This window comes from Pinus tabuliformis, chromosome Q (assembly GCF_031772625.1).
Source record: "Pinus tabuliformis cultivar Carrire ecotype Pingquan chromosome Q, CPIR1, whole genome shotgun sequence".
Lineage (NCBI taxonomy): Eukaryota > Viridiplantae > Streptophyta > Pinopsida > Pinales > Pinaceae > Pinus > Pinus tabuliformis.
This window is the reverse complement of record NC_142296.1, coordinates 1,215,437,318-1,215,509,406: the sequence shown is the minus strand read 5'-3', so window position 1 is coordinate 1,215,509,406 and position 72,089 is coordinate 1,215,437,318. Positions and strand designations below refer to the sequence as shown.

At 36.0% G+C, this 72,089-nt stretch overlaps 1 pseudogene; it reads left to right on the top strand.

Annotated features, from left to right (window-relative positions):
• The first annotated feature begins 14,014 nt into the window (after positions 1–14,014).
• Positions 14,015–47,760, top strand: LOC149224150 (cytokinin hydroxylase-like; annotated as a pseudogene).
• Positions 47,761–72,089: the final 24,329 nt, after the last annotated feature.

The following is a 72,089-nucleotide window of genomic DNA, read 5'->3' as shown; positions in this document are numbered from 1 at the left end:
TAGAGGCAGAGAGGCCAAAGTCTCCAACATGCTCTCCTAGCGCCAAGACAAATAAATGATAGACCCACATAGTGTAAACCATGGAAATCTATGCGGACCCTACAAAACTCCACAAAACACAAAGGAGAGAAAAACTTGAAAGTCCTATCTTACACCATACACACATATCTAATTGCAAAGAAGTTCCTAGGGCCTAGAGGTAGAGTTCTATTACTTACCAGGACAACAAGAGAAGAAAAGCACACCATTTGATCTTTTTCATTGAGATTTTGTAGCACAATTCTTGTCCTCACCACACCTGACCACCCATATGAGGACTTACCATCCCATCTTGTCTAGGGTTGCACACCATAGCATCCAAAGCAACAACCCCACTATCCTACATTATCCTTCCACTCCGAAGAAACTAGTCTAATGGGCATGCACAATTTGGTAGTTTTTGCATACTGAACCTTTTCCCTGCCATCTTCCAAATCTCAAATAATTAGCAAAAATAGCTCCTGAAAGCAAACCGTGATCTAAACTATAAATTCATTGTCTTGCCTCTCAAAACCTTCGGGCATCCTTTGCCACTTGTGCCACATGTCTATATCCTTTAGCATCCATTATCGATATAAAGAGTGGGAGGGTCACCCCCCCTTCCCCCCCGAATTGATTCTATTGCACTCACCTAATAATAAATAAAATTTAATTTAACTATTTGTTATTATTGAAAATGAAAAAAAACTATAAATTGACTTTTTAAATTATTTTTAAAGAAATTATCATTAAATAAAAATATTTACTTAAAAATAAAAATGCTAATAATATAAATATTTTGAAGAATATTGAACATTCCTAAAAAAATTCTTCAATATAAATTGATGGTGTTGTCTAAGTATTATATGTTTTGTAATTTTTTGCTAGAATCTCACAAAATAATTTTTTGCCAAATCTTAATTTATTTTTTTTTAAACGTCTTTTTGACTGCATTTATTGATACCCTTAGGGCACTTATATTGGGTAGATTTTACAACTCAAACTTGTTATTCCAATGAATTCTTTGGGAAATTAGACTGGAAAATATGTTAGAAAAATCTCCAAATGTATAACAAGTAAACTCTATTGAAAATTATTCTTTTAAGTAAAATTCAGATAAAATATTTACTTAAATAAAATTAAGATAATATTTTCACATAATTATTTGATGGGGGTGTCTCAAGATATGTGAGAAGACTCCACGATAATAATTTCACAAGAAGAGTGTGAGGGAGGTGAAGTAATTAAACAACTAGGCTCTAATACCTCTTTGAGTTGCAACGTGACAGGGGTCACTAATTTGTAGGGATCAAAATTGATGAACTGTAATATGGTTTCATATTAAATATGTTTTTCTAATATGTTAGTCCCATCAAATTCATTGCACAATAAGGGTGTGCCATGGTCTAGTTGATACCATTAGTGGAATTGCAAGTTTTAACTTTCAAAACTCAAGTAATTTGTCTGAGAGAAGAATGTTTCCATTCCCATCATGGATCTATTCTAGAGAAAATAATAATTATGGTCGATAGTGTGAAACCCCTAGACAATAGTTGTGTCTTTTGTCATTTAAGTATGGCTATAAATGCTAAAAAAAAGCCTAAGGTTAACTAAATGATGTAAATAGTTACTCGTACAAATGAAAAAGAAATTACTTTTTATTGTTAACATTATGGATGATCTCTTAAGGGCTCTTAGGTGGAACTTAAATTCTAATTGTCAAGGAAATGGTTGAAATTATTTATGTTTGAGAAGAGGGAAGAAACCAAATAAGGAAAAGTTTCTCCTCTGGTGTTTATTCAATGGAATTTGGAAGAGAGAGACCACAAGAAAGAAACAAAAGAATGACTAGAGATAAATGCCACGAAGTGGACTTTATGTCTCTGTGTATAAATAATGTGGGAGAGAAATACAATTGTTTCCTAATCAGAGCTCTACTCCCACCTGTCAAAGAAAAAAACAAGGATTTTTTTTAGTACTATATATAAACCCCTAGTGACAAAAGGTCTATCAACCATCTGGATGGAAATAGTATTGGGCTCAGGAAGGTTAAATAGGACCCATAAAATAACTAGCAGATCTCATGACATGCTCCACCAAGAACCAAGGTGTAAAACTTTATAAAATTTAGTATAGTATGTACTTGTACGAATATATATAATTTCATATGTATATACAACTAGGTTGTTGATATAATAGTTTAAAGAAAAATGATGATTATTGTGACTTTTTTCTCTCTTCATTATATAAGCATATGCACTGAATAATTTTGTAAACATTTGAAAATATACAATTATGAAAAAAATATCAAGAAATAAATTTTTAGCAAGATTTCACCATTCATGATATAGTTACTAGAATAACTATATACAATGACCATTAAGAAGACAAGAAATATATGATAAAATATATATTAGTATATGAGGGTGTCATTCTTGGAAAATAATAAAGCTTTTTCCTTTCAAAAAACGAAATATAATAGCTATGTTACAAATAAATTAGGGTCGAATATGGTTGAAACTGTAACTATCGAGACCAACTAGCATGTACATTAAACATGCTTGACAAAAATACAAAAATTATAGTTGTAGACTCGCTAAAAGAACTTAGTAAAATCAAAGAAATTTTACAAAAGGAGTCCTTATCTTTTGAGATTAAATCGCTAAATATTCAAGGAAGCCAATTAGGGTTTTTACCGATCTATTTAGATGTCCTAGAAAAAAAAATAACATGTAAGAACCTGGAGGATGTGTAGGTTGTAAATTAGAAACACAAAGAAATATTGAAAGTGATCATATTCCCATGATTCCAAACCTTGCAAGATAGCATATGTGATGATTAATATATGTAGTTTGCAATTTAAAATAAAAAATGATGTAGTACAAGGGAAATAACCTTAACCAAAAACTATGAGAAGAAGAGTTTTTGAAAAGAGTTTTACCTTTCATGGGAGCCTCTAGGGTGCCGCAAGCCTACATTTGAGATTACAAAAGAGTATGGGCTAGAAGCATAAAAAAAAGTATCAAAGAAATTTCTAAGGTTCAAAGGGAAAATCCTAGGGTTTGTAAAAAAATATTGCATACCCATATGTATTGTGACAACCATCCATGGTTGTCCATTTAAGTGAGAAAAGCAACACACCAATAAACCCTTATTGTTGAGATTGTTAGTGTAAAGCAAGGTGAAAAAAGTTTCTCCTAGAAAAAGAAGGTTACCCCCCATATCTACTTTCTAGGAGAATTTGCAAAAAAGGCATATGAACTTAAGACTCTGGAAAAATAACTCTTACAAGGAACATAGGTAGGTAAATAACTGAATTGCAAATAATTAGCCTTCGTGTAGCTCCATTCAGAGTACTCAAGAATGCTGGTGGAGCCTGTAACCTTTCTTAATGGAAATATCACCATTCAAATGAGTATAGAAAACTTTAAATAATGGAACAAAGGTTGTAAGCTACATAGATCTGCCTTAGACCTTTAGGTGTTCAAATGAGATGGGATGGTGGAAATACCATGGGTAGTTACACCCAAAACTGACCTCAATTCCATCCCATCATTGATTTTAGGTCAAGGAATTATAGACCATTGGGATTAACAACCATTTCAAGATAGGTGGCAACAAATTATACATACATATGTATGTCAATTACGTGGCCGAGGACCACTATAATTTATTTGTTAGAGAAGGTGGCCACATAGCTCTAACACAATGAATAGAAGTTTCGACACCTGTGTATTATAAAATAAAATATTATGAAAAGAGAAAAACATGAAATTAATATACAAACATTATGTATAGTTACACTGCATGATTGGAAGTTGTGGTAAGTCAAGGAAAATGTTACATGAGCCATAAAAGTATTATAATGCATTGTTGGGTGTATTCGTAATGTGTTCTAGTCAAGCAAATATCAAAATATTAAAAAATTGAGATATAGCCATCACACCCAATACATTTTCTTCAATGTCTTTTTATTTATATATATACTATAAGGGTTTTGGAGGACCATTATGTTCTTATAATTGTTAAATGAGAGTGGGAGAGAAAATTGAACTTATGCTTCTTGGTTTTTTGTAAGGTTATGCCTATTGCAATGTATATATATATCTATATATATATATATATATATATATATATATATATATATATATATATATATATATATATATATATATATATATATATATATATATATATATATATATATATATATATATATATATATATATATATATATATATATAGATATATCAAAATATTTAGATCAAATGACCCATATGGAATGTGATATGTGGTTCAACTTGGTCAAGAACTATATTCATGAGGAATCCATTCAAAGATGGGTGTTCTTTTGGAAATGTTGACATACATAAAAAATTGCCATCAACTCATTATTCCCTTTTCCAAAGTACATATAGGTATATACAGATTATGAAAATTTAAGAACTTCATGTACGCATAATAATGTTAACTTATACAAATAAAGAAGAAGAATAAAAAATCCCCTCTTACTTTTTTTTTTGATAAATGAGTGGATTTGAAGAGAGATGTTGCAGGTGGTATCAAAGCAAAAACTAGGTTCAAAAGTTGAGACCTTATGCTAACCATGAATTCCCTCTAGCAACACACTTTGATTTTACACATATAACTTATACGCTGAGTGGAAAAAGAGGAAACATCATAGTTGAGCCTCATGATGATGCTCACATTGGTGAGGAAGAATTTTATGTACATTTTGGCCAAAAGGCCCAAGTCCCTACTAGAGAACTATTAAAAATGATGAAATAAATACACACTGAAATATTTAACCTTCATGTTCCTCATGAATGTTTATTAAAAGCAATTGTAGTGAAAGAACAAATAATCAAGAATTTGACAGATAAATCCAATTCCAAGACTATGAGGGCAATGAGAGAAGAAGAAAATATGGGGGAAACCTCTAAATGGAAGATGATGGAAGAAGAAGTTGAGAGTAAAAAAGGGAAAGTTAAGGAGGAACATATCTCCTCCAAAATTTAGACTAAGTCTCGAAGGAAACCCAAGGTGGAGTTACATGAGGAATTTAGAAATATCATACCCCAAACGTATGATGGGCAATGTGAGGAAGCAACATAGGGATAGTTATTGAATGTTCATGAGTATATCTAGATTTATGACTGCTCCACTAAGTTCAAGGACAAGTTAGCCACATACTAGTTGCAGGGAGAAGCTTCCTTATGGTGGGATTTTTTTTTATCAATTCATAACTTGAATGTGAAAGAGGTTAACTTGGAGGAATTCTAGTGATTGTTGAAGGAGAAGCATCTAATGAGATGATATTATGATGAGAATCCAAAGGAATTTCATCAATTAAATATGGGAAAAATCTCTGTGGATGAGTTTCTAATGAAATTCACGCACATGTTACACTATGTGCCTTACATAAAAGAGGAAAAAGAAAAAAAAATCAATGATTATTAAGCTATCTTCTCCTTTCATTGAAGGAGTGAATCAAATATGATAACCCCAAGACAATGGACGAGGTTATTCACAAAGCGATCATCTCCTACTAACAAGCCATGCAGAATAGTAATAATTTAAAATTTTTCCTTAATAAAAAGAGAGATTGGATGGTGAAAAGTGGTAAGGGAGGAAAACGTGGATGGTTTAAACATGGTGGAAAAGGAGGGAAAATTTGTATCTTTAACAAGAATAATGATTTGTCCCAAAAATTGCAAATGCAGACCGAAATTGGGTCTAGAAAAACCCGACCTAATAAGGGACTTAACGGGAAAGATAAAGAGCCTTTGAAGTGTTGGTGTTGTGGTGAACCCCGCCTTTTGTGAAATATTCCCTACAATATAAAATTAGTATGGCACATTCAAAATGAGCAAGAGGCCTCCAACATCAAGGATGTAGCTAGAAACATTCCATATATTAGTGCCACTTTGGAAGAGCGTTAAGAGAAACAACAGTTCACCATGGTAGAGGTAGAAGGTATTTTGCTTAACCAATATGTTTATGTATTAATTGATACTCATGCTAGCCTAAGTTATCTTGTCCCTAAGGTTATATAAACTTGTAAATTAATGGCTGAAAATTATAAAAATATTTGGTTGGTTCAATTATCCACTAGTGTAATTAGAAGAGTCACCATCTAGGTCAATATTGTCCAATGGTGCTAAATGGGAAACAAAATACTATAAATCTAAATATACTACAATTAGGCTCTTATAAGGTCTTAACATGCATGGAATTGTTGCGAAGAAATGGATAAATTGTTAATTGCCTTGACAAAAATGTTACATGCATTACAAACAACGAGGAGACAAATTATAAGAGGCATACCCAAGCCTATTTCAATATGTTAAATATCAGCATTTAAACTGAAGAACGTTGTAAGGAAAGGATCTTAGCTCTTTCCTATTAATGTGGAAAATCATTCCCAAAATAAATTGAATGAGTCCTTAGAATATTGGAGGTGGTACGAAATTATCAGGATTTGCTTCTACAAGAGATTCCTGGGCTACTAACTAAAAGGGAAATGGAATTATCTATAAAATTAACATTTGGTAGCATCTATAGTATCTAAGGCTCCTTACAAAATGAGAATACCAAAATTCATGGAGCTGAAAATACAATTACAAGAATAATTGAGTAAAGGTTATATTAGACCTAGTGTATCTCCATAGGGTGCACTCATCCCTTTTGTGAAGAAAAAAGAAGGAATATTCCAACTATGCATTGACAATCACCAATTGAACAAATTAACAGTGAAGAATAAATATGCCTTACCTCTTATGGATGACCTATTTGACCAAGTTAAGAGGGAAACAATATTTTCAAAAATAAACCTCAAATATAGATATTACTAGTTGAGGATGAGAGAGGAAGACACACTAAAAACATTTTCTTGAACCTGGTATGGACACTATGAATTCACCATATTACCTTGTGGACTTACGAATGCACCTGCCACTTTCGTGTGCTTAATGAACAACGTATTCAACAAATTTCATGATAAGTTCATGCTAATTTTCATATATGACATATTAATATATTCTCTAATGCTAGAAGAACATAAAAAAAATCTATAAATAGTGTTGTAAACATTTTGAGAACATCAACTATATGAAAAATTTAGCAAATGTGAATTTTTGGAGGACGAATTAAAATATCTTGTCCATGTGATTTCAAAAGAAGGGATAGTAAGGGATCTTGAGAAACTAAAAGCTACTCTTGACTGGTGAATGCCAAAATACATAGTTGATATAAGATAATTTATGGTAATTACTGGATATTACTGCGGGTTTGTGGAAGTATTATCCAAATTGGCATATCTTATAACGTCATTACAAAAGGAAGGGGTGAGATTTGAGTGGACACCACATTGACTTGAAAGAATTGAAAACCTGAAATATCTACTTATTTTTTCCTCGGTACTCAAAATTGAAAACACGTATAATGATTTTGAGGCGTGTACAGATGAGCTCATGCAAGAAAGGCATGTAATGACCTATCAGAGTACTTTTTTTAGTGAATCTGATATGAATGTTAGGCAAGGCAGCTGGATGGGCTTCCTAAGAGAATATTCCTTCAACATTAAATACATAAAGGGAAAATAAAAGAAGGTAGAAATCAAGTTAAGTCACATTTTAAAACAAGTGTACAAAATAACTGTAGCCAAACTGATAGAGACATACTAGAAAAGATTAAGAAAGAAACATTAATAGATAAGAATTATAAAAACATATGTGGAAATCTAAAATCAAAATACGATCAAGATAAATGGAATAATTATGAAATTAGGAAAGGTGGGTTGTTAACATATTAAAACATATTTTATATATAAACCAAGAAGAAACTAAAATATCGATCATGCATGAATATCATAAGAGACCTTTTTCATGTCATCCACGGTATGAGAAGATGATTACAACACTTAAAGAATAGTTCGTTTGGCATGGGATGAAGAAGGAAGTAATTGAATATTTCATTAGCTGTCGAGAATTCCAACAGGTGAAAACATAAGATCAACAACTCGCTCGACTATTAAACCCCTTATCTCTAGTAGAGTGAAAGTGGGAAGTGATCCGTTTGGATTTTATAAACGATTTTTGTCGGAAAAGAAAACCACATTATTCCATTACGGTAGTAGTTGATATAATAACAATGGCTACCCATTTTATTCATATATATATATATATATATATTAAGTTGTACAAGTGGCTGAAATCTTCATGAAGTAAATTTTAGACTTCAAGGTATACCTAAAATAGTGATATTAGATAGAGATATGAAGTTTACCTCTAAATTTCGGAGGTCATTATTTAAAACAATGGGTACATAGCTAAATTTTAGCATTTCATACCATCCATATATTCATGGGTAGATACAAAGAGCTAACTTGATTCTTAAGGACATGTTACACATGCAGGTAATGAACCAACTTATGAAATGGAAGGACTACCTACACATGGTAGAGTTCACCTATAACAATGGTTATCAAACATCATTTAAAATGAGCCCCTTTGAGGCCTTATATAGGAATAAGTATCATGTTCGTTTAAGTTGGTGTTGACTTGAGGATAGGCTAGTATTGCAACCAGACTTGTTATAACAAATGGAATAAATGGTGAGAATTATTAGACAACATATGAAGGAGGCACATCGCAACCAAAAAATCTATGGTTATTTGACAGGAACCCCTAAATAATTTTAAAGGTGGGAACATGATTATTTGAAAGGATGACCAAAAAAGAGCTCCTTGAAATTAGGGTGTTGTTCTAAATTAGCTCCTTGGTTTTGTGGGGCATTCAAGATATTGGCTAGAGTGAGGGAAATGGCATTAGAGGAAATTTCAGCCTAAAAGCAGTTGCCTAAGGAAAAATAATAAAATCTTAGTTAAAATAATAAAGTACGAGTTATGAATTTTGGAGGAGAAATAAGAAAACTACTCTTTTAACTGTATTTTGAGCTTACCTCATTATAGTAGTACTGAAATTTCAAACATAGAAACTCATTTGATGCAGAATTAAATTCCACATCTAACAAGTACCCATTATGCATAATTTTGAGAAGACCCACATCAATAAAAAATGAAGATACATTAAATATGTTTGTTTTAATGTATATTCAATGTATATCAATGTATGCCTTCTCAAAAATATGCATAATGAGTACTCATTGAAAGTGGAATTTCTTTTTTCATCCAACAAGTGTCTACACCTGAAATTTGAGTAAACCTACAACAAGATAAGACAAAAATAAAATTTAAAAATATATTTTTTTCTTATTTTCCCTCCAAAATATTTACATGTACCTCTTTTCAAATTTAAAGGATTTTGATTGGTTTAAATCTTATGACATGCAAAATACATGAAAAATTCATGGGAACTTGTTGGCTAAAATTTCCTTTAATTCTTACCAATTGCCATTGCAAACTCATGTTAGAATTCATAATGAATTTCATGTCTGTTTGTTGAAGAAATATATTCGATCCCACTCACATAGTTAATTGCAATGTTGTTCTAGTCAAACTAGATCAAGAGTTCGAGGTTGAACATTTACAAATTTTGGATCAAAGGCAAACAATTGCTTGAAATAGAACCATTTCTGAAGTGAAAGTGAAATGCAAACACTTTGGGTTTTAGGAGGCAACTCAGGAAATGGAAGAATAAATGAGGAATGATTAACTTATGTTATTCTAATGAAGAATGGAATCTGAAACGCTACGGATGTTTTCCATCTAATGGGCAGGGAGATGTGACACGCTTGGATAATCATTATAACTTTTACTACTTAGGTATGGCTAGAAAAGCTAAATAAAAATAAAAAATAAGGTTAACCAGTGAATGTAAATATTTACTCTTATAAATGAGAAAGAAATTACTTTTTATTGCTAGCATTTTGGATAATGTGTTAAGGGCTCTCAAGTGGAACTTAACTCGTAGCTATTAGGGAAAAAATTAGAATTAGTTACTGCCAAGAAGAGGGAAAAGCAAAAGAATTATTTTTTTTACTTCAGCTATTATTTAGTGGAATATTTTAGAGAGATGCCACAATAAAGAAAATAAAACATGAGTGAAGATAAATGTTATGATGTTTACTCTTGGTAGGAACATTGTGGGGGATAAAGATAGTTGTCTCCTAATCATAACCAGTGGGAACAATATTATTTTAAATTCTTTGTATACATCAGGATATTGTTGTAAGCATTTAGGAGGAAAATTTTTGAAAATTTCGTTGACTGCTTCTCTGACAAGTAGGAGTAGAGCTCGGGGGTAGCTAGTTGTAGATTCTAGCTTAGGGTTGGGAGGACCATGAGATCCCTCTACACATTTCTAGGAATGATTTACATGAGTATTTTACTATTTCTATTTTTTGTTGAATGGCTATTTTAGAAAACAAAAAAGATCCTCTTGGGTAAATATATATAAAATTTATTTCAATATTTGAATACTAGACATAATGTTGTACCAGTGTAATTTACAAGTTATATGTGTTGGAAGATTGTAAATGTGTTTCTAACTTGTAATGAAGGGCATACATGAGGGAACATATAGCGTAAGTAACGTATTATGTTGGAAGCTTTCATTGGACAAATCAAGTAAACTTTGAACTAGGAACATATAAAAGATGAACCTTCGTGGAAAGGAATCATTGTAAAAGAGCATAAAATTTAGGTGGAGGGAATCTTATAAGTAATATAAATCATTTTAACTAATTCTATTTGTGTGACTTGGTATGCTCTCAAAAACAAAAGAAAAAGGAAAATGAAAATAGTGTTATTATGTAACCATTCACATAGACATATATAGGTCTTTCTATATCAATAGAAAAAGTAGGTTAAGTAGTGACTCACGTTAGTTGCCTCAGTCACCCTGGTGATAGGAGGTTTGTCAACCACTTGGATGGCAACAATCTTGTGCACAAAAAGGATAAATAAATAATAGAAAACAACTCGCAAATCCCATGACAAGTTGTCCGAGAAAGGAGAGTGTAAAACATTATAACAGTAAATATAGTATGTATATGTTTGAATACATATAGTTGCATATGTATATACAATTAGTCTATCTATATAACAACTTAAAGAAAAATTATAACTATTATTACTTTGTTCTGTATACATTAAGAAATCATACGCATTAAATAATTTGGTAAACATTTTAAGAAAAAAAACTATGCATAAAATGATCAATAAATAATTTTCAACAAGAGTTGATGAGTCATAATATAGTCATGAAATAAATATATACAATAACCTTCCAAAAATAAGGAAAATTGTGATAAAATATAAATATGAATATATGAGGGTTCCATTCTTCACAATAATAAAGTATTTTCCTTTATTTATATATATATATATATATATATATATATATATATATATATATATATATATATATATATATATAGATATATATAACCCGAATTAGGGTTGTATATGATTGGAGTAACTTTCGAGGCCAACTGGTGGAGTATCCATTCATTACTCCTTTTGAGAGAGTACGTATGTGTATGTAAAGATTGTGCATATTTAAGAACTCCAGGTATCCATTATTATGAGAAATTTTAGAAATTTTAGAAATGAAGAATTTTTTTTTCTTTTACTTCATTTTAAATAAACAAGAAGATTAGAAGAGGATGTTACAAACAATGTGGTATTTTTCAGTTTTTAAGTGTTTTTCCTATCTTCTTGTTAGAAGGACCAAATGCTCTTGCCCTTGCCTCTTTTCATTTCTTTCATTCATCTCTAGGATTGTCTTCATTGTGCCTACAAACCCTCAAATTGCAAGGGTAGTTTGATGTTGTCATGCTTTTAGTGAACTTGGTGTAGTCTCCCCTCATACCACTCAGTCGTAGGACATGCTATGTTTTAGGTATATAGTCTAATTCTCTTCTTGTTATATCTCATTTATTGCTGGAAATTGTTTATGTATTTTTATATTCCTTTCAGATCTTTACTTCTTGGAGTCCTCAAGCCTCTACCCGTAGCACATTCCCATTGTTGGGACTTCTCAGGATCCCTATTGCATTTCTATTCACTCCCCTTCCAATTGGCTTCTCTCCACCTCTTGTTCACACTCTAGTCTCCCCTAGCCTTTTTCTATGCCTCATTAGTGGGGTGATTCTAGGAAGGGAGCTACGAGTTGAGACACCATTATTATATCTCATGCTTCAGCCCGACCACATGCCTACGTGAATAGGTATCATGAGCATACTCCACTAGTTATTCAACCCAAAATTTATGATATTGAGAATGAGATTGTAGAGGAACATGAGAACGTTTATGATTCATAAGTTCTGGCATCCGTTTCAAACTAGATCCATGATTTGGGCACTGTTGGAGATCATCAAAATCAAGACCTCCATATTATTAACCCATTCTTGCACATTAAGAATCTTTTGGGAAAAGTATCATTTGAGCACAATAAACCAACCTCCACTAGGAAACTCTAGGCACTTCTACCAAGAAACTAGTTTCATTGTCTTTTATTGATATGCTTTAGATGACAACCTTGTTTTTAACTTGCTAGAAGCTTAGTTTCACGTGTTTTCTAATTTCGTTTACTATGATTCCAATGACATTCTTTCCTAAATTGTTTAATAGAAACATTAGCTATATTATGCATATCTTGCAAATTTTGCAGAACCTATTTCTAATCCTCAATTGCTATCTATATTCTGACTTTTAGATTTAGTAAACCAAGACAATTTGAGGAATTAATAATATAATTTGAAATTATAAAAAGGAAAAAAAAAATTACACATTATTTGTTAATGTATTAATTACATAAATATCTAATAAAATTTTAAAATGAAAATTAGAGTTTTTTGGTTAAGAATAACATGTCATTATCATAAAAAAAAATATTGATATACAAGTGTAGTTGTTTTATTAAGAAAACACATCAACACCAAAGAACTAATAATATGAATACTCATATTCAAATGTCCACCTTTTTATTCAACACATATTTATATTGTTTGAAATTGACTTTCGCATTAATCACATAGAATTATCTGTTGGTTGACTTTTGGAACCCAGGTTAGAGTGTTTGAAACATCCACCAACAAATAATTCTATAGAGAACACATTAAAGTGTTCTATAAGATTAATCCGAAAATCAGTTTCAAACAATTAATATGGATCACAAAAATATGGAATAAAAAAAATATTATATAATATTAAATATTATTAATTGAAATATTTAATTAAAATATTTTAATTGAAAAATATAATTTTTTTAACATATTATTAAAATTATAATAAAGAATAATTCAAATTATTATTATTAGAAAATAAATTATAATAATAATACAATTTTTTTTTTTTTTAATTTTTTAATATATATTTTATTAATTTAATAAAATTTGTTGTAGTTGTAAAATCTAGAATACTTTAAAAACATTTTAACATATTAAGAATCCATTTAAATCTATTTTTCCATTTAAATCTATTCATTTATTTAAAAAGGCATTTTAAATAATATAATTTAAACTAATCACAATTCAAGTGGTAGTTTAGCTATTATAATTTGTTATATTTTTCTATTAATATTTTTAAATTGATATTTATAGGTTTTTAAGTGGATCAAATAATGTTATTATAATGTTTTACTAAAATTTATTTTTATCAAAAATTAGTTAAAATACTTTATAATCTTAATTTAAAATTTGATATTTTTGAATTTTAGTTTAAATTTTGATGTACACCATCTAAATACCAAATATGTAAATACCAAAATACCCAGAAAGAAATTTAAAAATGCAGAATTTATTTATACATTTAAAATGAAGAGAACAAATGAGTAAAAAAAAAACCGTTTTGCCACGAAATTAAAAAATAATGAATTTATGTGAACCTTTAAAACTCATTTTAAATAACAAGAACGCATGTACACTCGCGGAACGACAACGTTGGCCGCGCATCGTACCTTTTAATTCTTGCTTCTATAAATTGCAACTCCTCTTCCAAGAGACACTGACAGCTTCTTCAAATCTTGTAGCCATGTCTCCATCAGAGGAAGGAGAATCCTCAAGACATTATTGGCGATACTTTTTCTGCTGTAGCCATGTCTCCATCAGAGGAAGGAGAATCCTCAAGACATTATTGGCGATACTTTTTCTGCAATTGTTAAGTTTGGGAATGATAGTTTGCAAGCACCTCTGCAATTTTTTCTACACATTCTGGTGGAAGCCGCGCACCATCAAGAAGATTATGGAAAGCCAAAGAATCAGAGGGCCACCGCCTCGTTTTATTAGTGGAAATCTGGGTGACATGACCAAACTCAGGGACCGCGATGCCGGTAAAGACATGGAGCCTATCAGTCACGACATTGTGGACAGACTCTTGCCCCACTATGTGCAATGGACGAATGATTATGGTATCTCCATTTTGCCACTACTAGTTGATAAATTTTTCAGAAACTTTTACCATTACTACTTCTGATGTCAAGCTTCTGTTGCATGATGCAAAATATTGTGTGCAGGCGACTGGATGAGTAACTTGAACTAATTAGCTTAGGTTCGAATTTCAGTTTTAACGTGATGAACTGTTAATATTAATGCCATACATTAGTATTAGACCCATTCTTGGAGGAATATAAAACTTGAAACGTAATAGAGAAATATAAAATTTGAAGTGTAATTTTTGGACCTCTTTACGGTAAATTAGCATGAGCAGTCACACAGAATATAAGAGCTTTAGTGTAGGTTTTCATCGAACTTTCTGTATATCTATTTTAGTTAATAAATAAATACAACTTTTTAATTGTAATTTTCTTTACAATTATGAATAAGGCAGATTTATCAGTTCCCGTTTTTATAATTAATTTAATTTAATTTTAAATTTTGTGAGAAAAACAATTTAAGAAATCTCATATTATCTTCAGAAATTTGAGTTCACTCCATATATATTTCAGAAAGAAAAAAAGGAAGGAGCTAATATTCCTATTATGAAAACCCGTACATAGACATTATAGCCACGATGGTCCACCATAAAATATTTTTTATTGTCATATATATATATAAAAGTAACCCAGTCAAAACTATTTAGAGAAAGCATTTTAATTCAATAAATATAAGTAAATTTGTATGGTAATTTAATTCAGATGTTCAGCAGTAAAACCTTTTATACAATAGCCTTAGTTTTTATTTTATTTTTGTAAGCTATGGTAGTACCTTTCTTTTCTATTTATAAAACCAAGTTGTTCCATATACAGTAGTTTGGTGGCCTCAACATGCCCATACGGGAAGCCAAGTTTGTTGGCCACCTGATTCTATTATAAACCATCCAATAGCAAAGTTTTATGAGTCTTTCCATCCAAGCTAAATAAACTGCACATCTAAAAATACTAATGTTCGAGTCTAACATAAAACATCTAAGCAGGAAATGCTATATGCAAAAAGATCAAACTAAAACGTGCAAAGAAACTAATCCTTTTGGTCATCTTTATCAGAATCCACATTTGCAGGTGTTGTTGCCGAGTCTCTTGGAGATAGCTTCATCAACCGTTGTTGGATCTCATCAAGCTTTCTGTCTTTCATTATTATGATGATTTGTAGGTTTTTCAAATCCTTTTTGATATTTGGCATACCCTGGGCGATTTCTACCACTTCACTCGCCACCTGCAGCTTCTTGAATAGCAGTCCTCATGGATTTCCTTCCTCGCCTCTGACTTGCTAGTGTCGAGGTCGTCGGATCGCTTCTACCCGGTTGGCTCTGGCATCCTCTACCTCCATGACCCCTGCCTCTACCTAGGTAAGCCATCTTATCCTTTACTACCTCCTGCTTACAGTTAGAAACAACAAAAGTTAGCTTTCTAGGAGCTACATTTTTCTTATAAGCCAGCATGTCTCTGTCCCTCTGCCTTCCTTCCCCGCTCCAGTCTCCCCCATTATTTTGGGTCATCGAGGGTCTCTCCCACCTGGACTCAGGTAAATGGTTAAGGCCTCTATCATCATGTCTCCCACATAGATTGTATTTTAAGAATTCACGAGCTGACTCTTTTCCCTACTACTACAGTCCCTCGGCATGCCCATGTTCTGTTCCTCTACCTTGCTCACCATGCAGACCCAACCCTCCCTCTGCCATTCCCAGCTTTCCCACCTCCTCCAACTTGCTATTGATAACAAGGTGAGTTGGAGACCCGCTCAGACGTGGCCCTTTCCTAGCAAGTCCCGGCTTTCCTGCCTACTATGCATGACAGAATGAGATGCAGGAGGTGAGTCTAAGGAAATAGACCCAGATTTATGCTTTCACACAGAAATTCCCAATGTCTGCGTTGCTCCGATCTCCTCCTTCCTTCGCTGCACACTGCGCTCTCAACCCACCCTAGCCACCCTCATGTACCACTTCCCAGCTATCCTGTGTCCCCTCCCACTACCATCACCGTTTCTTACCTCTTTCCCCCCACTCTCCTGTCACTTCTTTGCCTTGAAACTCCCCCGCGCATGCAGGATGCCACCACTTCCATTTGATCTATGATGAGGGCAGTTGGTGGCCATCCTGGCCATCCTCTCCCATTTGTTGTCCTTCTGTTCGTACGCTCCACATTCACCACCCCGATCGGGGGCCACCTGTATTTGCTATCTTGAGGTTGTGTCCTCATGTAAATCTTAGGTAAGGATCGATTTGAGGGGCTCTAATCTAGGCTCCTCCAAGTGTATCGGCCAGATCCTATCCAACTTGCCACCTTCTTCATTACTTCCCCAATTGGCTAGGAAATCAACTGCCTTGTTTCCTTCCCTTCTTACATGTTTTATAATCATATATTCAAATCACTTTATAATGGTTTCTAGGTCCTTTACCAAGCTAGTTGTCCTCCAGCTTTTCGCAACTTTGTCCCATGTCTTACTATTATGTAGATTCCTTATCATGTTAATAACCAGTTCAGAGTCACCCTCTACTTCCAGGTTGTTGTATCCATTTCTTATAGCTATTCTGAGTCCTTGATAAACTGCCATAAGCTCATCTTCGTTCTTGCTCATGATACCACCATGGTCTGAGTACACCCAGCTTGTCGTGCCTTGGTCATCCCGAAAGATGCCTCCAAGCCCTGTTGAACGCGGGTTGCCTTTGGAAGCTCCATCAAAATACAGTTTGATGAAACCTTCAGAAGGGCGCGAGAAATGGATAAGGCTAATGTTGTTTGTTTCAGGAGGATTTCGCATCTGAGGAACTACCATTCCTTGGTCTAGATTTAGCTGGGTTACGATTTGTTCTTCCTCCAGTGTCGTTTTCCAATCCTCTTGACTCTAAGCTTCCGCTAGGATAGTTTCTCTTATATGACTCTGGGTTCTTTTCCAGACCTGCTCTAGAGACTGCTCTTTGTTTTGAAAAACTCTCCGGTTTCATTCTTTCCATATCATCCACATGTTCATGCCTACTGCTATACTCTAGGCTCTTCAAACCACTGGGCTTTAAATTGATCGTGCCCCTATTGTTTGATTGTTTCTTTGATGCTATGATGATCCCTATTTGTCCTTCCAAAGAGTCTCCTGATTTCTTCCCATTTTTGCTGGGCAAAAAGACAAGAATTCAAAAGGTGTTCTTGCGTTTCCTGATCCTGTTTCCATAGGCAACATATCCCATGTTAGAATGTGTCCTTTGCCTACAAGCCATAGGAAGTGAGTCACTTTTGGCCACCATTTCCTTTGCTAGATTTGTTCCCATAAGGGTGTTAAGTCGTCTTGTTACTACGGCGTGATGACTTTGTAGGCTTCTTTAGTCATGAAGGTTCCCTTTGATGAATGACCCCATCTCAGTATGGCTGTACCTGTTTTGATAGCTATTTTCCTTGTCTTCATTTCTCTAATATACACCTCTCTTTATTCTGTATCAATATTCCTATCCCATTTTTCCATACTTTTCCAGGTTCTCCAAGACTCCTCTTAGTGTTCTATGTTCCAAAAATCACTCACATATTTCGAACCTTCCTCTATTTCCCTCTGGCATGTGTTTCTTAGTCCCTTCAACTCACTCATTCTCTCCCTTTGCTGCCAAACTTCTTCCTAGAATTTGCCTGAATTTCCATTCCGAATTTCCCAAAAGGCATGTTTGGATATTATGTTCCTGTTTTGGCTGGCCAGGTTCCATATTGTAGAGCCTTTGGAATTTCCTCAAGTCTTAAGATGTCTTCTGTTGTTTCTTGCATATTATATTTTTTTGTCCAGATTCTTTTCCATAGGCCTCCTCCTCCCCTCATCCATCTCCACCAGAGCTTAGCTCTGATTACTTGGTTTAAAGTGTATGGATCTCTCAATCCCAATCCTCCTTCCTCTTTACTCTTAATCAGGCCCTTCCAGGATATCAAAGCCCATTTCTTTTGTTGCTTTTCTCCTCCCTAGAGGAATTTCTTGAAGATCTCCACCATTTTGTTGTATGCACCTTTGGGGCTGTTGTTGCCGATAGTTGGTAGATTGGAATTGCTTGTAAGACCGCTTTGACCAGTACTGCTCTCCCTGCTATATTTAAGGTTTTGAATGACCAGTTAGCCAATCCGTTAGCGAGTTTCTCAATGGTTTGTTGCCAATTTTCCATCTTTAGAGGATTCAGGGCTAATGGGGTGCCAAGATATTTTGTGGGTAAGTTGCTCAAATGGAAACCCAATAGTCTTGTCAAATATATTTTGACATTTCCGGTAGTATTGAAGAAGAGTGTGCATGATTTCTCCTTGTTGATTTGAGTACCAGATTCTTCCATAAAGAGGTCTAGGATCCCTTTTATTCTTTTTACTTCTTTGAGAGGAATTGTGCAAAACAACATGATATCATCCACAAATTGTTGGTGTGTGATCGGCAGGTTATTACTCCATATCTGAAGCCCTTTGATTTTCCTTTCCCTCAATTCTTTTTTGATATATCTTCCTAGTCCTTCTGCCGCAGTGATGAACAGGGAGGGGGATAAGGTCCCCCTGTGTCAGTCCTTTAGAGGCATTGGAGGTTGAAGTTGGCGACCCATTCCGAAGAATGGAGAAATTCGGGGTGGGTATCATATCAAAGACCCAATTTATCCATCTATTGTAGAAACCGAAGGCCACTAGAACTGATTTAAGGTAAGTCCAATTAAGACAATCATAAGCCTTAGAGAGATCCAATTTGATCATCATTCCAGCTTCAATTTTGGATTTCAAAGAATGCACTACTTCTGGTGATGCTACCAAGCCATCCAGAATTTTTCAACCTTCCACAAAACCAGTTTGTTTCGAAGAAATAATGCTAGAAAGGATTGGCTTATGTCTTTTGGCCATTACAGTTACAATAATTTTATATGGCATTACAAAGAGCAATGGGTCTAAAACCTTACGGGGTTTCAGACTTAGCCGTTTTAGGGATAAGGGACAGGAGAGTCGAGTTAAGGCCTGGACATACCTTCTGGTTTCTTCGAGATTCTTCCACTACTCCCAGGATGTCTTGCCCTAAGAAATTCCATCCCGCTTGGTAGAATTTCGCTGTGAAGCCATATGGTCCAGGAGCTTTATTCTTCTTCATTCCTTTCACAATCTCTTCCACTTCCTCCAGAGTTTCTGCTCTCAAAATAGCTAGGTTTTGGTCTGTGGTGATCATTCTTGGTATCTCATTGCAGATTCTCCCGGTAGCTTCTCTTCTATCCTCTTGGGGTTCCATAAGGATGTCTTTGAACTGTCTTACCAGAGTCTGTTCCATTTCCTCATGCTGAGTTAAGCGAAGTCCTTCTTCGTTTTTTATGGAGAACATTCTATTTCTTTGTCTCTGCTGAATCATGGCTTGATGGAAGAACTTCATGTTCCTCTCCCCCTCTCTTAACAAATTCACTCTGGATTTTTGTTTCCAAAGAATTTCCTCCTGTTTCCTTCTTTTTTCAATTTGGCTTATCAAAACCCCTTCCTCTCTAGCAAGTTCCTCTCTTTTGTGTGTTATTATGATTTCTTGTTGCAATTTCCACATCTTCTAGTCGAGGAGCTGATGATCCTTGAAGATGTTCCCAAATTCTTCCTTGTTCCATTTTTTTTACCCTCTTTTAGTTCTTTTAATTTTAATTGGAAGGTCTTCATTCTGCTTCTTCCCCTTTGTTGGCTTGGTTTCCACTATTCTTCCACTTTCGTCAAGAACTTTTGGTCTCTGAGCCAGAAGGCCTCAAACCCAAACGAACGTTTCTTGGGGCTTGCTTTGATGTCAATTTCTAGTTTGATCAGCTAGTGGTCGAAACCCATTCTCGGAAGAATTGTTGCTTCAATGAAGATATCTCGGTTTATTATCTATTCTGATATTAGGAATCTGTCTAGCCTCGAGGCGATTTGGTGTGTGCCTCCTCTTCTATTGTTCCATGTGTGAATCCCATTTATCGTTGGTATATCGACCAGTCCTTCTTCCATAATCATACCTCTGAAGGCTTCCTTATCTGAGTCTAATCTTCTGAGGCCTCGTCTTTTTTCCTTTAGGGATGTGATCATGTTGAAGTCTCCTCCTACAATCCATGGAGGTTGTGGGAAGAGGCTTCTGATTTTTCCCAAGTTTTGGAGGAAGATCATGCGCTCTCCCGGTATGTGTGGACCATATGCTCCAGTGAGAAGGATCCATTCCTATGATCCAATATGCCTGAATTTACATGAAACAATTTGGTGTATACTTACCCAATTTTCAAATTGAATCTCCTCTGGGTTCCAGAGAATTGCCAGGCCCCCTGCACTGCCTATGGCATCCTAACCTATTACTAAATAATGCAGCTTAAATTTTCTCATCATATCTTTTAGTTTCTGTTCACTAATAATTGTTTCTTGCATGATCATTATATTGGGCTTGTCTTTCTTCAGTCTCTCTTTCAGATATCTCTATTTCCCCTTACTTTTCAACCCTCTAATATTCCATGTTGTAATTATCATTTTAACAACTAGAGGGGTTATTAGAATACCTCTGACAGAGGTACGACTCTTCCTGAGTTTACCAGCATTTCTCCAACCATTTGGATGGTCTCGCTCATAGGTCTTCTTGCTTGTTTTCTTCTACCCTTCCTTGCATTACTCGTATCTGTGCTTTGTCTTCCTTGTGATCCTAACTATTTGGATTGATTTATTATGACTACCCCTCCTTTCCCCTTATATCTTTGGAACATGTCTTTGTATAATTTCTTTTGATCTTCTAGAATGAATCTTTCGTCCAAATGCCTCCACTCGTGTAGAAGTCTCTTTAGAACTTGTTCCTCTTCACTTCCTTTGTCCTTCTGGGGGTCTATCCCCATTTGGGTCTGGCCTTGAGGGTTTTCTGTTCTCTCCCCTTCCTTCTTGATCTCCAGACTTGTTTGCGTTTTATTTTTCCCTTTGTCTATCTTTATAGGTTCTGCTAATTCTTCGTCACTATCTCGCCCTTCCGCTTCCATTTCCTCTTCTTCTAATACCCCGAACTTTTTCTGATTTTCGTGAGTTAATTCCTTGGAAGGTGGTTTCTGATTAGTCTATCCTTTTGGAGGTTTTCTCTGATGTGGCACTTCTGTGAAGCCTTCATCATCCTCCCTACTCGCTATTTCCATCTTCGTCACTTCTTCCTCGTTCCCAAGATTTGTTGATGCTCCAGTTTCATTTAGAGGGTATGATTTGAAGAGATGCCCATATTCATGGCATCTTCTGCAGTGGAAAGGAATATGCCCATAGTCCACTGGTTGTTTCCACACCTCATCATGGTATTCCACTTCAATATAATCTGGGATCGGTTCTGTAATATTCATGTACATGCAGATCCTGACTTATATCTTTCCCCCCTGGTGGTCTCAGCCACTTTGACAAAAGTCCCGATTGAGTTCTCGATACCCTCCAGAATCTTTGGATCCCAGAACTTGATTGGGAGTCCAAAAAACCTGACCCATATAGGAACCGCCAACATTTTCTCTTTGTCAGGGTTGTAGCATTCTTCGCAGTGCCTCATAAAGAGACCTGCGTTGTTAAAGAAGTAGGGTCCCTCCTCAAAAACCCTCTCCTTATCTTCCAGATTAGCAAAAATGACCGTGAAGAAGCCCTTAGCATCGAGTTTTAGGTCAATGTGTCCTTTGGGCTTCCATCTCTATTGTATCCATTTGGCCAGTTCTTTTTCAAACGGCCATGTCCCCACAAACTTACAGATCAAAGCATGATCTTTCATATATCCTCTGTATTCTTCGAGTTTGTTGTTTGGAATTACAAACCTAGGTTTTTTCATCGCTCTGGGTAGGCATCTGTTCCCCAGCCCCGCTTGCCATCGAGCCCCCATGACCGACGCGTCCTTACCTCATTTCACTATGCTTACGTTCGTTCCATTCCTACTTGTCTCACTTGTTGTTGCATTGTTATGGTTGTTGCATTTTTATAGGAGGGGATCTCTCCGCCTCCCCCGCTCCCCCCCCCCCCCCCCCCCCGCCCCACTCAGAGCTATCATTTCTTTGTCAACCTCGCCTGCATATTGTCCACCTTCCTCTAATTGACCCGAAACTCTCCCTTGTCTTGATCTGGTGCAGGTGGCTGCAGGGTATCCTTGCACCTTGTCCAAGACTAAGGTTTGCCTAAGGCAAACTGTGCAAAAACGCTAAACCTAAATGCTTAGCTTCATCACTTTCCCCTGTCCGTTCTCCCCAAAATTAAACTTCCGCTCTCCCCAAAATTAAACTTCCATCAATAAATCAGTTTTCATCCTTAGTTTGTTTTTATTGATTTAACAGGAATCTAGGCAATTTTGAAGGTTCGACCGCAACAGCAGATGTTTTATTACGTAGATTGGATTTAAATACAAGGAGGATGAAATATTTCTAATTTTCTTAAATTTTTTATAATTTCAAAATATACTGGGATGAAAGAAATTTAAGATGATCTTTTATATTAACCTTTTCCAATTTAAAGTTTTTTATATTAATATAAATTTATAAAAATTAATTTATTTTAATATAGATTAATTATATCTAATAAGAGTTTATATTTCATAATTAAATTGTTAGAGGGCAAAAGTTTTAATAATAAAGTCTTTGAAAACTTGGAAATTTTGAAATATGTTAGTAATTATTATTTAATAGCAAAAGTTTAGTTTAGAGAGTTCACAAATTAGATGATAAAATAATGGAAATACTTATAAGATTATGATAAAATTAGGCAGAAAATTTTGAAAATTTAAATTATATTTGTTAAAATTTATGATTTTGGGTGCTGAGAAATTCTCCATAATCTTGAATTAATTTAAGTTATCAAAAACTATTCAAACACTCCAACATTATAAGTTTTTGAAAAAAAATAATATTTTATATAGAAAATGGAGTCCACAAAAATCACAAAAATCAGTGTAGAACATGCCACAGGAATGGAATATTCCAATTTAATGTTCGTCAACCTCAATTTCAGATACTCGCTAGTATAGTAAATAAACATGATCATGCCACACAAAAATGAATGAAATATTCCAATTCACTGTTTACAGACCACAAGTTTAACTGCACTAGTATAGTAAGTAAACATCATGATATTATGAGTGGGGTAACAATGATATTATAAGTGGGGTAAAAAACTCTATCTGGAGGATCAGAGATGATCGGGGAAACAATCTTTTCTCACAGGACCAAATCACGGCGGAGGCAGTTCGTTTCTTCCAAAACCAGTATAAAAGAAGGGAGATTGATATCCAGGACGCCATATGGAGTATTGAGAATGTGCCAGAAATGTTTAACAATGATGCAAATGAAGACTTCACAAGGCCCATCTCTGAAGATGAACTTCTAAAGGCCATGAAATCCTTCAAGAAGGATAAAAGCCCGGGGCCTGACGGCTGGCCAATAGAATTCTTCCTTCACTATTTTGATCTCTTCAAACGGGATTTGCTGGGTATGGTGGATGCTTCCCGGATGGCTGGGAATATACACTCTGCAACTACATCTACATTTATAGCGCTTATTCCAAAAAAACATAGCGCTGATACCTTTCAGGACTTCCGGCCTATATCATTATGTAACATCACTTTCAAAATTATCTCTAAAATTGTTGCAGAACGTATGAAGCCCATCCTATCCTCCTATATTTCTAGAGAACAACACACTTTTTTAAAGGGCAGAATAATCTTGGACGCGGTTTCCATGACTCAAGAAAGCCTCTTCAAAATAATATCGCAGAATATGGATGCTGCTATTCTCAAAATCGACTTGCAAAAGGCTTATGATTGTGTCGATTGGGGCTTTTTGAGAATCTTGTTAGCAAAAATTGGTCTTAAATCCCAAGGGGTCAATTGGGTCATGTCATGTGTAGAAAATGTTAAGTATTCGGTGATTGTGAATGGCATTCCTTCTATTTTCTTTCAAGCTGAGAGGGGTCTTCGCCAGGGATGTCCCCTCTCTCCACTGCTGTTCATTCTGGTGATGAACTCCCTCAGCAGTCAGATCAACAAAGCTGTTGCGGAGAAGAGATGCCTTCCAGTTAAAATCTGCAAGAACATCTCCATCTCTCATAGTCTGTTCGTTGATGATATTCTCATCCTTGCTATGCTCTGTAGGGCTTCCTGGACCTGCATAAACGACATTCTCTTAAGATTTCAGAGAGCCACCGGCCTGATCATTAACAAGGAAAAATCTTTCCTTCTCCATAATGATGCGATGTTAGATACTGTCAAATGGATTTCGGACCTGTTGGGTATTGCCCCAAATTCGCTACAACTCGGATTCAAATATCTGGGTTTTCCATTAAAGGCTAAAGGACATTCAATCAGGGACTGGCAATGGCTACTGGACCGATTCTACAAGAGAATTGCCCAATGGGAATACAAATTTCTCTCTCTTGCGGGCAGGCTTATTTTAGTACAGTCAGTCCTTTGTCAACTGTCAGTCTATTGGGCTCATATTTTTTATCTTCCTAGCAGTATTGTTAATCAGATGAACAGGCTGATTGCAAACTTCCTTTGGGGAGGTCATGCAAATCAGACAAAAATCCATCTTGTCAAAATAGCATCCATCGCTGCCCCAAAATGTATGGGTGGATGGGGCCTGAAGAACATCCGCGCCTTTGGAAACGCATTGCTCTGTAAATCTCTTCACAGAGGCGTATTTGGGGACGGGCCGTGGAGTAATCTCATAAGGTCAAAATACCTTAAAGGAAAACCTGTTGAATTCTGGTATAGAAAGCGATCCTTGGGAATCAGAAAAGGCTCGCTGATATGGAACAGTTTTCGCAAAGTTCAACCCCTCTTCATGAGAAATTTCTGCTGGACCCTATATTCTGGATCCAACATTCTTATTGCCTTCGATTCCATCTTATCTGGCAAGGGGTTCTCTTTTCCACATCCGCTGCTGCACGAATTTCACAGGCTGGGGATCTTTACATGGGACAAACTGATTAAGGGGTGGACAGGTGCCTCACCGATCTGGAAGGAAGGCGAAGACCTTCATCTACCTCGTCAGATGCTTCCCTTATGGTGGTCGACAAAAGAGCGACTTATTAGCTTGGGGGTCTCTAGGACAAACAATCATGATTGCCTGGTTTGGTCCATTCATAAGCTAGTTAGTGTTAAGAACATTTATGAAGACTTTTTTTCTTTTGTTACAGAGAATTCACATCCTCTTTTTCCTACCTGCTTCTGGAAAGCTGCTTGTCCGATGAAGATGGTTATCTTTTCCTCGCTGTTATTCTGGAATAAGAACCTCACATGGGAGACATTGCAAAGAAGATGCTGGCAGGGACCCAGCCGATGCTCCATGTGCCTGAAAGCTTCGGAAACAAACCTGCATATGTTCTTCCACTGCCCATCGTCCCTTCAAATCTGGTATGATTTATCTATGCATTTTGTTTTCCCTCTCATCCGTTTCTCTTCTGTCCATGAAGGAATTCTTTGGTGGAGTGGGCAACCGCCCTCTAGGAGGTCGCTGTTCATAATCACCTGTTGGCATTTATGGATCTGGAGGAATGCACATACTTTTCAAGACTCAAAGGAGCCTATCTAGGCTATCTTCCAGCGTATTCTGGCCTGTCATGAGTCCCTCCATTAAAAGCTTTTTGTATAAATATGTTTCTCTTTTGATGTCGTACTTCTAGATCTGCAATTGGTCTCTGTTGGTCTCCGTAGGTTTCATGCCCCTGTTAATCATGGTTCCTCATTTCAGCAGGCTGGGCAGAACTGTCATCCATATTCTTGATGGTCTGCTTTTTTGGTACAGTTCTGTAAAAAATTTTGGGTCTCAAATCTGGGAGAAGCACAGTCTCTTCTCATAGCCATTTATGTCGCTCTCCAGATCCCGGTCTTTCTGATAAGGATGCTTAGGCACTAGTCTTGTTGGTATAGAATTGTCATACAGCAATATGATTGAGGGCTGGGCATCTTGCCGTAACAGTCTCTTACAGTTATTGTATCTAGACCTTTATATATCCTTAATGTTTTTTTCTTCCGGAAAAAAAAAAACTTCATTACAATATCGTGTGTACAGGTCGTGTGTACAGGCCGCCGCTTCTTATTCTGGTGGGGCAACGAACCCCGGTCGGCGATTACAGAGGCTGAGCTAATCAAGGAACTTCTCTCTGGAAAGAACGTCCTCTCCTCTCATATGGAAAATCCCAATTGCAGCAAAAAGGCGTGAAGGATTTCATCGGAAAAGGCCTGCTGATGGCCAATGGACAACGCGGGGTAAACCAACGGCGTATCACAGCTCCCGCATTTCGCCACGAAAATTTCAAGGTACTCGACAATTGCAATTCCATGCACGTTATGAATATTAACAAACAAATTTCGACATGGCCAATACAGGAAAAATGGTAGGCCCTGATCTGCAAAATTATATACTGAAATCCAAAAAATAGAGATTTTTGCAACATTTATCCATATCTATTTAGCTGGGAGTAATTAAATTTCAAGAGTGATATTTTTCATGAGTGATAGAAAATTAGAAGTATTTTATTTCATGACTTTTATATGTAGTTTTGGTGTTTCGAAATGATTTGTAAGTAGTTTTACTCGTGTTTAAATCAATGGAGTTGTCACCCATACAAAAATACAAGTAATATGAGTGCGAGTTTCATCACCAACTCCAACGTCTAACCTTCTGGTATTTAAAATTTATTTGCAAATAATATCACGTATAATTTATTTGACAAAAATAATGAATATGCAGTGACAGTTGCCATACATGATCGAAAGCACAAAACCTATGATAAATGAGTGGAAGAAAAGTCTGGAGCAGGGGGCCGGAGCTGTGGAGATTGAGGTGGGAGAGCATTTCGCCCGTTTGGCTGCAGATATTATAGCGAAGACGGAATTTGGGAGCAGTTACGAAAAGGGAAAATTAATTTTTGAGAAGCTGGTTGTCTTGCATCTCATTGTGGTCGTTACTCTCGGTTTCGACGTAGCAGGTAATCTGAAATTGCATGCCTACGAAATTCGGGTTTATGATAAAACAGAAGAATGAATGATTCATTTCATATGGATTAGAAATAAAAATGGATCTGCAGCAATTTCACCATAAAAATTTGTTTATATCATATAAACGAAATGAAATTTAAGGTGACTGAGTTTGTGTTTGAGTTTTCGAATTATATGATATCTAGTTTAATTATATTATATTATAATATATTTTGTATGGATTAGATCTTAAAAATATTTTAAAATTTATATTTAAATAACTGGCAACATTATACGACGCTGCCATGTTTTAAATGTGCTTTGTTTTCTGAACTGATCAATCAAATTGTGAAATAAAGAATAAAATTATAATATTATATTATACAAATTAAAAAATAACATTTTTTATTATTATATATGTAAATAAAAGTATAATTTAATTTATAGATAAAATAAATTATATCTTTAAAATTAGATAAAATAATTTGAAAGAACAATGTTATATTTTGTTGTTTAAAATGTATTTTTAAATATATAAGTGTAGTTTTATTAGTTAATTTTTTTTTAAGAAATTAGAATTTTATATATTAAATAATTTAAATTCAGGTTTTTAAAAATGTGTGTTGTATTTTGTTAAAATTAACTCTAAAAAAGTTTTAAAAAGTCATTTTTCTTATAAGTAAAAAATTAACCCTAAAAAAGTTTTAAAAAGTCATTTTTCCTATAAGTAAAAGTATAAAGTATATAGAGAAATTTTCTTTGAAATTATATATAAAGAGTTTCTTTAAATATGCACTAATAAAAAAAGTCATCATAATCAAAATCAATATAATCAGTACAAAAACAGCATCTAGAGCATGAGTCGTAATCAAATTTAAATAATTAAAGACAAAATCAATACAATTAATTATCATAGTTGTCTTTAATTGTTCCCGGCAATATTTCATGAAATAACATATTTATAATTTAGAAGCAATCAAATATTAAAAATATAATATGTTTTGGTGTATACATTTTTATCTTCGTTTAAATATCTTTAAAATTATAAATCTGAGTTATATAGTAAATTGACAAAATGAATACAATTAATTAACATAATTGTATTTAATTGTTCCAGTAATATTTCATGAAATAACATATTTATAATTTAGAAGCAATCTAATATTTAAAATATAATAAGTTTTGGTGTATATAATTTTATGTTGGTTTAAATATCTTCAAAATTATAAATGTGAGTGATTAAGATTATAGTTTTAGTTATAAATTTTATAGTAATATTTTGAAATTATTAAATAAATTTATACATTTATGTTATTATATTTAGATTGGAATTAAAAAAGAAAATTTAAAACTTTAAACATTGTTAATTTTTTTTAACATGAAGGAAAAATTTAATTGATATAAATTTATATAAAGATTAATTGAAATTACAAAATTCAAAATATTATATATATATATATATATATAACCAATTTTTAACCATAAAAATCAAAATTTAACCATTTTTTTTAAGCAAAATTCGAACTAAAATTTCCAAATTTCCAATGCTTAAATACCGCCTTATTCAATTTTATTAAATTCTAATTAGTATCCCAAAACATATTCCACCAATGAAAAGTGTTCATCATTGTTCTCTAAAATAAAAAATAAATGAGTGAATTTTATAAACTTTACCAAGCACTTGGGATTTATATAATTTCGTGAATAACCTATTAATTACAGATTTATTACATTCCCTAAGGCAACCGACCATTTTTTAAAAATTTAATGAAATTTATGCTAATTCGATATTTTAAAGTTTCAAATAAAGTTGCACATAATTAAAAGTATTGTTTTCCATTGGCAGATTTGGTATCAATCAACAGGTTATGGAACTGAAGAAGGATGTCAAGGAATCTCTGCGACAGCCGGTGGAGGCCCGGCGACGCGCAGCGACCACGGGGAGGAGTTGCTCAGACGGGCATGATCTGTTGGGATTGCTGCTGGCGGGAGGAGAGAAGGGGTCGACGCAGTTGACAACGCAGGAGTTGATGGACCCCTGCAAGACTTTCTTCTTCGCAGGTCAGGACACCATGTGCTCTCTACTTACATGGACAACCATGTTGCTGGTGCTCCACCCGGATTGGCATCAGCGAGCCTGAGACGAAGTCCTGAGAGTCTGCGATGGCACGTCACTTGATTTCAATTCTCTTCCAAATTTCAAAATAGTAAGACATATATTATTGCAGTGTATAAATTTATTTTTGTTTTAAGTTCATAGAGGTTATATATTTATAAATATTAAAATTAAAATCAATACAATACTACAGTAATCCAATGGGAATACAAAACCATGGATACAAAAATTAATACAATGTTACATTTATCCGATAGGAGATTTAAACAAACAAAAATAATATAATAAAATCGTTAAGTATTCCATCATAACAAAAAGTTAAAAAATTAATAAAATCGTTAAGTATTCAATCTTAACAAAAAGTTTAACAAATTAATAGAATTGTTACGCATTGTATTTTAATAAAAGTTAACCAATTAAAAAAATCTTAATATTTTTTAATAAATTAATATTATTATTTAAATATTATTTTTTTAAAATTAACAGTTTAATCTACATTTTATTTAATAATATTTTTTTAATATATTAATAAATTAATATCATAATTTAAATATTATTGTTCAAATATAGCTTTTATTTAAAATTATGTCTTTATATTGCTCTCTAATTAAGCTTTTGGCATAGTGTGCTTCTTCATCTCGTTGTGATGATGGGGTACACTTGTTGGTTCGAAACCTATGGGCCAAAATTTCTCTTATGTGATTTCTACCAAAAGACATTCTTCAATTAAAAATTAACAAATTAGAAAGGAATTAGATTTACTTTAATTAAATGATATTTGAATTTAAGTTTTTGTGATCCATAATGAGAGTTTATAGAAATATTTTTCAAAAAAAACACATCAAAATTTTTTTATCCACCTGTTTCAAACCAATGAGTGTGGTTCATCATCAGAACAAGATTGTAATATTATTATCACTAAAATAAAAATAGTTTTTAATCATCTTTTAGATATAGATTTAGTCAATATTAATTTAAAATATATATATATATATATATATATATATATATATATATATATATATATATATATATACATAGAAATTAATTTAAAATTTACAAAAATAAACTGCACTAGTTATTAGGCTAGCTAGCCTTGTTGAAAATGAATCTTTATTTTCCCACATATAATTATAATTAGAATATTTTCTATTCATTAGAGATTTATTCTTATTTTTCTGGAATATTTTTTCTTGGACATTGTAATTGTTTCTTCCTCTATATTGACCTAAAAATTATACTATTCATATTCTCATAGTTATGGAGTCAAGTTGATCTAGCTTACTAAATGCTTTTTCATACTAATGAAAATCTTTATATTTAAACATAAATTCACTATAAAGTAGAAATTACCATCTATATTTATATTTTTTGAAAAATTGTTTTAGAATTCTTAATCTATTTCTGCCATTTATATTTTTTTGGAAAATTCATATAAAAATTTCTAGAAATCATATATTTATCTACCTTATCATTTTCATTTATACTTTTTGAAAAATTCATATAAGAATTTCTAGAAATCATATCTTTATCTACCTTATCATTGTTTCTCAAATTAATGTACTCATTTATCTTCTTCTACCTTCTTACTTTTTCATCTTATTTTGAATTTCCTATTTGTGTGTACTTTGTTAGTTCTTTAATCCATATAACAATAACTTACAATTATATGTTTTTATTATTTTCCTCATTAATATTTATATAATTGTCCTTAAAAAAGAAATTACACAAAATATTTTTAAAACCTTAAACATCCTTTATTAAACTCATCACTACATTAACTCTCATCCATCTCATTATTATGCTTTACCAAAAAAAAGTCATTTACATCAACTAAACTCATCACTGCATTACTAAATTTAAAGTAAACTCACTCAACACATATTAGAACCAACAAATTAAGCAAATGTTTCACTTAAACATTTAAGCGTTATAACATAATCCCGTTCATATTTGTAATGCCTTGCGGTTGGCAAGCCAACCAGGTGCGCCCTCTCACCATGCAAAGTAGCCAAAGTTATGAACAAAACATGGAGTGACCAAGGATGAGGTGTATGTTATATACGCGGGCAGGTTGGCGTTCCACACTTATATGGCGAGTTGGGGGAGCTCATCATGTTAAGCTGACGGAGGAGTGACGACAAACATGGGCGAGTTGGTGGGCGGTGCCGTGCCATGGGCGGGCCGACCACACTATGGCGTTATATCGTTTGATGGACGTGGTGGTTGGGAGACGGATGGAGAGTCATCCAAAGGGCGTAACTCCACGCATAGGCAGCATATGAAGATGTGACAAAGGATGGCATTTTCGCCATCGCACTTCTGTCTTTGATCAAGCAAGTAAGGATGCAAGCAAGGAGTATAGCCATAGCAATGCGCAGGTCATGTGCCCGCCCGCCGGGCACAGTTATACAAGACTTGGCACGAGGTTGTTTGATTGAGGCGCGGGTGGTGGGTGTGTGAGGGCCCCCGCCCGCTGAAGTTCTTGAATGGGTTTTCGGTTGGGAGTTGGGCGGTGGCTCGTGCACAGGCGCACCCACTCGGTTTGACAAGAAAACTTGGTTCTGTTATATGTTGGGCTGGTGGGTGAGACCACCATGCGTGCGTGCACGGGTGGGCGCCCGACTTTGTAACGCCGGTGTAGCATAGCTCCCGGTCATTTGTAAATCTTCTCATATATAATAAAATATTGTTCTTAAATGTGATGTGTTCTCATGGTATATGTTTTTGATGTTTATAATGTTAATGGATTCGGCACATTAATGTTATGTTTATTCATGAATGAAGATGAATGTTAAGGCGTAGTTCGTAAAGTAAGATAAAAATGAAACATGTTAACTACTTAGGTGATGTCGCGCCCGGCCAGTTAAATGAAAAAAGAGTTGGGGGGTGACAGCTGCTATTAGAGCAGGTTCACACTCAGTGAAGCCAGTGTATGATGAAGTAGATACACACCTGCACTTCGTGACAGGTGGTATCAGAGTAGGGTTGCTCATGACAGGTGAAGCTGATTCAGGGTTGAAGAAGCTTGACAGAAGCAGAGAACAGACATGTATGCAGGGAAGAGTTATGGAGAAATCATGGATTACTAGTTTGGGTTTCATGGACTTGATGGTTCATAGCAAGACCATTCAAGCTCTCATGGACATGGGGGCCACTCATAACTTCATGACGACACGATTAGAAAAAGAGGTTAGACTGATGATCTTCCCATCGAATGTGGAAGTCAAGGCAGTGAACTCTAGAGCTAAAGTGGCGGGGTTGGCACACGAAGTTCCTGCCCAGATGTCGTGGCGGAAAAAGTCGTTTGTGCGGACACAACGGACCTCCCTAGGAGTCTAAACTCTCTAGCGACAAACAAGACAAAATGGAGTGATCTTTCTCTAAATATACCTTTTAAAACATGAAAACTACAAGTGTTTAGGCTTACCTTATTCCAAAACGTTGTTGTTGTAGTCCGTCCTTGCCGATCCGGATGAGCTTCTCCTTCACATCAATTCCTGCAACCACAAACAATCAAACAATTACCAAGCACTTGCATTTCATATAATAAAACATATATTCAACATGCAGACCAAGGAACACATGAAATAACTCATTAACACAAGCTATTGAGAAAAATAAACCAGTTTGTATTAATAACGAAACAAAGAAACTCTTACAACCTGGCCTTGGTGTTGTGCAAGTTCCTCCCAGGGTCCATCAAAGGTTTTCCTCTACTTTGACAAAGCTCACCCACTTCCAAGTAGAATCAGGCAAAGACAATCTCTCCTCACAGGGTTCTAAATGGGAGTCCTAATTCCTGCAGCATTTACCCAAAGAAAATGTATAGCTTCAACCTCCCCTCCTTCTGGCCCAATGCCTTTATTTATAGTGCTGTAAAGAGGTTATTCAGGTCCACCATCAATGGGATAATCCCCCTCTTTGGGTGGGATAGCTCCCTTATTGATGGGATAAGTTCCTCCTTAATAGGGATACATGAACCAACTGGAGGCGCATCCATTTCATGAAACCGACCTCTAGAAAGTTCTAGAAGTAACCACAAGTAACTTTTTTAAGATGAAACTTGCGCATTTTGCCTTTTACAGAAGGACGCACCTGTCCCTTAACATACAGAGCGTCCAAAGACGCAGCTTTTGTGAACATTGTGAGCATCCCCGCAGGTAAGGCTAGAGAGAACCTGCGACCCCAGAGATAAACATATTTTTGACAAGACTTTCTCTCTTCTTTGAGTTTGAGATGGATAGCAGAGGCATAAGACTTGCCTAAGAGGGTAGCATGACTGTTGATTTGAGCCATACTAACTGTAAGTGGTCATGGTGACATTTTTTAGTGTAACAGATTGCCCCCTAAAGTGCGAAGCCTGGAATAGATTAGGGTTTTGTAATTCTAGGAAGGGTGAAGCGCTTTATCATTTCAAGGATTGTCTTGTGGATGACCTGGTTGGAACCTGCAATTTTCAACACAAAATACATGTATAAGATTATATCATCACTGAGGTAGGCATTCCCATACTCAGATTCAAAACTTTAACTAATGGACTAACTACTCTGATACAGGAATGATCTTGCAGTACATCATTTTTATAAACTTTTGTAGACACAGTATGGACGCAGCCATCTGTTTATGATTAGTCTACATAGATAATGAATACAAAACTCCTCGCAGCCTGGATGGTAGAAACTAGATCCAGGGTCTTCACTTCTACTTCCCGAATTGGTACGATTCTAGCCATGTGATTAAATGATTTGATGTCGAACATGTTAGAAACCACTTGATTACCAGTCGATGATGTAAACTGTTAACAAGCATGAGAGAGACCACCAGTAATGTCAATGGTTCTCAAAGTACCAAGCACAACCCGTGAAATGTGAATAGATGTTTTGATGTCGAACACTTCACGGAATCCTTTGATCGAAAGTCAATGATGTAAACTGACGTCAAAGGCGAGAAACCTGCCATTGATGCATGCAGACTTCAAGGTACTGTCGATTCCTAAGTCATCTTTCTAGATAATGTGTCGATGTCGATAGAAAGCGACACGAAATCATTGTTCAAGTTGAAGAAATGTTGCTATAAGGACTTACTCAGGGATGGTCAAATGGATGACAAGTATTTTGCAGATGAAAGTTTTTGCTTGCAGACCTCTTGAACAAATAACGACATGACAGATGGCTTGGTGACGAATAACTCAAAGTTAATCCCCGGAACCCGGTTAAAGACTTTCAAAGTGGTTGGATCAACTGTGAGGTAAAAGATTTCCAAACCCAGGTGAATGAAAAAGTGTCGTGTTCAAGAGTGGTAATAAAGTTTCTTTTGAGACAAAAGGTAACAAACAGGTTCATTCTTCTCTCTTTTCCCCCACCATTTCTGGCAAGTACCTCTTTATTTTTAACAAGTTTGAGGAGGATAACATATGCTTGATTATAAGCTCATCCTTCGGACGAGTCCAACCTAGTTTAAATTCGAACCCTAGGAAGGAGTGGTTCGTTCCTGTTTGTAATTGAACAGGTCCTCTACTGTAAAAGTTTAACGAGCCCAGTATAGGAGAAACTCGGCGTTTTTCATTTTTAGAGAGTCTGAAAAAACAAAAGGAGACTCCACGTTGAACTTTTTCGTACATTTGTGTCCCTCAAGCCCGAAAAAGTATAAAATAATACCTGGGGGAACCGCTTGATCTTGCGACCAAGGAGTACTTTCATAATAGTGTCGTTGACCTGAAAAGTAAAAAGTGATCAAGGACACGTCGTTTTATTTCCTTATCGAGTTTGAAACGACAAAAACCCGGCAATCTTTTCCTGATTTTGCGGTCAGAAAAGAGCTAAAAGGGGACCGTCTTTTAATTCCGTTTTAACGAGTGTAAAAGAAACGCTCGGCGATCTTTTCATGTTTTAGGAGTCAGAAAAGGGCTTAAAAGAGAACTCCAAGGTTTCACTTTTTCGTAAGTTTTAACGAGTTCGAAAAAGGGATAAAAATGTACTCATGGTTTTCACTTTTTCGTAAGTTTTAACGAGTTCGAAAAAATGATAAAAATGTACTCATATGGCCGACTTTCAATTTAATCTACGAGCAGGAAAAGACGGAAAGAACTCGGCATTTTCATTTGTTTTACGAGAATGAAAAATAGCAAAATAATCTCGAGATTTTCATGAGTTTAACGAGTCTTGAAAATAACTGAAATTGACTCGAGATAGGTTTCATTTTTACAAAAGCTTGAAACAGAGAAAAACTATGCTTCAAAGTAGTTTCATTTTTACACAAGCTTGAAACAGAGATAAAACTGTGCTTGATGCCCCCTAAGCATAACTGCTAGAGTGCATGCCCCCCTAGCTTCATTTCATTCAACCATTTGGATGAAATGAAGGTTTAGTGATGAGATCATTTAAAAGACTTGACCTAAAACTGTAAGAAAATTATGCAAAACACCGAAACAACTAACCTAAATATACAACTTAACATTTACGAGATCTAGTCAATCTCTTGACTCAAGTAGAGGAGGATTTGTTTCATTTTTTAACGAGCTTGACACAGGAAAAGAACTATGCTCGGATTCGGTTTCATGTTTACACAAGCTTGAAACGAAAAACTATGCTTGTTAAAAGTTCACATGCCCCCGGCATAATGATGCAAAGCAAGGTACATGCCCCCCAAGCTTTATTGCATTCAATGAGGTGGATGGAATGAAGCTTTACTTTCAAAATCTTGGAAAGACTCGTGGGAGTTGTTTCATTTTTTAGTGAGCTTGACACAAGACAAGGAACTATGCTCATAACTACTCTCTACAATCTACCTAACAAAAACTTAACTCTAAAAACCTTGATTCATTTTTTAACGAGCTTGACACAAGACAAGGAACTATGCTCTAAAAACCTTGATTCATTTTTTAATGAGCTTGACACAAGACAAGGAACTATGCTCATAACTACTCTACAATCTACCTACTTAACCTACCCTTGTTTCATTTGTTAACGAGCTTGACACAAGACAAGGAACTATGCTCAAAAAGTTCGCATGCCCCCAGCATAATGATGCAAAGCAAGGTACATGCCCCCCAGGCTTCATTGCATTCAACCGGCTGGATGAAATGAAGGTTTACTTTCAATATGTAACTTGAAAAGGGAGTTGTTTCATTTTTAAGGAGGTTGACACAAGAAAAGTACTATCCTCATACCTGATTCATTTTTAAACGAGGTTGACTTAGTAACAGGAACTTTCCTCGTACCTGATTCATTTTTTAACGAGGTTGACTCAGTAACAGGAACTGTCCTCATGATCCTTGTTTCATTTTTTAATGAGCTTGACACAAGACAAGGAACTATGCTCATGACTACTCTCTAAAATCTACCTACTTAACCTACCCTTGTTTCATTTTGTAACGAGCTTGACACAAGACAAGGAACTGTGCTCGAAAATCCTTGATTCATTTTTTAATGAGCTTGACACAAGACAAGGAACTATGCTCAGAAAGTTCGCATGCCCCCGGCATAATGATGTGAAATGAGGTACATGCCCCCCAGGCTTCATTGCATTCAACCGGCTGGATGAAATGAAGGTTTACTTTCAATATTTAACTTGAAAAGGGAGTTGTTTCATTTTTAAAGAGGTTGACACAAGAAAAGAACTATCCTCATACCTGATTCATTTTTTAACGAGGTTGACTCAGTAACAGGAACTATCCTCAAACCTGATTCATTTTTTAACGAGGTTGACTCAGTAACAGGAACTATCCTCAAACACACTCACTTTCTACAATCTACCTAACAAAAAACTATAATCTACCTGATTCATTTTTTAATGAGGTTGACTCAGTAAAAGAACCATCCTCATACACACTGTTTCATTTTTTAACGAGGTTGACACAGTAAAAGGAACTATCCTCGCTAGCCTGTTTCATGTTTTAACGAGGTTGATACAGGAAAAAACTATCCTCGTGATAGCCTATTTCATTTTTTAACGAGGTTGATACAGGAAAAACTATCCTCGCACTCACTGATTCATTTTTTAATGAGGTTGACATAGTAAAAGGAACTTTCCTCACATTCACTGATTCATTTTTTAACGAGGTTGACTCAGTAACAGGAACTGTCCTCATATTCACTGATTCATTTTTTAACGAGGTTGACTTAGTAACAGGAACTGTCCTCATAACATCCTATTTCATTTTTTAATGAGGTTGATACAGGAAAAAACTATCCTCGTACACACTGATTCATTTTTTAACGAGGTTGACACAGTAAAAGGAACTTTCCTCGTTAGCCTGTTTCATGTTTTAACGAGGTTGATACAGGAAAAAACTATCCTCGTGACAGCCTATTTCATTTTTTAACGAGGTTGATACAGGAAAAACTATCCTCACACTCACTGATTCATTTTTTAATGAGGTTGACACAGTAAAAGGAACTTTCCTCACACTCCTTGTTTAATTTTTTAACGAGGTTGATACAAGAAAAAACTATCCTCGCAGCATCCTGTTTCATTTTTTAACGAGGTTGGCACAGGAAAAGGAACTATCCTCGCACACACTGATTCATTTTTTAACGAGGTTGACACAGTAAAAGGAACTTTCCTCACGACTCCTGAGCATGGCTTCTAACTGGAAGAAAGACATGTCAATGAACACACCTTGATCATGGCTTCCAAGAGGTCTTCATCCGAAGGAAGAATACTTCTTGGGAAGGAACACATGTCAAGGGACTCAAAAGGGATAAGAACATCGTGTTCAAGTAATCCCATAGAGTTTTCCATGTCAATTACCGGAGCTAAATCAAAGGACGATGAGCAAACAGTGAGAGGCTCACTTACATCGGTAATTGAAATCATGGGACCGGTTGCCACATAATTAACCCGTGGCAGGGTAGATACCACTTTAGAATCAGGAACATTTAGGGGTGTCATATTATTGGTAGTTCAGACAAGACTAGAGAACGAAAGCTGGTCTACAGTCACAATACTGCCATTGTGAGGGAAAGACATCACGCGAAAGAGTGTCGATACGACAGCTTTCATTGCATAAACATAGTCTCGCCCAAGGAGTAAATTGAAATCCAAGGGACCTCGAACCACCATAAGATCAATACAGACAGTTTTACCTTCCAGGGTATTAGAAAACTTAGGAAGGATCCCTAAAGGTTCACTAATTGTTCTGTTAAAAGCTTTCAGATTCTGCGTAATAGGCGCAAGCTGAGGGGAACCCAAAGCTTTCCAAACAGCTGAGGATAAAATACTAACAGAAGCACCTTCATCTACCTGAGTACGATGTATGTCCCTACCACCAGCCTTGAAAATGATTTGGAAAGGGATGGAGGAAGGAAGACGAGGTTCTGTCAGTCTATTCCAATCAAAGGAAAAGACCTCAGTACTTGGAGGGGGTTCTGTAGAAACAGGTGAAATGCCCCCCGGCATAGAAGAATCTGATGTAACAAGAAGAACATCAGCGGTATGAAATTTACTCTCGAAAAGGAGAGTGTGATCGACCGAATGTGAAATTGAATCGACCACTTGATCAACTAATGGATCATCAACCTGAGTGACATGAGTTTCACTCTCCAATGGGAGAGTGTGATCGACTGTACTTGAATTTAGATCAATCACTCCGTCAGTTGACGGTAGGTTGGGAGAAAGTTTACGGTAACCAGTTGGAAATTCTTGCTATGGAATAGTAAGGTTTTCCAACAATGTTGAGGCTTCATCCATGTGAGGGCAAATGTGAGTTTGATGACTCCCTTTGCATAACTTACAAGGAAACCTAATTTTACCCTTTTTCCCAGGAACCTGACTTTCACTGGTTGATGGATCAACAGAAAGTTGATGAGGTTTTTCTGACCATACTTCCAAGACCTTTGGAATACCAGGACAATTGACAAGGAAGTGGTCACCCTTACAAAGCCTGCAAGGGTATTTGGGTTTACGATGCATGTCGGAATTTTCCTCAACACCACTAACACTTACAGCCATGGTTGGTTGGTTGACTTCTTTCTTAGCTTGCTTCTTCTTCTTCTTCTTCTTCTTCCCTTTCTTCTTCTTCTTAGCCTCCTGGTTACTAGCATCAAGGCTTTTACCAGGCGAAGAGAAAGAAATGGAGGAAGAAAAATTAGGCGAAGAAGGTAAAGGGTCAACAGAAGGTTGGTGATGTTGAGATGGTGAACTCTGTTGAGGTGAAGCATCCGGTTGAGAAGGAACAATTGGAGTATTTTGGGCCAACGAAGTTGAAAATAACCATATCGGTAAACCTATTGTAAATCCAGGTAATGACAAAGTAGCCATATAAGGAGGACCAACATTTCCAAAGTAAGGAAAAGTACTAGGATTCTCATTAGGAGGGGTTCCTAGGTTGATAAATTCTGGAACATTTGCCATTATATTCAACTTCAGTGAATTTTATTAACAATTTAAAACTAAAATTAACAATTCACAATTCACACCTAACAATTAAAATTCACAAATCACACCTATGGTCTCTAAAAGTAAAAACAAACAAATTAACATGCGCTATCAAATCTAGGAGTCAAACCATGCACAAACAGTAAGCTCTCCGGACCGAAAACACTAGTTGGTGATGAAGCCCAACCTCGCAGAATTCAGTACAGAAATGGCGGGTGGAACAGTTACCCCGGCAACCCGCTTAATGAATAGACTGGCACAAGTTCCTCCACTTTAACCGTCTCGAAGTGAAGTGAACCCCCCGGAAAATCCAAGTGAGTATAACCGACGTCTGCTCCAGGTACAGCGGGACCTTCCCTCCACCGTCACCTCGGTAGAACCCTAAAGATTATGGTCACTAAGGTCACCAACAGTAACAAATACACCTGGGGGAACAGTCTAAACTCCGACAGCATGCAAGGGCAGAGTAGCAAGCTTAATCCCCTTACCGGCTCCTTGACAACAATCCAAGGTTTACCGATAAGTGACCCCTGGCTCCTCGACAATGGTTAATCCGAGGTTTACCGTTTGTAATACGTACTATCTGGCATCGTTCCCAACGAGGGGGGAATGATCCCCTCACTGGTTCGGACACGAGCTCGTGCTTCTCCTTTAAGAGGAGCTTTCCCAGAGTGCAATTGAAACAATTGGATTTATTCTACTCAAGATAAACTATCTGTTTGGTTTTGTAGTCTTGGAGAGTTAAGTACTCACCTACTCCAAGACCCTAGCCTAAGCTATGTTGGTGTTTCAGAGCCCTAGAAATGTAAAAATTACTAGATGAATTTTAATTAAGCGTTGTGTTATTAAGGCTGTTATTACTCAAATGGGTAAATGGAGATGAAACCAATGGTGTTATGACCCGACTCAACTGAATGCAATCGAATATGATAATGCAATCCTTTCAATTCGATGAATCCTAACTAGAGTAAGGAGAGAGTTTCCATTCACTTCCAACAATGCAAAAAATTGATCATTAAGAGAAAATTTAACAAATTCTCTAATGCACTAATTTCATCAAGAAAAACTAATGCAAATCAATTCCAAACCAATTTTTATTTTTATTTTTGTGTAAATTCAAATCAAAGAAAGCTGATCTAAATCTACGATTGATTTTTCAGAATGTAAACTATGCAATTGTAATCTATGCACAATTCACATGAAAAGTATGCAAATGTAATCTATGCACATTTTTCATTAATATTCCGAAAATGAGAATTCTAATTGTGCAAATGTGATCTATGCAAAAGAATTCTCAAACACAAGACGATTCTAATGTGATCTAAGAACCAATCAAGTGCAAATTGAGAAAATTGGGTGAGAGTTCCAAAGATCAAAACATAAAAACACTCAAAGGCGATTAACACTAACACTCAAAGGCGATTAACACTAAAACAAAAGCAAAAAGATGCAAAATTGTGAAAAGACTGAGAGAAACCTCCAAGTAATGACCAAAGGAAATCAAATTAAGAATTTCTCAAAAAAGAGACTCAAAACACCCAATTGATGAAAGCTAAAAGCAGGAATGCTAATGAAACAAGTTCAGGTGAAAATTTTTGACAGGGTACTAAAGGATCTGGGCAGAAAACACTAAGAAAAACCAAAATCTAAAAGAAATTAAAGCAAAAATGGAGTTTTCCTAAATTTTTACAGAAAGACGCAGGCAACCCGTTAGAACAGACGCGGGCCCGCTCTGTGCAAACGGAAACAGCACGTCCAAAGACGCACTGTGCAGTACTCAGAGGGTGCGTCCTTCTGGAAAAGTTAAGAAAAACCAAATCTAACTAAATCTAAAGCTAAGCCACCCAAATACTAATTCTCACAGTCAAAAACCAGAAAATAAAAATGATTTTCTCAGAGCAAAGTTCACACAAAGGAAAAGACTTTCACATTAATGGATTCCCCAGTGGAGTCGCCAATTTGTCGTGGCGGAAAAAGTCGTTTGTGCGGACACAACGGACCTCCCTAGGAGTCTAAACTCTCTAGCGACAAACAAGACAAAATGGAGTGATCTTTCTCTAAATATACCTTTTAAAACATGAAAACTACAAGTGTTTAGGCTTACCTTATTCCAAAACGCTGTTGTTGTAGTCCGTCCTTGCCGATCCGGATGAGCTTCTCCTTCACATCAATTCCTGCAACCACAAACAATCAAACAATTACCAAGCACTTGCATTTCATATAATAAAACATATATTCAACATGCAGACCAAGGAACACATGAAATAACTCATTAACACAAGCTATTGAGAAAAATAAACCAGTTTGTATTAATAACGAAACAAAGAAACTCTTACAACCTGGCCTTGGTGTTGTGCAAGTTCCTCCCAGGGTCCATCAAGGGTTTTCCTCTACTTTGACAAAGCTCACCCACTTCCAAGTAGAATCAAGCAAAGACAATCTCTCCTAACAAGGTTCTAAATGGGAGTCCTAATTCCTGCAACATTTACCAAAAGAAAATGTATAGCTTCAACCTCCCCTCCTTCTGGCCCAATGCCTTTATTTATAGTGCTGTAAAGAGGTTATTCAGGTCCACCATCAATGGGATAATCCCCCTCTTTGGGTGGGATAGCTCCCTTATTGATGGGATAAGTTCCTCCTTAATAGGGATACATGAACCAACTGGAGGCGCATCCATTTCATCAAACCGACCTCTAGAAAGTTCTAGAAGTAACCACAAGTAACTTTTTTAAGATGAAACATGCGCATTTTGCCTTTTACAGAAGGACGCACCTGTCCCTTAACATACAGAGCGTCCAAGGACGCAGCTTTTGTGAACATTGTGAGCGTCCCCGCAGGTAAGGCTAGAGAGAACCTGCGACCCCAGAGATAAACATATTTTTGACAAGACTTTCTCTCTTCTTTGAGTTTGAGATGGATAGCAGAGGCATAAGACTTGCCTAAGAGGGTAGCATGACTGTTGATTTGAGCCATACTAACTGTAAGTGGTTATGGTGACATTTTTTAGTGTAACACCAGATAAAAGACTGAAAGAGTCAGTTGGACTTCACAATGATGGAGATGAATGACTTCGATATGATATTGGGGCAAGATTTTTTGAAGGGCAACAAGGCAATTTTTGTCCCCTTCTATGATGAGGTGGTGCTGGTTGGACAGTCACAAACTGGACTTTCCCACTCATAGGCAAAGGAGGGAAGTCAAGGTGCAACATGTTTTTGCACTATGTTTAGAGAAGGCTATGAAGGAGTGAGATATGGAGACATATGCGGTGATGTTCAAGGATGTCAAAGGTGATGGAGTGGGGACGCCTACTCTAGCAGAGATTTCTGAGGTACTAGTCAAATATGTAGATTTGATGCCTGATGATCTACCAAAGAAACTTCCACCAAGGCGTGTAGTGGACCATAGCATTGAGCTTGAGCCAGGGAAGCAACCTCCGGCTAAAGCACCTTATCGGTTGTCAGGACCATAGTTGGAGGAGTTGAAACGATAGTTAAAGGAGTTAACTGATGTAGGTTTCATCAGACCTTCAAGGTCCCCCTATGGAGCTCTGGTATTGTTCCAGCCAAAGAAGGATTTGAGTGAGCTACAGATGTGTTGTGATTACTGTACATTGAACAAGCAGATGGTAAGGAAGATGTATCCTTTGCCATTGGCTGCTAATTGCTTTGACAAGCTTGCAAAAGCCCAAGTGCTTTCCAAGATGGACTTAAGGCATGGGCATTATCAGGTGCAGATAGCTGAAGGAGACGAGAAGAAGACCATGATAGTAACGAGGTATGGTAGTTTTGAATTCCTTGTTATGCCATTTCTGTTGTGTAATGCTCCTGCTACGTTTTGCACTTTGATGTGTGATGTTCTATGACCATACTTGGATTCGTTCGTAGTAATATACTTGGATGATATAGTGGTGTACAGCGACAAAATGGAGGATCATAAGAAGCACTTGGTGATGGTGTTCGAGGCACTGAAGGCAAATCAGTTGTACTTGAAGAAGTCTAAGTGTATGTTCACTCAGACCAAGATTCTGTTCCTTGGACATATAGTGGGTCAAGGGTACGTACAGATGGAGCTGAGCAGAGTGAAGGTGATCGAGGACTAGGTTGAACCGAAGAATGTCCATGAGATGAGGGTGCTTTTGGGCATGATCAACTACCAACGGAAGTTTGTAGAGGGGTACTATAAGGTAGCATCATCACTGACAGACCTATTGAAGAAAGACAAGAGATGGAGTTGGATGGATAAATATTAGGTGGCATTTGATGATTTGAAGAAGAGGATGGTTACAGCACCGATACTGAAGTTGTCGGACTTCGAGCGACCGTTTGAGGTACACACAGATGCTTTAGATTTTTCCATAGGAGGGGTTCTTATGCAAGATGGGCATCCAGTGGAGTACAAAAGTTGGAAGTTGCAGGATAGAGAACGAATGTATCTGGTCCATGAGAAGGAGATGACTGCAATCATTCATTGTCTTCATGTGTGGAGGCATTACCTGATGGGGAAGCCATTTGTTGTCAAGATAGACAGTGTTGCAGTAAGTTATTTTGCATCACAACTGAAGCTTTTTGTGAAGCAAGATCGTAGGCAAGACTTCTTGGCATCATTCGACATGTCTATCAAGTGTAGACCGATAAGACACAATGCGACAACAGATGCCCTTAGTAGGAAGGGACAAATTGCTGCATTGGAGGGAGAAGATTAGGCAGATAGGAGTAGGAGGCCAATTCATTTGTAAGAAGAGATGTAGAATAAGATCAAGGAAAGTGTTGAGACTGATACTCAGGTGTAGATTATAGTGAAGAAGGTGAAGGAGGGGAAGACACGAAAGTTCTTTCTTCGAGATGGATTCTTCTTCTTTGGAAACCGGCTCTATGTTCGAAAGTCACCTAGGCTCAGGAGGCACCTTTTGAAGGAGTGCCATGACTCACCATGGGCTGGCCACCCAGGGATGCATCGTTCTTTGGCATTGTTGGAAGGAGGATTCTTTTGGGAGAAGATGCGGGAGGATGTAGAGGAGTATGTACATACGTGCATCATTTTTCAGTAGGACAAATCGGATACTCAGAGGCAAGGAGGTCTGTTACAGCCTATACCGATTCCTGAGAGACCATGGATGAGTGTCTCAATGGACATCATCACTCAGTTGCCACAGGTTCAGGGGTATAATGGGATAATGGTTGTGGTTGATAGTTTTTCCAAGTATGTTGTCTTTGTTCCAAAAAAGATACCTTATGGAGCCAAGCGGACTGCGGAGTTGTTCTTCAAGAACATAGTGAAGTATTGGGGGATGCCATTAAGCATTGTGTCAGACTAAGATCCACAGTTTATAGGCAGATTTTGGACTACATTGTTCAAGTTAGTCGGGACAGAGTTGTTGATGAGTTTGAGTTACCATCCACAGACAGATGGGCAGACTGAGAGGATCAACGCATTGCTAGAGGATTACTTGAGACATTATGTGTTGGTTGATCAGAAGAATTGGCCTAAACTCTTGGATGTTGCTTAGTTCAGCTACAACATTCAAAAGAGTTCATGGTACAGTCCATTTGAGTTGGTCAAACGACAGATTCCAGTCACACCGCATACCGTAGTTACAGGAGGTTTCTTAAGGAGCCCTAATGCGAATAAGTTCACGAAGGCTTGGGATGAAACCTTGGAGCTGGCATGGTTGCGCTTGCACGAAGCTGCAAGGAGAATGAAGAAATGGGCTGATAGAGGAAGACGAGATGTACACTTCACTATGGGAGATATGGTGTTTCTAAGGATAACCGGGGAGCAGTTTCAGGTGCCTAAGGGGACTACGAACAAACTGATACAGAAGTACGAGGGGCCATTTCAAGTGAAGAAGAGAGTGGAGGAAGTTGCTTATGAGCTGGAGCTTCCACACCATATGCACATGAAGCATTCGGTTTTTCATATGAGTCAGTTGAAGAGATGCAGACTTGACGCCAATAATCCAGAGAGAGCTGAGCCGCCGAGAGGACCAGCCGCGATTGTGGACAAGCAAAATTTGAAGTTTGAGAAGATTTTGAACTTCAGAACTATAGGGATTGGTTGCCACATGAAATGGGAATTTCTTGTCAGATGGAAGAATGCACCAGAGGAGGAAAGCTGGGAATCGGAGGACTCACTTTGGAGATGGAAGAAGAATATTGAGAAGTATGACAAGAAGCTATTGATGAGGTCGGGATTGTCAAGGGTGACGACGATTTCTAGTGGGGGAGGATGTAACACCATGCAGTTGGCAAGCCAACTGGGTGCGCCCTCTCACCATGCGAAGTAGCCAAAGTTACGAATAAAACGTGGAGCGACCAAGCATGAGGTGTATGTTATATGCACGAGCAGGTTGGCGTTCCACACTTATATGGCTAGTTGTGGGAGCTCGTCGTGTTAAGCCAACTGAGGAGTGAAGGCAAACGTGGTGAGTTGGTGGGCGGTCCCGCACCATGGGTGGGCTGACCACACTATGGTGTTATATCGTTTGATGGACGCAGCGGTTGGGAGAAGGATGGAGAGTCAGCCAAAGGGCGTAACTCCACGCATAGGCAGCATATGTATATGCGATGAAGGATGGCATTTTCACCATCGCACTTCGGTCTTCGATCAAGCAAGTAAAGGTGCGAGCAAGGAGTATAGCCCGAGTGAGGTGTAGGTCATGTGCCCACCCGCCGGGCATGGTTATACGATACTTGGCACGAGGTTGTTCGGTTGAGACGCGGGTAGTGGGCGTGTGAGGGTGCCTGCTCGCTGAAGTTCTTGAACGAGTTTTCGGTTGGGAGTTGGGCGGTGGGTCATGCACGAGCGCGCCCGCCTGGTTTGACAATAAAACTCAGTTGTGTTATATGTTGGGTGAGACCACCGTGCGTGCGTGCACGGGTGGGCGCCCGACTTTGTAACGCCAATGGAGCATAGCTCCCGGTCATTTGTAAATCTTCTCATATATAATAAAAGATTGTTCTTACATGTGATGTGTTCTCCTACTATCTGTTGTTGATGTTTATAATGTTAATAGATTCCGCACATTAATGTTATGTTTATTCATGAATGAAGATAAATGTTAAGGCGTAGTTTGTAAAGTAAGATAACAATGAAACTTGCTAACTACTTAGGGGATGCCGCACCCGGCCAATTAAATGAAAAAGAATTGGGAGCATGAGAATACTGGTGGTAGACTAGTGTCTGAGAGATAACATGTTACATGATTATAATATATATCTATTATTCGTGTGATCGGCATTTGAATAATAATGGATTTCACTAACGTAGAGGCCAAATGATTATCATATATTTCTATTATTAACGTAATGGACCTTTTAATTATTATGGATTTCACTAGGCCACACTTTTATACGGTGTGAGGAACACTTTTATATCACGAAAATTGCAAAACCTTAATTTGCTCTAAATATACTTGGAGCAAAACCTTACAAGGCTCTTATATTTTTGATAAATTCGATGTTGACCTGAGTCGATGAAAACATTTTTAACGCAGATGGAAATGATATTGAAGGACCTTGCGACTGTATACACCAGCAAACTTATTTGCCAAAGAAGCATTCACGGATATGAAACTGGGAGATCTATTCATACCCAAGGGACTATCCGTGTGGATTCCCACGCTGGCTATTCATCATGACAGGAACATATGGGGTGAAGATGCCAACGAGTCCAATCCACAGCGTTTTGCTCGGGGGACTGCAGAGGTCTCCAAGAACAATCCTATGGGCTTCATACCGTTTTCGCTGGGCCCTCGCAAGTGCGTAGGACAGACCTTTGCCATCATGGAAGCCAAAATAGTCATGGCCATGATCATCACCACTTCCGCATTTGATTTATCTCCTTTTTATTGCCATGCCCCCATTTCTGTACTCACGCTCAAGCCCCGTCATGGCGTCCAAATCATACTCCGCCGCGCCAACATTCATTCACCTTCGACTACAACAGTGACTGATTGATTGGTAGGTATTTCTTGGCTTTTTCTCCACAGCTAGGGTTCCAGAAAAGTGTACCGTGCTTCTTTTGATGAGAGGTTCTGTTTGTAGATCAGATTTGAAACCAGATCATGGAGATCATGGTGGGCAAAAAATGGCCAGCGTGTGTGAAGATTCCTTTCCAGTAAAGCGGAGTGTCACGGGCATGCGAATCAAGTGACAGACTGTAGAACTAGTTATCTGTTTCCTTATTCTCTGTTTTGTCTCTACTGACCTTGGGCACTGTAATTGTTTCTAACTTGTCATATTAGAGTTGAAAGTGAACACTATGACCATGACCACCACTTTGAGTGCTACATATCAGCGTTTGCCTCATAAATCCTTACTGGCCTTTAACAGGGTTGATCAGTATAAATCATATAATCATGCATGTAGCCGTTTCTATGTTTCATTGCCAAAAAAAAAGGAAGAAAAAATTGCAGTTAGGGTTCATGGAAAGGTACGGTGTTATTTCCATGTTTCAAATGTAAAAAATATCACCGTCATTTCCGAAGGGATAAGATAAATCTTTATGATTTTCATTCGTATAAACAATCTTATTCTATCGTCGATTATACTTTCTTAGAACGAATCATTGATAATACTTTGTTAGAACCAACACTAGATGAATCATATGCTACAAGGAAGATGAGTGTCATCTAGTACCTTGGATTTTTTTAACTTTCACTATTATAAGATTTACTGAGCTTCGGCACCATGTGCATAGTCATTAATTCACAAATTTTCATATTATGCTTGCAGGTAAACAAAGAATTTTTTTAATGTATTAATATTAAATTTTGTGTATAAATTTATATGATTTTTAATATATATATATATATATATATATAACCTTAACCTTTTTTTTGGTCTTACTACCCCTGGACTAAGAATAAAGTACTCTTTTTCTGCTTTGAACTTGAATTAATTGTTTTTTAACTAAAAATCAAATGAAAATTTGTCAGGTTAACTTTACAAAAAAAAAGTTAAATCATTTTTTAATTATATTAAATTTAATTTTTTTGGATTGTGATTGTTCAAGAAAGCTTAGATCTTATTTGGCAATCATTTTGATACCCATTGTAAATTTAAACCCTAGTGCATTTAGTTTGGTCTTCTAAATTCAAACCCCACCACATTTATTTTTTTGAGTTTATTTAAACTATTTTAACCGTTTGTTTATCTTAATAAAAAAATAATATTGTCCAAGCTTAATAATATTATAATATACTTAGTTAGAATCTGTCCATAGTACTGTGTCAAATACAAGCATGAAGTGGATACTGATGTGACCACTTAGCAGTTAATACGAGGTAATATAACAATTATCCTGTAGCACAGTTTACCAATGACAAGCGCATGATATTATTGTTCATACTTAGGCTGGTTTATCACGATAGCCTAGCAAGTTAATGCTTAACTCGGACCCTTTATATTATCTAGGCACTATGGAACAGAGTTCAGCCTACTGGTAATTTATGTATAAGTTCACAATATTAATTTCACTATTAGTACCTCGTGCGAGGCACACATCATGTGTACCAAGATGGTAGTAATTTATAAAGGAACCGACTTTTGTAGCAAAACAATGGAGCTGACTTAATAGATCCTCCGACATCGGCGATCGGGTTCTGACAACCCTGCTCCAGCCTCCTCCGCCTGTCACCCGAGGACCCCATCAAATGCCTCCTCCTCTGCCACCCTCCCCTGCCCAGCAATCCGACACTTTGGCTGCACTAAATATCCGATTTTGAACATTCCAAATGAAAATTGCATGCGTGTATTTCCCTAATATACCTCTCGCGCATCTGACCATTCGAATTCAGCTCAACGGGCCCTCGAACGGAAATATCGGTCCCGGTAGCTTCCCTGCTCTCTCACAACTACCTTGCACTCAAAACTGGTATGCGTCCTTCTCCCCTATGCTCCATTCTTTTGCTACATCCAATAATGTATATGGACAGACCCTTGAGGATGTTGTCGATTACATTTGTTGTGTTGTCATCAGGTGCTTCAACACATTCTAATAATAAAATTCCACCTGTATATGCTGTAAAATCCACAGAAAACTACTTTCGACATGTTCTTTCAGGGCATGATGCTATTTGCAAGGTTATCATGGTGGAGACAACTTAACCTTAATACAAACACCCTCAAAATTAATGTGATACTGCCATTACATGTAAGCTCAAATATTTGTAATTGAATAATATACCTTCCTGTTTTATGGCAGTCGTACTTCATGCTACCATTACATAAAACAGATCATTTTATTGCTTCCAAAGCAAAGAGAGCCTCTCCCTTATTAAGTATCCCTTACTTTCGATAAGTGCTTTCAGGGAATGATGCTATATGCGAGGTTATGGTGGTGGAGGCTACTTAACCTTAATACACAGACCCTCAAAATTAATGCGACACTGCCATTACCTGTAAGCTCAAATACTTGTAATTAAATAATACACATTCATGTTTTATGGCAGTCATACCTCATGCTTCCATTACTTCAGAGTAGAAAACAGGTCATGTTATTGCTTATGGATCAAGTAGAACCTCTCCCTTATTAACTCTTCACGTTTGCAAATTTTATCCCCGTTGGGAAGCATTGTTAAACATTGGGAAGGAAGACAAAAAAAAATTAATCGAAATTGGGAACTTACAACAACACATACAACATTGCATGTGGAGCATAAATTCCCAAGATTTAACGGCCTGGGTGAGACAAAGAGATAAGCATGCATTATGTGCATAATAAGTAATCATTTGAAACACATCAACAACAAAAAATAGGTCATACTAGTCACCACATGAATTAATCACTAATTGCATATTAAGTTCAGTAAGGATATTCGTAATGAGGTGAGGTCTTCCAAACTAGAAGTTTGGCTGAAAGTCAATTTTGAGGGAGCATCTAAAAGCAATCCCAATTTGGCAAATTACTCAATTTATAACAGTAACTTCAGTTTCCTAGATAAGAAAACAAACAATTAAAGCTAATATTGAAGTGTTAGCTATAGGGATGGAAGACACCGTGTCAAGAACATCATCTTAGAAATGAATTCTAAAATCATTATTGACCACTTCAAAGGTGTCGTACACCGCCCTCGAAAGGGGATCTCGAGTAAAGTTATATGTATCAATCAGGCAAAGATCTTTTTTGAGGATTGTGATTTCAAACATGTGTGAATAATGGCAAACCAAAGAGCAGATTCATTGGCAAAATTCATTATTACCCCCAGGTTCTTTCAATCCTTATCTATAGGAGACTGAGACTAGTGCTTGAGTTGAAATGAGTTGAGAAAAGAAACTCTGCTTGGGCATTTGAAAAAAGCTACAAAATGATTTCTGTTGGTATTGGAAAATCACTTTCCATTGCCTACAACAATGCTAGAAAATGGTGATGTCTTTTGGACTCTAATGTTTCAAGTGAGTTTCATGACTCCTCACAAACACTAAGAGAAGAATGATAGATATGGAAAACTTATATAGATATATTAATTAACTTAGAGTAGAGGGCTAACAAATGTTGATCATTTGTAGTATCTACAAGAAAAGTGAATGAGAATAATTGAGATAGAAAAAGGAAAATTGACATGGCAATATCAGAGAGACAATGGAAGGATTAGTCATAGTCCAAAACTCTAGTTTAGATTGGCCACATTTTTTTCAATCTTCACGAGAAAACCAAATCAAAACACTATCACTTTGTTCATGACTACTTTAGATTATTACCATTTCACAACTACAAACATACGTTTAAGGAGGGGATTCATATCCAACGACATGTAATATTTATTGGAAAGTCACTAAATTCATATTAATAAGATAATATGTCATGAATGAGTAAGCCACTATGTGGTCATTGTTATGCCAATGTGGTGGTGTGTTGAGGAGAGGCACACTTGTAGAAATGGAATTCCTCCTCTTCTTTGTCTCCATACATGGGAGTTTCCAACGTTAATTAATTATTAAAATTATAGATATAGGGTGTTATTGAATACATTATTCATTACAAAACATGTGGTCTCATATACATATGTAATGGGTTGTAGCCTTTCATTGTAGTTCTTCACGATTGGCTTATGAAAACATGGTCCATAAATTTTTGTTGGAAATAATACTTGGGGGGGGGGGGGGAGGGTGTGAATCAGTATTACCAAATCAATCACTTTTTCATTTCCATAATTAGATTCATATACACTACTTCAATTAAGGGAACTTGCGTGTACATGCAACTGTGTTTAATGCAACTAGAGTATATCCAACAAACTTATGATTCAATTAATTCATCATATGTTGGGTATTTAATCAATGCATCAGAGCTTCATTAACCATATAAACGGTAACCAGGTGCAGTAAAAATAGAACAGATCATCACACATAAGAAACACACATGAACACCAGGATACAAGGTGGAAACGCAATGCGGGACAAAAACCACTTGCTGGTGTCTTCCTTCTAATATAAGAGAAACCTATTCACAATCTTGTACTCGCATAGACTCATAACAATATGCAGGAACTCACCTGCAGAAGGCTACAACCTTCTCTCGTTCTCTAGCTACTACTGGAAGGGAGCTACAACCCCCTAGCTCTTATGCTAGCTGATATATTTACTAGTACGTAGGCACCAGCCTACAGGGGGCAACAACCCTCTCTCGCTTTTGTGCTGCTAATGGAAGGGAGCTCCAACCCCCTGGCTCTTGTACTGGCTGATATGTTTACCAATATGTAGGTGTCGACCTACTGAAGGCTCTAACCATCACTCTTCCTCCAGGGACCGCATTTCATAAATTTTCATACTGGATACTCCTGGACCACAACACCATAATTTGAAGGCCACGTTTCATCCAATTTTCATACCGGACCCATCAACAACATCAAAGCTCAAAATCAATCACCACTGCAACACAACCTTTGCACTCAATCATCAATTTCTGAATCACCCAACAACTGAATCACTGAAGCCCTTTCATCAAAACACAGTCACCGGAACACAGAGCAGAACCCAGAACTCTGCAACAACCACTAAAATCATCTTCACATTCAGATATCATATTTCATAATGTATACGCTACTTTGATGAGATGAACTAACATGTATACGCGCTTTTACCAAAGTGAACCCACATACAGATCTACAAATATTGGCTCATAACTTTGTAGCTATTCTAGACATGAGTCATACCAAGATCATAACATTTATAGAATAAACATGCGTCAGTAATTCATATCTAGTCTATCCATGGTCAAACCACATAATGATAATACATTCAAGGCCTTAAGATCCCGATCCATCATCCACCATCATCCACATAGGTGCATCCTTAATTTAAATCAAGAAAAACATCACAAACCCTTAACGTGCATACTGGCTCTCACACTTCATTAGATATTCAGTACCTGCAATCTTGGCCTAATGATCTTCACCTCCTTTTATAGTTTTAGGCCTTTCTCAATACCATTGTCCAAAACCACTTAGGACCAATACTTTGGACCAAATACCTGGGGTCAATACTTTAGACTAGATAGCTTGGACCAATACCATGGATCAAAATACCATGGACCACATACCTTGGACCAAAACTTAGTTTTCCAAGATATACACACCTTTCCTTCTGTGAAAGTGCGTGTGTCCGTTATATGCTCCTTTTGGTCTATTAACCCGCATGTATACGCTTCTTTGTTAAGGTTAACCTCCATATACCTCTCTCTGATCATTAATTCTTTGCTATTGACCTATCGCGCTATGATCTGACATTTGAGTGAGTTGCCATCAAGGACAACACCTGTATCATAATGCCAACAATCACCCCCTTTGTACTTGATGGCAATAACAGTACCAAGTCACTCTGCTCCTTTAACATCAAGGGCAAAGGGTGGACCAAAATATTCTCTCCCTTTGATATACATTATGTTGTCCATGCCATTATTTAAACCATGCATCTTAGCTTCCATGTCATTAACCTTATCTTCTACGCCTTTCTCTAAACCATCCATCTTAGCTTTTGTTTTTTTTTGTGGGAGTGAATTTTGTCACACTTGGTCTTGTAATTTTGATATATCATGTTGCATTTCTTCCTCTTCTTCATGAGTCATGCTAGAGCTTTCAGTTTGCTTACTAGGTATTTCTTTTTTCTTTTTTTGAGGCATCAATTAATAATAATTATGCTTCACTATGCCCTTTGAATTCCTTAAAACTAATGTTTCAAACCAAACTTATGAAAAATTAAAAAAAAGTACACACATTTATTCACATTGTAGGAGCTCAATATCATATCTGGTGTATCTATGGAATTTCAGATCTCGAAGGTTTGAAATTTTGAATTGTGGTATTCCTCTGAGTCCTCTTTCCAATGCCACATATCTAAATTGGATTCTCCAAGAAAGCAGGATGCCTAGTCTCCCCAGATGGCATGATTATACACTTTTTCAGTAGAGCGAACTTGTACGAAGTGCCATGTGTCATTGTTTCAACCATCAGACCTAAAAATGATGCATAGAAAATTAGATTCCATTCTCTTTCTCAAACTTCTTACTAAAGTTCAATATGATACTAAGAGAGAAAGCTATGACGATTTTCCCAAGGTCACCTGTTTGTAATGTAATTTGGGACCCTTAAAAAACCATAATTTGCTTGGATCTTATCTTCGAAAATGTAGCAAGACAAGGTCTAAAATTCAGACTCAAAGATCATTGAGATTGCAGCTCAAATGGGTTTCTATTATAGCTTCTGAAACTTCACAAAACAAAAGTATAGAGAAAATGCCATGATAACATGGTTTGGAGTAGCAAAACCCTAGAATCCAAATCTCGGTTATGAAATGTTATGAAACCAGCGTACAAAAAGATAGAAAATATAGATCAACGACTTATAAATCTGCCTCTTCAAGGGTGAAGCCTCCTTTACATTACACAAATGAACAATTCTTGGATGATACAAATGACAAAACCTCCTTTCTATATATACAAGTCTAAGGGGTGACAATATAATCAAAGCCTACATAACAATAATAATATAAGGGCACAAAAATAATAATAGTGGGCTTCTATGGGGCACAATAATAACAATATGGGGACAATAGGGGCACACCACTAACAATAAAGGCTACAATGACAATAGTAATGAGGGAATTACTCGTATTATAGGGACCTGACATTGACTATTTCATACACTCAAAGGAAGAGATTTTATATTTCCTCATCCTCATGCATCTTTAAATATTCGAACTGCATTCTATATCCTTCAATTTTAGCCTTCTTTACTTGATTGTATCCTTCATAGGAACTACTCATCTTATCCCATACTGTCTTGGTAATGGTGCATTGCATAACCTTGACCAAATCAAAGTCAGGCAGTCCAACAAGGAGTGCATTATTTAGTTTAATATTATAAGTTCATTCAATCTGATCATCTTTGTTAATCATTATAGGTGGCTTTTTATAGCAATTTTGTACACTGTCCCAGACAGCTACACAAAAAGATTATAAGTAAGTCCTCATTCTTTCATCCAAAAATGCATAGTTTGTTTCAGTAAAGATATGAACCTTAATGGTGTTACTTCCATCATGATTAAACATTATCTCGAATCTATCTTCCAGTTATTAGATTGTTGTTGAAGAAACTTGGCTCTAATACCAACTATTAGAAACTAGGAAAACACTGATATGGTGGTTAGATAAATATTTTAGCAATTTAAAAAATTACTTTCTAAAAATAAAAATACTCAACTACAAATTAATGTGGAAACGAAACTGGGAAACATCATAATTTATCTTTGAGTATGATGCAAAATAAATCTCCAACTTCAAATTAAATCAATTTGTGTAGGATATAACCTAGAAAATGCTCCAAACTCCATTTTCTTTTGCAATCACCAACCTACTAATTTTTATAGGAACCAACCTAAAGGAAGCACGAACTTCATGTTGTGCAATACCTAGTTACACAACTATTAGATCCTTCTTTCATAAATTTTCAAACTCATATGTGAGGCTTCTTTTTCATAAAATATTAGCTCATATATTGCTCATTCTCATATCTACCCTTAATCCCAACACACACTTTTTTGTCTCTATTCATGTCTATTTTCTCTTCAATGTTGTCGCTTCTTATAAGGCTTTACAATTTCTTCTATTCTTAGGTGATTTTCAATTTTAAATGTTAGCTTGAAATTAAGCTTCATATATATTTTAGATTAGTTAATTTCCTCACTATTGCTTCAGCTACTCTTATCTTTATGTTCTTTAGTTGTTCAATTAGTTAATTCATACTTCAACAATTTTTATTCTTGGCCTGCATGAGAATAAAACATTTTACATTGCCTATTAAAAAGAACTCTAACTTCTTCAAAATGTTTGTCCAAATTTGTTGTTTAGACTATAGTTTTTCATTTTCTAATTTTGGTGTTGAAATTACAAAATTCATTCTTAGCACCTACTACTCCTTTTCACATAGGATCATAAGCCCCAAACCATAAGATAAGTCTAAAAATGGTAATTCGTAACTCGCCCATAGAACCACATAACAATGTACATGTTCTTAACTATGTAAGAGAAAATAGTTGTACGAATGTAATGACAACATCATCGTACCATGTGGTGTCATCTGCGTGATGCCATTTGTCACCCTGAATTAGCCAACTTGGACAAGAAAAATCCTAATTTGGCCTGCCATATGTCATATGTTATACTTTGCCATGTTTCTACTGATGTCTAGACTACATGTCATATATCACGTTGCATCATTGACTATACTACCACCAATTTTGAACTGCCACATCATCTCTGATCAGAGGAATTTTTGTATCCAACAAATTTCATTTATAAATATTTTTCAATCCTTTAAGAGGCCCAAATACTTTCATACACCCTTCACTGCGAAACCACGAACACTAGAAACTATGAACCAAGAAACTAATAATGGAAATTTGGATCTCTACCTTCATGTGGAACTTCACTCTTCTAGAACCTTGACACAACTCTCTCTCTCTCTCTCCCACTTGAATTTGGATCCAAAATAAAAATGAAAACCCTAAATTATTTATATACAAAAACTTCCAAATACTTGAAACTTCAAAGAAAAGTCCATATGAATTCTCCATCTATTTCTTTTAGTTGTACGCTAACTTATATTCACCTTAGATTTCTCGGATGCCCTAGATTATTTGAATCCTTCTCTTACTATAAAATATGCCCTCACCTTCTTTCTTTTTTTTTCTCCCATATCCTTGGGAGTTTTAATGAGTCATATATCATTGTTAAAATCTCTAAGAGGACTATCAGACTACAAAATTTGCAAGAGAATTTGAACAGTTTACCTACAAATAAAATTCCTTCAAATATAGGCTACATATCATCATAAAAGAACTCCCGATGAACTTGTACTCACTTATTTACTAGACATTAATGATTATACTTGACATCAATAACAAAATTTTTCTCAACGATATCTTCCAATTCCCTATGTTTACAAACATAATTTTTTTAACCTTGTCAACCTCACGCCTTAATATACACCTTGTCATTCGCATAAAATTTGCTAAATGGCCCTAGTAATTGTTATAATATGTCTCATTATGGCCTACATGTTATAATTGTTTGATATATCTTATTTAGTCACATATCCATTACATAAGTCAATGTTTATTTAAATTCCATTTAAGGGAATTCTTAGGACTCCCACTCACTTTGTCATTTCACCCCATTGTGTTGAGTTCAATTCAATTACATATATCAACCTTTTTCATGCCTTTTTCTAGTTTAAGAGACATGTTAGCAAAGTGTCCCCAGTAGATCTACACCTACCAACTCTAAGCCATTAACTCTATGGATTTGATTTAGAGGCCCAATACCTTGGTTGTTGTTTTCATGATTTTTCGTATACCCTCCACCTCACATTGAATTCTAAATACTTATCCCTAATGGCATAGTCACACCTCTAAGTGTTCAACTTTAACATATATATTCACATTATGTTTGTTTGTATTACCACCATGGTATATGTTATTATTATTGTTGTGCCAAATAACATCCAAGCATGGGGGCTTCACTCAATGAACCTATGACATATCACGTACATTCGTGGCATACTAAACAAAACCCTTAATTTAACTACATATTGGAAAATATCTCTAAAAATCACATTATTTAACCCCCTACCAATACGAACCCAGTACACCTTCCCAATTTAAAAAACCCCTACTTTTATTAAATATTGTAGTATCCATTTTTTCATACACATTTTGTATACCCCTTTATATTGTTCATTAACTTTGAGCTCCATATTTTATACCCATCAATATAAAAATCCTTTACCCCCTATTATATGCTCAATATATTAAATAATTTTTTCCTCAATATATATCACCCAATATGAACACACATGGCATGGTATTGTTCCCCTAGTGAAACCCCTGTGCATCTAAAAATTATTTACATCATTGACCACTAACCAAATGGTGGCCTCCATGATCAAAAAATAACTCCTTTAATGACACCATGGAGATATGTACTTAATGACATCAATGTTCTAGACAAAATTTAAAACCAAAGACACTTATTACTCTTATTCAACATTTTTTCCAAGTCTCGAGTTTGAGCGTATTTCATTGACATCTCTACATGTTCAAGACCTTATTTCAATGGGCCTTTCTTTGTTGTAGGTCCATGTCCCTTAGAGAAAAATTGTTTTAGGATAAGGACAGATTAATGAAACAATCATTTTTACTTGTAACATGAAGTATATACATTTAATTTTCCACTTTTTTCATGTAACTTTGATGTCGCCAGATTAGTGATAGAAATGATTTGTTGATATCCATGTTATTCATCCTTTTTATGTAAATATTCATTAGTGTAGACATTTTAATGTAGAATTAAGGTCACATGTATTATTAACATTATAGCCCTTGGAATCAAGTAAATCATTATGAAACCTCTTTTTCCCTCTTTCGATACTCTATCCCACATTGGTTCAAGGGTTCAATCCATGGTGTTTTAATTTACCTAATTACAAAACGTGAAACTTGGCTAATAATAGGGTCCAAATCATAGTGGTGTATCCTATTACAATATTAATAAATTCATTGTGATACTAATACTATAACTACTTAAGTCACTCAAATGTTGATCCTTTATGTGGGAAGCTTTATGGATGTGTTTTTGAGTAACAATAAAGTCAACCAAATGAATATGTGGTTCATAAAAATGATTTTCATACTATATCTAATATACTTTATTCTACATTAATCTTACAATTTCATTTGCAATATATTAAAAATCCTTACATACTATAAAGCTTATGCTAAGAAAAAATTTAATCGTAAAATATTTCTCAGTAACATATCGAAGATAAAATTGCAACGTACCTTTTCTTTTCCTTAGAATATTTAAAAGTTCAGTTCTTTATTTTTTCCTTATTTGAACAAATATAATAATATCAAGGTCATTTATTGACATCTTTTTAGTTAGTGGGAAAACCTATCTTAACTCACTTGTCAATTTGTAGTGGGGACAAGCATTACTAGCTATTATTTTTTAATGTGGACAAAGTTATTACTATTACATTTTTTTTTATTTAATGGGAAAAACTATCTCAACTCAATTATTGATTAGTAGTGGAGAAAACCATCACTAGTTATTATTTGTCAATGTGATTTGACTCATTATAACTAGATATTATCTGTGAACATGTTCTGACACATTATCACTAGTTATTATTTGTCAATGTGAACAGACTCATTACCAACATTCAATGAAAATAATGTCACTTGAAAAGATTCGTTAATAATACCTTAAGACAAAATTTCACTTCCATTAAATACCTTTAAATAGTTAGCTACTAACCTATTTTCTCAGGTTTAAAAAACCCCATTCTTAAAAAAATAAAATAAATATCATTCATACGCTTTTCACACCTATTTTCTTAACCTACTTTCATAATTTTAGAAAACCCTATTCCTAAAAAAATAAAACTAAATATCATTGATACACTTGTCAGTGTTGGAAATAATACTGAGAGGGGGGTGAATCAGTATTCTCAAACAAATTTATATACGCTACTTCAGTGAAGTGAAATAGCGTGTACACGCGACTGTACATAAAGAAACCAGTGTATATGCAGAGAACTTATGATTTAGACAATTTATCATGTGTTGAACTTTGACCAGTATATCAGAGATTTATTAGACAATGCAGTGAACGCAGAATAAAGCATCACACATAAGCAACACACATGAACGCCAAGATATAAGGTGGAAACCCAATGTGGGTAAAAACCACATGTTGTTGTTGTCTCAGTCTTCTTTTAATAATAAGAAAATCTGTTTACAATCTTGTACTGGTGCAGAATCATACCAGTAAATAGGCACCCACTTGTAGAAGGCTACAACCTTCTCTTGTTCTTGAGCTACTACTGGAAGGGAGCTACAACCCCCCTAGCTCTTATACTAGCCAATATGTTTACTAGTACATAGGTGCAACCCTACATAGAACTCCACTCTTCTACCAGGGACCACGTTTCATGAATTTTCAGACTCGATACTCCTAGAACACAACATGACAATCTGAAGGCCACGTTTCATTCAATTTTCATATTGGACTCATTAACAAAATCATAATTGTAATACAATCATCAAGTACATTTGCATCAACCAGTCACTAAAACTCAATCATCATAACCTGAATCGGATCATTCAGAACATTGTCACTAGAATACAATCACCAGAACCCAAAATAGAACCTAGAACTCTGCAACAACATAGAAAAAAAATTGAAACATACTTCATAAGGTATATTCTACTTCCATTTGTCGAACCAACGTGTATACGTGTTTTTATCAAAGCCAATCAACGTACACATCTGTAAATATTAATTCATAATTTTGCAGCTATTCCAGACTTCAGTTATACCCAGATCATAACATTTACAATATAACACATGCGTCTGTTGGATCCCTATAATACTAGTGATTACCCCATTACTATTGTAGTTATACCCCTTATTTATATTTTTGTGCCCCTATTACCCCCATGTTGTTATTTCTGTGCCCCATAGAATCCCTCTATTGTTATTTTTGTGGCTTTATATTATTATTGTTAGGTTGGCTGGATTATATTGTGACTCCTTAGACTCCTATATATAGAAAGGAGGTTTTTTCATTTGAATCATCCAAGAATTGTTCATTTATTTAATGTAAAGGAGGTTTCCCCCTCGAAGAGGCTGAATTATAAGGCGTTGATCTATCTTTTCTATCTTTCCTTGAGCTGGTTTCATAACATTCGGTATCAGAGCTTTGGATTCTAGGGTTTCGCTGCTCCAAACAGGTCATCGTGGCATTTTCGCTATAACTTGTTTTCTGTGAAGTTTCAGAAGTCGCAAAAAAACCATTTGAGAAGAAATCAAGCTGAACCTTGGGTCCGAATTTCAGAGCTTTTCGCACTATATTTGCGGAGATATGATCTGAGGAATTTGGTCTTTTTGCAGACTCCTGAATTACATTCAAAACAGGCGACCTGGGGAAAATCGTCATAACTTTCTCTCTGGGGATCGGATTGAAATTTCGTAACAAGTTACAGAAAGAAGACGGACTATAGTTTCTTATGTGCATGTTTCAGATCTAAAGGTTGAAACAGTGACTCGTGGCACGTTGTACAAGTTCGCTCTACTGAACTAGTCTAGAAGCAAGTCACTGTGGGAGATTTCACATAACTCTTCCTTGGAGAATCCAATCTGGGTCAGACTTGTGGCATTGGAAAGAGGACAGAGAAGGCTACTATAGATCACAATTTCCGAACTGGATGATCCGAATTTAAAGAGATACATCAAATTTAATATCAGGCTTCTACAAAGTGAAAAAATGTGTGTAGTTTTTTTTTAAATTTTTGCGTAAGCTTGGTTTAACGGAATTCAAAGGGCATAGTAAAGCATTATTATCGGTAACTGATGCCCTGAGGAAAGAAAATGAAAACACCTAGTAAGGAACCTGAAAGCTCTAGCATGACTCATGAAGAAGAGGAAGAAATGCTACATGATATATCAAAATTACAAGAACAAGTGCAACAAATGTCACGCTCACAAAAGCTAACAGAAGCTAAGATAAATGGCGAGGAATCTAAGATAAATGGCGTGGAATCTAAGATAAAGGTCATGGAAGCTAAGATGGATGATTCGAAGACAGATTTGAAGAGAGACATGGCAGATTTGAAGACAAATTTAACAAATTTTCTACAAGAAATGCTTACTAATGGTGAAAAGGTTGTAAAGGAAACTCATGATGTGAAAAAAAGTAATGTTAATCATGATTCCATAGACTCTAATGTTGGATCGAAGACCCACCATATTCCAAAAATCGATATGAGGAAGTTTGATGGCAAGGATCCCGCCACATGGATATTACAGATGGAGCAGTTCTTCGATCTAAATAATGTGCAAAACACACAAAAACGTATGGCAACTGTATATTTGGAACCAAATCAGTTTGTATGGTATCAATGGCTTTGCTCTCATAAAAATTTTATCACTTTGGCAATTTTTATGGAAGAAATGATAACACATTATGAAGATACAAAAAGCAACACTTTTTTTAGCCAATTGATAAGTCTCAAACAAAAGGGTTCAGTAATGGAGCACATTGAGGAGTTCCAAAAATTGAACATAAGGGTAAAATATATTCCAGAGGAGCATAGGATTGATGTGTTCATAGGGTCTTTAAAGGATAATATCCAACATGATGTTCGCCTTTGGGAACCTGATTCATTAGAGAAGGCATTCAGGTTAGCAAGAAAAATGGAAAGAAAAATTATGGCAACCAGGAAGCATACCACTCACAACTATAAAGACGGAAGTGTTGTTGCCCCTAGTCTTCCACAACCTATAAGGTTGACACCACAACAATTGGAAGAAAAAAGAGCAAAAGGGCTTTGTTACAATTGTGATAGCAAATACACTAAAGGTCATAAGTGTGCTGAGAAGAAATTATTCTACATAGATTGTGAAGAGGAAGAAGAAAAGGAGCAAGAAAGGTCAAAAGAAGAAGATATACTCCAGGAACAAAGCCTAGATGAAGAAAAAATAAATCCGACCATATCTTGTAATGCATTGGCGGGAATTACCACTCCTCAAACCATCAAGATAGAAGGACAAATCAAGAAGAAAAAGGTAATAGTGTTGATTGATTCAGGAAGCACCCACAATTTTATTCATTGTAGGGTAGCAAAAGAATTGAATTGCTTCCTATATCCAGCACCAGAGTGTCAAGTGATGATTGCAAATGGAGGAACAATAAATTTCTCTCGAAGGTGCCATAATATCAAGCTATCCATGGGAGAATATGTATTGACTAGCCCAATGCTTTCCATTCCAATGGAAGGTGATGATGTTGTACTAGGAGTCCAATGGCTACAATCCTTGGGTACAATAGCTTTTAATTTTCAAGAACTTTTCATCAAATTTTCTACAGAAGGAAAGGAAGTTGAATTAAGGGGTATTGCAGGGAAACCAGGAAAGATAATCATCTCTAATGGTATGACAAAGCTTCTAAAAAAGGAGCAAAGAGGTGTAAATGCACAATTATGTTCGCTAGATGTTTCCACATTGGAATCATCTATTTCTCCAGATCTCCAAAAAGTCCTGGACAATCATTCCAAGGTATTTGAGACTCCCAAAGGTCTCCCACCTATGCGTGATCATGATCATGCTATTCATCTGATTCCAGGAAGTGTTCCTCCAAACATCAGGCCGTACAGATATCCCTATGTCCAAAAAAGTGAAATTGAACGTATGGTTGCAGAAATGCTAGAGGCTGGTATAATTCAACCAAGTCAAAGTTTTTTCTCTGCTCCAGTAGTATTGGTGCACAAGAAGGATGGATCATGGCGCATGTGTCCGGATTATAGGGAGCTCAACAAGCTCACTATTAAAGATAAGTTCCCCATTCCTGTCATTGATGAATTACTGATGAATTGCATGGATCAATTTACTTCACCAAGTTGGATCTTCGTTCGGGATATCATCAAATCAGAATGAAGATTGAAGACATTCCGAAAATGGCATTTAGAACTCATGAGGGTCATTATGAATTTTTGGTCATGCCTTTTGGCCTTACCAATGCACCTTCAACATTTCAAGGTTTGATGAATTCAATTTTCAAACCATTCCTTAGAAAATTTGTGTTAGTATTTTTTGATGATATACTAATCTACAGCAAGTCTTGGAAGGATCATGTTGAACATGTTGACAAGGTGCTACAACTATTGGAGGAGAAACAATTATATGCAAAAAGATCCAAATGTTTCTTTGGAGTCCAGGAGGTGGAATATTTGGGTCATATTGTATCTCATGAAGGAGTTAAGGTAGACCCTAGCAAAATTAAAGCCATTAAGGAATGGAAAATCCCCACATCCATAAAGCATCTGCGAGGATTTCTTGGGTTGACAGGGTATTATCGCAAGTTTGTTAAGAATTATGGGAGAATAGCAGCACCTCTAACAACATTATTGAAGAAAGATGCATTTTCATGGACTCCGGAAGCAACAAAGGCCTTTGAACATCTTAAAGAGGCAATGTGCCAAGCACTGGTCTTAGCTACACCGGACTTCACAAAAACCTTTATTGTGGAATGTGATGCTTCAGGAAATGGAATTGGTGCTGTTCTAATGCAAGATGAAAGACCCATTGCTTTTGAAAGTCGTCCAATCAAGGGAAAGTTTTTAAGCAAAGCTATTTATGAGAAGGAAATGTTGGCAATACTCCATGCACTTAAGAAATGGCGACCCTACCTAATGGGAAGACACTTCAAGGTAAAAACGGATCATGATAGCCTTAAATACTTTTTAGAACAAAGATTATCCTCTGAAGAGCAACAAAAGTGGGTCACAAAGATGTTGGGTTATGACTTTGAAATCATCTACAAAAAAGGGAAGCAAAATGTGGTGGCAGATGCACTCTCAAGAAAGGATGAGGATGTGGAAGCATTGTTGTGCGCCATTTCTATTATCCAACCAGATTGGATAAAAGAAGCAAGGGAGGAATGGAAGAATGATGAAGAAGTGTGGGCACTTATTCGAAAGCTACAACAAGATTCCAGTACGTCTGATACATTTAGCTGGCAAAATGATTTGTTATGGTACAAAGATCGCTTATACCTCTGTAAGAATTCCCAGCTAAAACAAAAGATTCTTATGGAATTGCACACTTCTCCCTTAGGAGGGCACTCAGGATTTTTAAAAACTTACCATAGGGTTAAGAAGGAATTTTTTTGGGATGGCCTTAAATCAGATATTCAAAATTTTGTGGCAGAATGTTTGGTTTTCCAACAAAATAAAGTTGAAACAATTAAGACACCAGGTCTATTACAACCTTTATCCATTCCAAGCCAATGTTGGGAGGAGGTTTCAATGGATTTTATCACAGGTTTACCCAAGTCTGGGGAAAGAGTGTCATCATGGTGGTAGTTGACAGACTTACCAAGTATGCACACTTTTGTGCATTATCACATCCATTTAAAGCCAGTACAGTTTCTACTGCATTTATGGAAACAATTCAAAAGCTACATGGAAACCCAAAGATTATTGTAAGTGACAGAGATCCCATTTTCACTGGAAATTTTTGGACAGAATTATTTTCTTGTCTTGGTACTCAGTTAGCTCATAGCTCATCTTATCATCCTCAATCTGATGGGCAAACTGAGATAGTAAACAAATGTTTGGAAGGATATCTTCGTTGCTTTGTATCTGATAAACAGACACAATGGGTCAAATGGTTGCCTCTGGCTGAATGGTGGTATAACACTTCCTTCCATACAACAACAAAAATGACCCCATTTATGGCACTTTATGGGTATCAACCACCATCCATCACATCATATTTAAGAGAAAATTCTAAGGTTCAAGCAGTGGAACATCACATCGAACATCAACAACAAGTCCTCCAACTCTTAAAGGATAACCTCGTGTTGGCACAAAATAGAATGAAACAACAGGCAGATCAACATCGCAGTGAAAGAAGTTTTGATGTAGGTGATTGGGTATTCCTACGGCTACAACCATATAAACAAATGTCCCTAAAGCAAGCTAAGAAGAATAATAAATTATCACCAAAGTATTATGGTTCGTACAAGGTGTTGCAAAAGATTGGTACTATGGCATACAAATTGGAGCTTCTTGCAACTTCTCGATTGCACCCAATTTTCCATGTTTCATGTTTAAAGAAGGTTATAGGCGACAAGATCCCAATTCAAACAATATTTCCAGAACATGATGAGGAAGGAAAAATTATATTGGAACCGGAAGCAGTCACAAAAACAAGAACTTGACAGCTACGAAATCGATCAATTTCAGAGTATCTTATCAAGTGGAAGAACTTATCCGCTGAATATTCCACATGGGAGGATGAGAATTTTATGCAGAAGTATCCAGAACTACTCAAGCGTTGAGGACAACACTTTTTCGAAGGAGAGGGGCATGTTGGGTCCCTATAATACTAGTGATTACCCCATTACTATTGTAGTTATACCCCTTATTTATATTGTTATGCCCCTATTACCCCCATGTTGTTATTTCTGTGCCCCATAGAAACCCTCTATTATTATTTTTGTGGCTTTATATTATTATTGTTAGGTTGGCTGGATTATATTGGGACTCCTTAGACTCCTATATATAGAAAGGAGGTTTTGTCATTTGAATCATCCAAGAATTGTTCATTTATGTAATGTAAAGGAGGTTGCCCCCTCGAAGAGGCTGAGTTCTAAGGCGTTGATCTATATTTTCTATCTTTTCTTGAGCTGTTTTCATAAGAGTGTCAGTATTCAGATCTAGACTATACATGATCAAACCACATAATGATAATTCATTTCAAGTCTTAAGATCTCGATCCATCATTAGATATTATCCCTCGTGAACCACTAAGGTTCATCCTCGGTTCAAATCAAGGAAAGCACCATAAGCCAATAACTTGCATACTAGATCTCACATTTCATCAGATATTTGATCCTTGCACACCTTGGCCTAATGATCGTCTTCTCCTTATATAGCTTTAGGCCTTTCTCAATACCATGAATCAAAACCACATAGGACCAATACCTTTGACCAAATACCTAGGGTCAATACCTCAGACCAAATACCTTGGACCAATACCATGGATCAAAATACCTTGGACCAAATACCTCCAACCAAAAACTTTGTTTTCCAACATATATGCGCTTTTCCTTCTGTGAATGTGCAAGTGTATCTCTACGCTACTTGCGTTCAGTGAACCTGCGTGTATACGCAACTTGGTCAAGGTGAACCTGCGTATACCTCTCTTTCTTCATTCTCTATAGTCTGATCTATATTTCTTTGTTGTTGACATGCTACACTGTGATCTTTGATCTGAGTGAGTTTCCATCAAGGACAACACCTGTATCATAATGCCAACAGTAATAACAAAATAATTATACAGAATATTTTTTGTTAATATTCATGGAGCACTTTGATCACACAACTTAATCTCTTTACTTTCAAAATATCCAGCTCATAAGATTAGCTTGATCTTGTAGCGTATCCAACATTCATGGTTGACAACTGCACAAGCTTATACGGCAAAGTCATAAACATGAACATGATTGATTACTTTACTAATCTTTATCAACTCTAGGCTCTACTCAAATGATGAGGATATTAGTGGATTCCATTAAATTAGGTTGGAAGCACTTTCAAATTTACTAACGTTCGATGATTTATTCACTTGATTCACTTTCCTTATGATTAATGGATAATAAATTTTCCAAATTAAGGAATAAGGATGGTAATTCAATTAAAAAAATTATTATTCATAAATAATTTATTGAAATTAATGTAACTCGATTGGGATGTGTGCTACCAATTGGGACAGGCTGGGTGTAGTCATGCTTAGTACTCAGACACTTAACACTGAGGTCCCCCACATGCTCAAGGAAGCGAGTCAGGTGACCCTTGGCATGAATGCATGTTGGGGAACTGGGAAAGGTGGCAGGATGGGAGATAAGGCTGGGTATAGTGGCTTGTGAGGTTATTCGACATGCAATGCTAGAGAGAAAGTATATGGAGAAGGTTGGCAATACAGTGCAGTGGAAGGATGCCAGAACGAGAGGAACCTAGGTAGTAGACGGACAACTGCAGAATCCGGGTATGTAATTCAACTTTGCTTCAACATTGAATCTATGTTCTAGTTGGGTTTTTCTAGGAAAGGGGGGGAAAGAGTCTAAAAATTTGGGGAATAGAATGTTGTTGCTAGCAATGGGTGAGGCAACTACTTTCCATGGCCTGGTTTTGTGCCTATACCTTTTTTCCAAATGGGTAAACCCCATGACTGTTGTGGGGAAAACACCTACTATGGGGTTGGGAAGCGCTGCGTTCTATAATTAAGTTGAGGGGAAAGCTTGACAGTGGCAGCGCAATTCATGAGGGGCAGAGGTTTGTAGAGAGCGACAAGGGGAAGCAGATGGTAGGGGGATGGGGACACAACCACACTTGTGTCTTGCATAGAAACTGTTGGGGTAGATGGAAACCTTATGTGATTACTGGCAGGGCCATAAATCGTGAGTGGAAACCTAGCCATGGGGACCTAAGAGGCACAACAACTGATCTTTGGACTTAGGGAGCAAGGAACTGGAACACTCGTAGGCGTGTTGCTATAATCGAGGAGGGACTGCGGGTTCGTCTTGAGATAGGGTGGGCTGACCTACACAACATCAATAGAAAGGGGGAAGGTAACAAAAGTGGGCCAAGGGGTAAGGGACAAGGACATCCCCTCTGGGAAACATGGGCTTTAGCCTACCCCTTCACGTATGCGGTGAGAAATGGTGGAGAGAAGAGACATGAAAAGGTAAGGTGGTGTATTTCAAAAATTTTGAGTTTTATTCTAACTTATTCTGGGCGTCATCAGTGTTATGGAAAATAGGTCATGGCTCATGCTGTGAGAGGTCGCGGATGTGGTAGGAGAGGCCTCGTAACCTAGAAAAATAAGGGGTCAAGCACGTCGAAAACATGCAAGGGTCAGAAATCAGTGGAAAACCTCATCATCGAAGTAGTAGAGGCTTAACTTGAGGGAACAGATGCTGGCATTCGAAAAATGTTGGAAGAATGGGAATAGAAGGTAGAACGAGGAAGTGAGTCAGAGGAAGAGATGGATACCTGGAGTACTCTAGTTCTAGATCCAGGTAACACGTGTGGGAGAATCACACAGTTCAAGAAAACAATGTATCTTTACTAGTTAGTGAAGAGTTTAGTAGGCAAGGCGATGGAGAAACTATCAGTGGGTATGGCAGTGATAGTACAGGGAATTCCGAACTATAAGAAGGACATCGAGAAAATTATCTTCAAGCTGCATAAATAAGATATTGGGATGGACAAACTCAACTGCCACATCCATTACATTCTGAAGTTGTATGGTATGCCAGGGGCATCAACCAATGATCCCAATCCTGTCGCATCTGCCTCAGAGGATCGGAAGGACTACACTCATCCCCATGCATAATTTTGTTTTATGTGATTAGCTTTTAATTCTCATGTTGCAAATGTCAGTTTTTATAGTTATGTATTGTATGGACTTTATATAGACATGTATTTAGCCTCGCTGGAAAGAATAAAACAATATAGTTTTCAGATGGCTTATAATGCTGACCAGTGGCCAATAGATTTGGTTTCCGCTCAGGACAAGTTCAGGTCGCCTGGTTAATATGTGTCGTGTAAACCTGCTTATCGTATCATAGAAAATGGAATGGACCTGCCAAGCTTAACAACATTTTTTATTATTATTGAAATTAAAGTAAGTATTAATTATATTAAAGCAATGTTTCATTCCTAAAATAAATATAATAAATTTTTAAAATATTTATTATTCATAATTAATTAATTGTTTTTATTATATATATAAAAAATAAGGGTTATAATTAATAGTAATTAATATTTATTTAAGAAGGTTATATTTCATTTTCAGCATAGTTATTATTGATCGATAATGCATAGCCATAATTGTTAGTCAACATTAATGAGTAATTGTCATCACTCTTTTACAAGAGTTGTTATCAATAAATAACAGTTATAGTCAATTCCAAAGCTAATTACTACTAAAACATGAGAGCATTTCATATATATATATATATATATATATATATATATATATATATATATATATATATATATATATATATATATATATATATATTATCAAAAGGATGAGGATAATTTCTACTTTGAAATTAGTTATTATTGATGAATAATTATAGTAGTTATTTTCAAAGATAGTTATTAGTCACTATCAAAGTAGGATTATAGAAATCTATTTTCCCTTTCAATGTTATTAGTTTATCTTTCAAATATACAAAATTTAATGTTAAACATAGAAATAAATAACACTTTTTTTAATATTTGATAGGACAGTAAATTCAATGTCTTATTGCAACCTTTATATAGCTTCATATGTAGAGTTACATAAAGGCATATGGATACAATATTCACCAACAATATCGAAGGTGGAAATGTTGGTAGTTTGAAGATTTGTGCCATGAGGTTGATTTATTTGCTTCCTTCTCTTTACGTATAGAGAGGTTTGCTAGGCACTTAGTACCACTTTTGTTTTTACTAATCAAACTTGTCCTTATTGTTTTATTTTATATAGCTAATGCTAAACTTCACTTTTCTATAGTTAGGTTTCAGGAATCTTGATTAATAAATAGTTTAAAGAGTTCAGGTAATAATAATCACATAGAAAAAGAACTTAGCTATATTTTCATGTACAATGTAGAGAGAGAGAGAGAGAGTCGATTTCTTTTAATATGCGAATTCAAATAGTCCTCCTATATTCATGATAAAAACACCAAATCATCATTACTTGATAGTAATTACTTATTGGGCTACCTAGACTTAATTTCCGTAACTACTTAATAATCAATTTCCAAGCTAGTTACACTTTACAAGGGTGAATATCCATTGTAAAGTTGGTTACTTAAGAGGTTATCAATACCAAACTTAATAAGGGAGACCATCTAATGGATGAAGGGACTGATAATAAAATTCAAGGCTAGTTATATTTATTTAGGGAGGCAATCCCACATATAAGGGTAATGATTCCCAGGCTAAAAGTAGTAATTTATTCCCATGCTAGGTACACATATTGATGAAAATTATCGTTTGGGTTAGCTAGTGAAAAGGATTGACAATGGAAATATCATTTGGATGAAAAATTTATTCAATTCATAGGTAAATGGCTATGTGTAATTGGGTTCATATCGTCATTTTTATGATGGTGGTATTCAACTCCTTTGGTGAGTATTATTAATTAGGGTTATTATCATTTCCTAAGAATGTATTGAATATATATGTTATCAACTTTAATGCTATGCAACCAACTCACAAAATAGAAGGAGAGATAGATCAACGAATTCAAAATTAGCCTCGTCGAGGGGGAAAACTCCTTTACATTAGACAAATGAACAATTCTTGGATGATACAAATCATAAGACCTTCTTTCTATATATAGGAGTCTTAGGGGTTAAAAAATAATTAGAGCCTACACAATAATAATATTGTGAGGGCACAACAATAACAATAGTGGGCTTCTATGGGGCACAATAATAACAATAATACTATTAGGGGGTTGCAGTAATAACAATAAGTGTTGACAGTAGTAGTATATGGACCTAACATGCCCCTCTCCTTCAAAAAAGTGTTGTCCTAAATGCTTGAGTAGTTCTGGAATCTTCTGCATAAAATTCTCATCCTCCCATGCAGAATCTTTAGTGGTTAAGTTCTTCCACTGGATGCGATACTTTGAAATTGATTGATTTCATAGATGTCAAGTTCTTATTTCTGTGTCTACTTTAGGTTCCAATATGATATTTCCTTCCTCGTCAAGTTTCGAAAATATTGTTTGGAATGAGAGCTTATCACCAATAACCTTCTTTAAGCTGAAACATGGAAAAATAGATGCTCATGGGAAGATGGAGGAAGCTCCAATTTGTATTCCATAGTACTAATCTTTTGCAATAACTTGTAAGGGCCATAGTACTTTGGTGGTAATTTATTATCTTTCTTAGCTTGCTTGAGGGGCATTTTTTTGTCTGGTTGTAGCCATAAGAATACCCATCCAACTACATCAAAACTTCTTTCACTCCATTGTTGATCTTTCTATCATTTCATTTGATTATGCATTGAACTAAGGTTATCATTTAAGAGTTTGAGAACTTCTTTTTGATTCTTTATTTGATATTCCACTTCTTGAATCTTTTAATGATTCCCCAGTGGTTTTGGAGATCTATAAAAATAGATGATTTCGTTGTTTGAACCTATAGTGAACATAATTG